Source organism: Poromitra crassiceps, assembly GCF_964638095.1.
Source record: "Poromitra crassiceps genome assembly, chromosome: 25".
Taxonomy (NCBI): domain Eukaryota; kingdom Metazoa; phylum Chordata; class Actinopteri; order Beryciformes; family Melamphaidae; genus Poromitra; species Poromitra crassiceps.
Window position 1 is genome coordinate 19,461,158 of NC_139649.1, and position 72,089 is coordinate 19,533,246.

At 45.0% G+C, this 72,089-nt stretch overlaps 1 protein-coding gene and 2 pseudogenes across 3 annotated transcripts; 2 read left to right on the forward strand and 1 right to left on the reverse strand.

Moving 5' to 3' along the window:
- Positions 1-13,609: 13,609 nt before the first annotated feature.
- LOC310798180 (mannose-1-phosphate guanylyltransferase catalytic subunit beta-like) lies at positions 13,610-20,566 on the forward strand (annotated as a pseudogene). Its single transcript has 9 exons — positions 13,610-13,737; positions 15,700-15,780; positions 16,498-16,546; positions 16,911-17,053; positions 17,660-17,818; positions 18,442-18,520; positions 18,835-18,962; positions 19,298-19,480; positions 20,435-20,566. The product of its transcript is annotated as a mannose-1-phosphate guanylyltransferase catalytic subunit beta-like (transcript).
- Positions 20,567-21,088: 522 nt separating this feature from the next.
- LOC310798130 (phenylalanine--tRNA ligase beta subunit-like) lies at positions 21,089-32,675 on the forward strand (annotated as a pseudogene). The gene is made up of 12 exons: positions 21,089-21,094; positions 21,139-21,293; positions 23,374-23,446; positions 23,600-23,715; positions 24,607-24,658; positions 24,773-24,797; positions 25,534-25,570; positions 26,607-26,807; positions 28,757-28,837; positions 28,951-29,043; positions 29,499-29,616; positions 32,638-32,675. The product of its transcript is annotated as a phenylalanine--tRNA ligase beta subunit-like (transcript).
- A 7,071-nt stretch (positions 32,676-39,746) lies between these two features.
- LOC310798131 (uncharacterized protein) lies at positions 39,747-59,306 on the reverse strand (the record flags this gene model as incomplete). Its single annotated transcript, XM_083660616.1, has 12 exons — positions 39,747-39,874; positions 41,767-42,120; positions 42,486-42,606; positions 42,893-43,187; positions 43,525-43,759; positions 43,872-44,015; positions 46,270-46,342; positions 46,486-46,555; positions 53,815-53,857; positions 54,748-54,833; positions 56,206-56,350; positions 59,216-59,306. 12 exons carry the CDS (start codon positions 59,304-59,306, stop codon positions 39,747-39,749), a joined length of 1,785 nt encoding a protein of 594 aa, XP_083516742.1.
- Positions 59,307-72,089: the final 12,783 nt, after the last annotated feature.

The window sequence follows — 72,089 nt, forward strand, 5'->3', positions numbered from 1 at the left end:
CTCGTCCAGCTCGGCGTCTTTGTGGATCTGGTCGATGGTCTTGGGGCCCGCCTCACCTCGCCTGGGCACCCAGTTGCACTGGGGTTGGAGAGAGATGGTGAGTACAGGGTAGGTATTCATGAGAGCTTGGCAGTACTCGTTTACCTAAAACAAATCTGAAAAGCTACTTTCCCTGATCCTGTCGCTTTTCCTCAAGTCTTTTTTTCACTTGCATCTAATGTGTTGTTGTTGTTTCAATACACTTTCTTTGAATGCTGTAAATTGAGTACTGTAATGCTATTTGGGTTTTAAATGACAGTAACTTGTAGCTTCACCTTAGAATGCATTAGGATGTTTTTTTTTTATTAGAAGAATGAAAAATGCATATTGTGAATCATGAAAATATCTCAAAGTAGTCTGGTCGGGCTTAATGTTCCAAATAATTATTGTCAGGTTCTAGAGCTGACCTAAACTGCCTATAGTATGCCATGATTTAATTTTAATACAACCACATGTCCTTTAACTGCAAACAACTGTTGCTGGCCAGCCAACATCGCTGTGAGGAGACGCAATGAAGCAGCACAAGAGACCAATTCATTCTTATGTCACTAGACCTCACTGGTAAGTTAGCAAAAACATGGTAGAGTAAGCTAGGGTTGAACTCAAGCCTACCCGTCGAATGTCCACCACGTCCTGGAGCATGAAGCGGATCCTGGAGGAGATTTTCCTTTCCTTGATGATCCTCTCCATCTGGTTGAAGTACTGGTCCATCTGAGCCTAAAGACAACCAAGACGCTTTGGTGAGCGTACGTTTCATTGTGTTCAATTTGCAAGCCGAAACAATGTAAACTAGTCCTGCACGATATGAGGAAAATCTGCGATGTGCGATAACATTGTTCAATATAGCGATGACGATATGACTTGCGATAAATAAACAAATATTAAAGTATGCATATTAGCTATACATTTCCTATGTCTTTCTGCTTTAATGATGCTAACAAAGACCCCAAACATAGCCTGAATAAAGAAATGAAATACACACTGACTCTAGCTGAAACTACACACAGCGTGTTTGGGCTTTGGCAGAGGGGCGGAGCGCACTGTTGCAAGGGGACGGTGTATGCTGAATTTACAACACAAGACAAAATGATCAGATGCTGAGTGGGAATGCATGACGCATGTCAATAAAACCACTTTTGTTATTCATTGTGTTTCAGGCAGTCTTTGCGATGTGTTTATTGCGCATGTTCATATTGCGATGACGATGAAAATACGATTAATTGTGCAGCCCTAATGTAAACCATACTGAACTTGCCCATTCCACCACTAGACCTAACTCTTTGTCAAGATGTCCTCTACAGTATGTGTGTGTTGTTGTACCTTGGCCGTCTCCGAGTCCAGGTCCTTGCCGATGGTGGACAGCAGTCTGCAGAGGCACTCCAGGGACTCCTCGTCGTGGTTCTTGAGCAGCTTTCCAATACACTTGTGTATGATGGCCTCTCTCAGCATTTTGATTTTGTACAGCTCACCGATGAGCTTGATGTTGCCGAGGGTCCTCGCCTTGGCCTTAGACTCCTCCAGCTCCTCTCTGAGCTGCTTGGTCTCGTCCTGCAGAAACAGAGAGGTCAGAGGTCAGGGAAGGGAGCGGGACAGGGGTTTAAGGCACGTTGGCTTACATTACATTTCTGGTGAATTTATGCGCACAGATAATTTAACACTAAACATCAGAAAATTTGACCAAATTGGATCTTAATGTAATGGTGCAAATTCTTCCTCCCAACACACGGTCACCTTCAAATCCCTCCCACCACACTTCAAGGTTTGACCATCAACTCGACTCGACCCTCCCCCTTCAATATATTCTGAGGCAGGCGCATACATACCCCTGAGGCAGCGTCCAGCTCTTTCTGCTTCTTCTCAAAGATGTCGTTGTCATCTTTGTCCTTCTCAAACTCCTTCTGGCAGCGTTTGAGTAGCAGCTGGCGGAAATCCACAGTGACTCCCGGCTCATCTGTGGTGGGGACTTTTAGCTGAGGAGAGCAGAGTAAAGGGACAGTTATTACGGTACACAGTTGGTTAACTTGGTTGAGGACGTATAAGGGAGAAGGGGTGGCTCTCAGTTCCTTCATCTCATCACTTAATAAGTCAGTGGCTCAGAGACGTGGCACAAGTTAAAGGAACACTGCCCATTTTCAACCAGCTTTGTATCATTAGAACATCAGTAGTATATCAGAAAACTGTAAACTGTTTTGAAGTCTGTCATTTAATTTGACAGTTAATGAGTGTTAAAGTGTGGACCAGTGACATCACTGGTCCACACTAACTCAAATTAATAACTCATTAACTCAAATCAAATCTCAATAACTGTCAAACTAGATGAATGATGAATAGTTTGACAGTTATTGAGAGTTGATTTGAGTTAATGAGTTATTAATTTGAGTTAGTGTGGACCAGTGATGTCACTGGTCCACACTTTAACACTCAATAACTGTCAAATTAAATGACAGACTTCAAAACAGTTTACAGTTTTCTGATATACTACTGATGTTCTAATGATACAAAGCTGGTTGAAAATGGGCGGAGTGTTCCTTTAAAGACTGGAGCATGGCAGGCAGGAGCATGCATACAGTATAGGCACCTACCGTCATAAGGCAGCAGCACATGTTTGCATAGACCCCCGAGAAGTTTGGCTCGGAGATGGCCTTCTCAAAGATGAGGTCTATGACTCCTCTTAACCTCTCCTCTGTGTCTATGGTCAGCTCCTGGACTTGCTTCATGAGCTGTTCGAACATCTGCGGGGTCAGCTTGTTGAGTATGCTGCGCACCCGCTTGAACAGGTCCTGGGTCTTGGCAAGCTCGCTCTCCTCGGGCTCCTCTGCTCCGCGAGCGCGGGCCGGCTTTTTGGCCGAGGGCTTCCAAGCCTTCTGGGCCTTGTTGAGCAGCACGTCGTCGTTAAGCGACATAAGGGTGATGATTTTCCTCGGGTGAGGCTCTTTCCTCTGGCCCTGTTGGGAATGGCGTGGCCCGCCGACGCCCATCATGCCCATGCCTTGAGGCTAGAAGGAGGGATGGGAAGGGAAGGACAAGGAGATGGAAGAAGGAGTGAGACGATGAGAGATTTCAGCCAAAAACATTGAATTACCCAACTACAACCTTCAAGTGCAGGCTTCTATCCACTAAACATTTGCTGAGGGCCACTTACTGGTCCTCTGACTCCTCCAGGTCTGCCCAGATTGGCGTAGGAGGGTGTGAAGTCAGGGCCGCAGTTCATCCCTGGTAGACGACTGGGGTGTAGTAGAGGGGTCTTATTCGCCTGAATAGAGAGAAACACAGAGCAGAGGTAGTATATCAGAAAACTGTAAACTGTTTTGAAGTCTGTCATTTAATTTGACAGTTATTGAGTGTTAAAATGTGGACCAGTGACATCACTGGTCCACACTAACTCAAATGAATAACTCATTAACTCAAATCAACTCTCAAACTGTAAATGGTTTTGAAGTCATTCATCTAGTTTGACAGTTATTGAGAGTTGATTTGAGTTAATGAGTTATTAATTTGAGTTAGTGTGGACCAGTGATGTCACTGTCGTTTAGAAAAATGTAAATGCATGACAATTGCAGTCACAAGACTGATTGACATTGTTAGTCCCCCTGCCAGAAGCTACAGGCCTTGTGTCCTGATAGGGAAAAAGTAACATGGTGCAAATATACAGGATTCAAATAACATCTTATCTCTAAAGACAAGTGCAGCAAGAGAAAGAGAGCTAGCTAATATACACAAGTATACAATCAGAATAACTATACTCTTAAAAAAGTTTAAGATCTACATATAGAGATTTAAGCAACAAATATGAAAAGAAAGAAATGTACAGTATACTACCCACATTGCCAATACAGTAGAACCATTCTAGTTCTTTACCCCTAACTATGTGTACAGGTTTAAACAGGTCTTCATTCATAAAAGGGCATGTCTCGTGTCTGAATGGCTGTAACGTGTCTTTACCTTGTCTAATACGACTCCCCAGATGGCTGGCAGACCCTGAGGCTTGCTCAGGCTGGCAGGGATGAACCGGAAGCCCAGCAGGAACTCCCTGTCATAAAGCACTGCTGCTCCTTGGGCAACTGGCATGTGTACCTGAAGGAGACAACATTTGTAGTCTTGAGGGGCATACTTGTACATTTAAGAGCAGAAATTAATTTAGGCTCACCTGCCAAAGACTGGCACACTAGAGTTTACCGGCTAGGAATAAAAGGTGTGGTCTAGCTAGAAAACCACGTAGGAGCACATGTGAAACTTGTAATGTAGCGATAGATGTCTACAATTGTTATCAAGCTGCTGAAGTTGCATTCCTTTGCTCTGAAAGAAATGAATAAAAATGTGATTCTTATTCCTTCCTCTGAAGGCAGGTGTTGACGTATCATGAGGGCAGTGTAGGAAATTTAAAAAATATTTTGGGGGCAACTTTTGCCCCCACCGTCTAAAAACTCGGGGCATTTACAACATTTTGGGGGCATTAAAAAAAAAAAAAAATTGTGCATAAAGTTGCTAAAGCGTAGTGTAAACAGAGATGTTTGTGTGAGTGTGTTCTTCATCGTTGTCTTCTGGCAACCAGCTTGCAGGTGCTGAGTGTGTGTTAGAGATGGAAATTAAATGAATTGGATGAAAATGAAATTATCAAAATATTGGGGCAATTTTAGCTGGATAGCTGGATGTCGATGGTGGTAATTAACACATGAATTACGGTATTAATTAATGCTAGGTGTTGATGAGGAATTAATCCATGATGATGTAACAGGTTAATATGGTCCCGCTTATGAATTTCACCAAAACACCCCATTTTCCTCTGGGAATCTCCTACTTGTGTGCTCTAGAGTTTAGTGTTTCCAAACGCACCCACCGCAGCAACGTCATTATGTGCGCAGGCACGCAGCTCCGGTCACAGTCTCCTGGAAGCCATATCTTTTTTCGGATGATAGCGATGGCTATGGGAAGGCATAACCCGCCCCTCTCTGCCTCTGATTGGCCTAGCGTCAAACTTCCATCCAAACACATTCGCTTGGCTATCCTGCATTACATCTCTTTCTACAGTCTGTGGTCAGACCGTCAGACTCAGACAGACAGCAGTTACGCTTGCTAGCCTGCATGAAAGACGCCAGTGTGTTTATGTTTTTAATATAGTCATCTATGGTTTATAACGCTGCCGCTACTCTTGGCAGTGCACGTACGTAGCCTATAGACAGAGAATTGATCAAGGGTGATATAAAACAGGGTTATTTACAGGGAACTAATTCAGCTCATTGTAACACAAGAATGACATGTATTTTATGTATTATTGTAATTTAAATATTAATCAGAGGAAACAAGGTGATGAAATTTAGAATGACAAGAAAAAATACACGTTCATATGCCTGTGCAATAGGCTAAGTAGGCCTAAATAACTGTTATACGGTTTGCAATTGTAACATTTAATATAATAAAGTAAGATCTCACACATAACCTTTTGATTCTATATGCTGCCATCTGCCATCTCATGCTTGTTGATTGAATGATTGTTTTGCACCTGCTGCTCACGTTATGAACAAATTAATGCTTAGATGACCTTTGCATCCTCAGCAGAAACTAACTGACTGCAGAGTCATTTTAATAAAGTATGAATGTTAGCTGTCCAGCAAACACTCCACTAATCGCCTATCTAGTTATAGTAATAACGCTTGTAAGTAGCCTACTTCCCCCTGCAGCATTGTGACATTGAATGAAAGTATAGGCTATATTAGGCTCATTTGAGATGACTTCTGGCTCGCCTGGAAAGCAGGCGAGAGCAGCCGAGTGCAGTCAGTCAATCAGAGGCAGAGAGGGGCGGGTCATGCCTTCGCCTAGCCTTCGCCATCATGGGAAAAAATCTCGCCTCCTGGAATGTCAACGAGGGGAGTGAGACCGCGCATAATAGTAATATCCCTGTTCTCTCTCTCTCTCTCTCTCCCTCACACACAAACACACACACACACACACACACACACACACACACTAGCTACGTGACTGCCTCAAAAGTAATATTGCTGGCCAAGGGGCTACAGAAAGTTACAACCAACCACAGACCAGACGTAACAACACTAGAAGCAGCCAATTTGGTGGACTCGCTTTGTGCAAGCATGGCATCTAGATTCCACAAAATGGAATATAACCACACCCTTGCAGACGCTGCTGCACTTGACCCGAGGTTCAAGAAGATGGCATTTGGGGACCCCGGAGCTGCAGATGAGGCTTTTCAGAGAGTAGCAACTCCAGCAGGAAGACTCACTATCAGCAGCAGCAGCCAACCCAACCAGCAACAACCAGGCCAACAAGAAGGAGGAAGACTCACTATCAGCACGGCACGGTGGCTCAGTGGTTAAAGCTGTTGCCTCACAGCAAGAAGGTCCCGGGTTCGAACCCCGGTCCGTCCCAGGTCCTTTCTGTGTGGAGTTTGCATGTTCTCCCCGTGTCCGTGTGGGTTTTCTCCGGGTGCTCCGGTTTCCTCCCACCATCAAGAAAAACATGTATGTTAGGGTTAATACTCCTGTCAGAGCCCCTGACCAAGGTACTGGCAAAAGAACTGGAGTTGGTCCCCGGGCGCTGCACAGTGGCTGCCCACTGCTCCTAGTTCTAGGAAGGTTCCTAGTAGAGGATGGGTCAAATGCAGAGGGTGAATTTCCCCAAGGGGATAAATAAAGTATAACTTTCTTTTCTTTTCTTTCTATCAGCAGCAGCAGCCAACCCAACCAGCAACAACCAGGCCAACAAGAAGGAGGAAGACTCACTATCAGCAGCAGCAGCCAACCCAACCAGCAACAACCAGGCCAACAAGAAGGAGGAAGACTCACTATCAGCAGCAGCAGCCAACCCAACCAGCAACAACCAGGCCAACAAGAAGGAGCGGGCAGTGCTGCAGAAGGATCAGCTGTTTGGAGCCACTTCTTTGAGCGGGCAGCTGGTGCAGCAGCAACAAGGAATCCCACAGCAGATGCCATCGTGGAGGTGCAGTGTTACCTAGAGGAGCCCCTGCTTCCAACATCCTCCGACCCTCTCAAATGGTGGGAATCTCGGGCCAATGTCTACCCCAGGCTTAGCAAGATCATGATGCCAAAGCTTTGCATTGTGGCAACGTCAGTTCCGTCAGAGAGAATATTCTCCAAGACTGGACAAATCATTTCAGAGAGGAGAAATCGCCTTAAGCCCGCAAAAGTGAGGGAACTTGTGTTCATAAATGCAAATCTGCAATAGATGATGGTGCTGCTTGAGTATATTTTTGCTGGCTGAGAAATGCAGCATTTGTTTCCAAAGAAAAAAGCAGCTCATCTACACACTGCAGGACAGTTCACTAGTCCATTTCAGGGTTTATTATCTGTATATTTTTATCTATTTTATTTCTTACAACAACTTGAGATAGCTTTCAGAAGTTGGCTATGAGCCTTTTGCACAAAACCACTATTTTGTTAAGTTGTTTTACTATGTTTACAAATTTGTAATAGATGATGGTGCTGCTTGCGTATATTTTTGCGCTGTGAGAAATACAGCATTTGTTTCCAAAAAAAAGCAGCTCATCTACACACTGCAGGACAGTTCACTAGTCCATTTCAGGGTTTATTATCTGTATATTTTTATCTATTTTTATTTTTCTAACAACTTGAGAATTGTTCACTAGTCCATTTCAGGACTTGGCTATAGTATGAGCCTTTTGCACAAAAGTACTCTTTTGGTAAGATGTTTTACTATGTTATTACTGTGTGATTTGCACTAAAATTTGTTTAGCACAAAAGTTCATTATACTTGTTTTTTTTTAGTGTCAATAAAAAGTTCTAATAAGTGCTGGATGAATTGTATTCAAGTATTTACATAACACATTTCATACACAGGGTAAATTCATTTAAAATAGTAATTCACTGACAAAGCCACCTTTAATGTTTACAATGCAGATTGTTGACATTAGGTCTGGCAATTCTGATTTAAATATAATGTGACATTTATGGGAAGTTTGTCATCGGTAAATTAATTAATACATTAATTTATTCCTGTACAGGACTATAAAATATGTGCCAGTCTGCAAGAGGCATAAAATGCACGTTAGGTAAAAACAGATACCCTGTTTTAAATTAGCCTACATTTATTTACAAATTTCGCCAATAGGTCTACACTTACAGCTCCTGATCTATCTAGTGGAAACAGTTTACAGTTTCACCTGTAGATGGTGGTCTACACTTGGCTAGAGGCCCTAGCCGCCCTGGGGAAAAAAGGGGGAGGGGGGCGCGCACTACTGTTTCTGAACGAGTAGTAGCCTGGGTAAACCCATCCCCCACGTGACCTGCTCTCAGACCTGTTCTCAGTCACTATGTGACTGAGAACATACTAAATGTATGGCCTAAATTAAACCAAAAATAACTTGGCCAATGAGGGGCGGATCGGGTTGCTTGTTTCAGACGCGTGTTGTTCATTCAATGTCCAATGCATCAGGATATATTGGGATACCTCACCGGCAATCCATTTATTGTCATTAATCCACCGTTAACACAGAATAACAGCATAGTCCAATGTCACTATATGATGCTACCATTCATCATCAACCACAATGCTGCACACTTGAACGGTGGAACACAAAAGTAAACCGCAAGAACGAAGTAACAGGACACGAGTAACAGGACTGTTTCCTGCCCTCCTCCCAGACATGCTCTGTCTCCTGCTCTCCTCCCAGACATGCCCTGTCTCCTGCCCTCCTCCCAGACATGCCCAGTCTCCTGCCCTCCTCCCAGACATGCCCTGTCTCCTGCTCTCCTCCCAGACATGCCCTGTCTCCTGCCCTCCTCCCAGACATGCTCTGTCTCCTGCTCTCCTCCCAGACATGCCCTGTCTCCTGCCCTCCTCCCAGACATGCCCAGTCTCCTGCCCTCCTCCCAGACATGCCCTGTCTCCTGCTCTCCTCCCAGACATGCCCTGTCTCCTGCCCTCCTCCCAGACATGCCCTGTCTCCTGCCCTCCTCCCAGACATGCCCTGTCTCCTGCCCTCCTCCCAGACATGCCCAGACATGCCCTGTCTCCTGCTCTCCTCCCAGACATGCCCTGTCTCCTGCCCTCCTCCCAGACATGCCCAGACATGCCCTGTCTCCTGCCCTCCTCCCAGACATGCCCAGACATGCCCTGTCTCCTGCCCTCCTCCCAGACATGCCCAGTCTCCTGCCCTCCTCCCAGACATGCCCAGTCTGCTGCCCTCCTCCCAGACATGCCCAGACATGCCCAGTCTCCTGCCCTCCTCCCAGACATGCCCAGTCTGCTGCCCTCCTCCCAGACATGCCCAGACATGCCCTGTCTCCTGCCCTCCTCCCAGACATGCCCAGTCTGCTGCCCTCCTCCCAGACATGCCCAGACATGCCCTGTCTCCTGCCCTCCTCCCAGACATGCCCTGTCTGCTGCCCTCCTCCCAGACATGCCCTGTCTCCTGCCCTCCTCCCAGACATGCCCTGTCTGCTGCCCTCCTCCCAGACATGCCCTGTCTCCTGCCCTCCTCCCAGACATGCCCAGACATGCCCTGTCTCCTGCTCTCCTCCCAGACATGCCCTGTCTCCTGCCCTCCTCCCAGACATGCCCTGTCTGCTGCCCTCCTCCCAGACCAGCCGATCTACTATGAATCACCTCATTCAATGGAAAGGAATTGCTTCAAAATGTCCCCATTCGATGGGGTGGAGTTGTACAATCTCTACAACCCAGTTTCTCTGGGTTGTAGAGATTACTTGCAAAACCCCATTCAATGGACAGCTCTACAACCCAGTTTCATGAGTTTAGCTAGCTAAGTGAGTTCAACACAACCAGCTAACTGCCATTAGTTTCAAACGAGGCTCCGTAACGGCAACGACTGATGGAGCAAAGATGGCTGTTGTGTCGGCGGACTGTCATCAGTACGCCCCGACCGCGTCGCGTCGCCCGGGCGGGGATCGGCTCTAAAATTGCTAAGTTTCCTGTCAGAAAGTTAGCGTTAGCTAAGGATATTGTGGTAAAAAAACTTAGCTATTTTCGTTAAATACATCAGCCTGTTCATCTCAAACCTCGGTTCTCTAGCGTTACATTAACTAGCTAGAACTGCTAAAGTTAATGTAGCTAACGTTACCTGACTGACATCAAACACCTGTTCATCAAACCCCGTTTGTGTGTCGTTCATTTCAAAACAATACTTGTTTTATGTCACCCCCAAATTGCCGTGAAATGTGTTTCTCCCTACCTGCTTCTTCATGATGAGAGTGAAAATCGATGCTGTTCTGTTCTTCAAGTGAAGAAAGAATTGATGCTCCGTGTGGAAATACCCGTCTGACTTCTTAAGAGAAAACCGTCGAGTGCCGAAACAGCAGATCGACAAGTGTCTTTATAGTGTGGGCTCAGATTTGAAAAATGCCAATATTTATGATTGGCCCATCAACTCACATCTCGTAGCGAAATCGCGCACACGCCACACGCGCGTGCATGAGAGCTGAGAGGGGGGTCATCCCTATGTTCCCCAGGTCCTATGTTCCCCGTGTTTCCCAAATGGTGTCCACCCGCTATGCCGACCACCCGCAATGCCGACCTTAGGTTTAGGCGTGGGGGTGGGAGAGGTTACGTTTTGTTGGCCTCCGTTCACAAGTGATTTTGTCACCCTGCCTGTTTCCGATGAAGGCATACCAGTAGGCCTACCATCTACTAGTGGCCAGAGCCATGATGGCCCAGAGCTGTTCCTGGGGGCTTGGTGACATGTCACAATGTCGGCTCCCAGGACCAACTCCCCTAATTGTTGCGCCCATGACGTCAGTGAGGACAGACCCCGAGAGGTTTTTTTTTTTTTTTTTTACAAACCATTAAAATATTCAGTGAAATAATTAGAGTTAAAGTAGACTAAAATGATAACGTTGTGTCTTGTGTGTAAAAGTCACGTAGAAGTAGAGACGGATAATTTAAACGTATCTGGTAGAAGTCCCTTTTACTTATTTTGGAACTCTTGACAGGAAGTGGCTGTGTCACTCGTGCAGGAAACGGAACACGGATCTGGGTCGAGTGTCAGAAGCGACGTGTCATTCAGTTCAGTACAGTTGATTTCAGTTCACTCAGCTGCTCCAGAGTTCTATTTATATGTCTTTATGATAGTTTCACGTCGTCCAGGTGCAGCCAGAGCGTCTGGCTGTCAACTGTCTGTGAGTTTGCGCCTCTTCTTCCTCAGTCAGCCACTGTGGGGAACTTTGCTGCAAGTCAGCCTTAGCTTAGCTTAGCTTAGCTAGCCTAGCTGGAATCACTGTAGGTTATGTTTATTTGGGTCGGAGCTCAAAGACTTCACGTTACAGTTCCAGACCGGGATATTGAATTTAGTTTTCTGATGGAGAAAGACAAGGGCGAGATTGTAGGAAAAATTGAGAAATTCATTTTAGCCTCAGGGTCTCTGGAGGTTTATACAGATGGCTCTGTGGATCCAGAGAGTGGGAAGGCAGGATTTGGGTGGTGTGTGCCTCAGTTAGGGATAGGTAAGGGACAGAGAATCTCTGACGGCAGCTCTGTATTTGTAACAGAATTACTTGCCATTCTCTGGGCATTGTGGTGGGTGGAGGAAGTGGGATCAAGCCAGGTGATTATATGTTCTGACTCGGCTGCTGCACTGATGGCTGTGAGTGCAGGTAGGTCTAAAGCTCGGCCTGATCTCATTCATGAAATAGTATTAGTTTTATATAGGATTGAGAAGGCAGGCTGTGCAGTGGAGTTTTGCTGGGTTCCAGGGCATGCTGGGATTCAGGGAAATGAGATAGCTGATTCCCTTGCAAAGGAGAGCCTGAAAAAGGAAGAAGTAATAAGTATTTCAATGGGAAGAGTTGAGCTCAGAGAGAAGATCAAGAAAGGAGTTGAAGCTGAGTGGCAGGCTGAGTGGGAAAAGGGGACAAAGGGGAGGCATTATTTCTCTCTGCAGCCTCAGGTCAAAATCAACTTGGCTGGATATGGGTCTAGGAGCGATAGGGTCAAGATATGTAGACTGAGGCTTGGTCATTGTGGATTGAATAGTACCTTGTTCATTGTGGGAAAACATCCAGATGGGCGGTGTGAGTGTGGAGAGCCTGAAACTGTCAAGCATGTTTTCCTAGAATGTAAAAGGTATAGGAAAGAAAGGGAAATCTTTTATAAGAGGTTAACAGTAGTAGGAGTTTCTTCTTTCTCTCTAAAATCTTTCTTTGGCCTGAAGAATAAGAACCACCAGCTGATCACAGAGGCAGTGCTGAAATTTTTGCATGAATCAGAGTTGTATCAGAGGATATAGTGTTTATTTATTTATTTTATTTAATTTTTTTTTTCAATTGTGGGAGTAGTTGAAGTATAGAACTGAGCAGGGCAGTAATACGCCATGTTGCGTTTAAACTGCCGGAAATAGAAAGAAGAAGAAGAAGAAGACTTCACGTTACTCTTACCGTCAATCTGTTGTGTGTGTGTGTCTGTGGGAGAGACAAGTAAACCACTGGCTAGCTGCATGCTAAAAACACCTGCGTCAGACAGTTCAGTTTATTCACAAGTAATGGAGACACCCCGGTAAGCTATCTGAAGCTTGAGAATAGGGGCACAGACACCAAGCAGATACTGTTAGTAACCTACAAGACTGTAGTAGACTATCCTAAGACCCTAAAAAGTACCAGTAATAAATTGATATGTATATAATAATAATACGTGCAATATAGAATAGTATTTATTCCATCAGTGTAAACATTGATTAAATAGGTTAGACACACACACACACACACACACACACACACACACACACACACACACACACACACACACACACACACAAAGACATGTGTTAAGTGGAAATAACTAGTAGATTTCGGAGTAGACTTCAGAAGTCTCCAGCTTTTAGCAGCAACTGCTGCCTTAAAGGATAAGTTCACCCAAAAATCAAAATGCAGTCGTTATCTACTCACCCCCTAGCCCCATAAGTGATGCTACTACTGTACTCCATATACACTCGTACAGTCCTAGCATCACACCCACTTCCATAAGGCAATAGGGGCTGTGAACGGCTGTTCAAAACGCTCTCCCACCCGTCTCCGATGTCCGATTGCAGATCCGAAGATATGATAGTCCTACGGAAGCCAGTAATTTAGCCGGGGCAGTTAAAATGATACTGCTGTCTGTGTGAAACAACCGTTTAAAAGCAGTCTTTCCACAGCCTGTGCTGAATTTACAGCAGGGTGTGTTTGATCTCACTATCATGGTGCGCCGTTTGCACGCAGCGAGCAAACACATGCAGTCACATGGAGACGGCGGCTCAGTCAGTGATCAAATCCAGCGCACCTGGGAAGCAAAACGTCATGAAATACTCAAACTCCCAAGGTTCCTGTTGGCACTAGGAAGCTTCTCCTCTCCTAAATACGGCATATTAGTAGCACTTTTTAGGCTCTTAGGATAGTCTAGGCGTCTTGTAGATAAGCTATCTTAAAAAACAGACATAATGACATTCTTACAGACAGGCAGACAGACTGTGTGTCTCACTGACTCTCCTCTGTCCTGGTCAGCTCCAGGTTGGGCTCCTGTATTGATGACCCGCGGTTGGTCATCCCAGTAATGGTTGGTCATCCCATCCCCGGTTGCTAATGGCAGCAGCATGAAGGCTCTGATCCTGGTGGGCGGGTATGGCACGAGGCTCCGCCCCCTCACACTGAGCGCCCAAACCGCTGGTGGAGTTCTGCAACAAGTCCATCCTGCTGCACCAGGTGGAGGCGGTGGGTCACGGTGAGCTCATCGCAATTCGCAACATCACAAACACAATCTATACACAACATCTGGATGGATTCTTTTTGGCTGTGAAGGTGTGAGAGGAAATCAGTTTGATGGTACAGTGACTTCTAATAGACCCCTTATACAGCTTGTCAACATGGAGCTGCGCGCGCATCGTGTAGGCAAAAAGCCCGGAGCCGCTCATTGACACAGACAGAGCTGTGTGAAAGACGCCGCTGTCAGGACTGCTCTGTGCTCATCTGCGACACACAGTTAGATTTTAGTTTTAAAATGCAGTTCTCGGCTTACTACCACAGCTTATCGCCTAGTGATAAGCAATGTTATGCATCGAAATTAACGTTGGTTAATGGGATACGTCTTACAGACCCATACCATACGCACTGGCGCTGTCAATTCGCCAAGCCTAGAGTGGCCAGCAATACATATATCGTGCATTCCTTTATAACTGGGGATAGCGTAGATAATTATTATGTAACTTGCAAAGATATATTGTTATGTTGATAATGCACACAACTCAATAATGACATTATGTAACGTTACTTGGTCGTTCTAACCGAGTGATGTGGCTGAGCAGCCTACAGTTTCAGGCAGCTTACCTGATTATGAAGAGCACTACATTTCGGGCATTTTTAATGATGTCCTCGTTCCAATCAGTTCAACTCAATAATGACATTTAAGTTAACGTTACTTGGTTGTTAACTAACCGAGCGATGTGGCTGTCACTAGCAGCCTACTACAGCATACCTGATATGAAATGAGCGAGCACTGCAAAGTCGGGCATTTTTAACGATTTCCTCTTTGGGCTTGCAACCAAAGACACCTACGGTTAGCATTAAAAGCAGTATGAGTTGACGGGATTCGGTAAAACTTTAGTCCTTGCTTTGTTGATAGTGTAACAGACTGTTCAGTGTTGTGTTGTGTTCTATTGCGTGTGTGCGAGGCTGTGTATGTTCCCTCCGGTTGCCGTAGAACAGGATATGTGGGGAGAATAAAGGTGAAGCTGGTTATAACGTTACAGCCTGGCTCTATCGTTTATTATTTTATTAACCAAGTGTGAATAGGCGGACCCGAATACTCTGCTACAATAGCTTTCCGATTCTGGCATCCCACTGTACAACACGAAGACATGTCTTGCTCGAATAGTTTTCGGACCACTGGAAAACTACTTGACAGGGCTGCGCGGAGTCTGTCTTTCTGCCTCCATCTTGCGCATCTGACGCTGTTTGTTGTCATTGTGACGTAGGCGTATAATTGGTCTATAGGGAGAATGGCGGCTCTGGCATTCCCACAGCGCCCTCCGAAGGCCTGTTCCTGCACTATGGATTTTTGGTGGCTGCATCCCGGCTCGGCTTGACAGTGTCAAGGAACTTTTAATACAATTTTCTCCTTATAGCTCCTTCAAATTAAAGGTTTTCCACTGACAAACGGTACAATTTTATTGTGAAGTATGTATAGGAAGTTAAACATGTTTAGCTTGCTAGCTTGATTTTCTCTCACTGAAACAAGTCGAGACAAGAACATTTGGGGATATTTGGAGCACCCCTCCCCCCAGCAAACCAGTTATAAACACTGCATAAAGGTAAGCAAATAGAGACTAGAGAGTACAAGCAGAAGCAGTAAAATAAGGCTGATCGGAACGTACGTTAGCATCTGTAACTGTGGGACGCAGATTCAATCGTTTATACGTTTATATATAATCATGCATATACCTGTATTTATGTATGTATGTATGTATGTATGTATAGTGTCTATAAGTGTGAGTGAAGTGAAGTAAGTGAAATTAATATTTTGATTGTATTTTTGTTATTTCACTTTTATTCACAATAGTCTGTCTGTGTGTGTGTGTGTGTGTGTGTGTGTGTGTGTGTGTGTGTGTGTGTGTGTGTGTGTGTGTGTGTGTGTGTGTGTGTGTGTGTGTGTGTGTGCGTGCGTGCGTGCGTGCGTGCGTGCGTGCAGGCCGGTGTGGATCACGTGGTCCTGGCGGTCAGCTACATGTCAGACCTGCTGGAGAGAGAGATGAGAGTCCAGGAGCAGAGAGTGAGTCACACACATGGCTGCCTGGACAGGCCTGACCACTGAGTGCATTTTGTGTCAAAGCAATGCAAAGTGACTCCCGCTTTAGGGCTTTGGCTGTATAAGTATTGTCTTGGCTGAACACATTATTCCAATCAAAGTTAGGAAATTCCCTTTATTTTATTTGACTTTTGTTTATGTCTACAAATGTTAGTTTGTGCTTGAGTTCTTCCCTGACAGTTTTGGTATAGACGGGCCATTGTATTTAAGCAAGCAGTATTCTACAATATGACCTGTGTGCAGAATATACTATAGGAAGACATTTATTTTGTTCATTATTATAATGCCACAGAACAGTAAAGAGGATATTAATGTAATGTGTGTGTAGTCCTTCATAGAGCTAGCCTCTATATTTTGCTCTCAAAGTGCACTCAATCTGGCCCCCGGACCCCCATAGTGTGTGTGAGGTCCACCCACCACAATCTCTCCAAATCCTGTGGGAAACACTGTGAGGAAATAATCCACAATTAAAAGAATCGTTGGTTGCAGGCGGACCTGCTTTTATGTGAATGACATTTGCTTTTATTTGAAAGAAAAATAAGGTGATTATTATTATGATATGTAGAATCAGTAGTGCTGATGATTATAATAGGTAGAATCAGTAGTGCTGATGATTATAATAGGTAGTATTAGTAGTGGAGGTCATGTCCAGACTGATGAGATGAGCTGTTCTCTCCTCAGCTTGGGATCCGTATCTCTCTGTCTCATGAGAAGGAGCCTCTGGGAACAGGTGAGCGCTCCAGGCCTTGCAACTTTTTGAAAATAGACATGAATAGATGAAAAGTGCTTGAATTTATCTATTTTGTGCAAGAATAGAAAAGTTATTTTGATATGAATTTGACTAAACTATAGTATAGTATATATACTATACTATACTCACACATTCAAGCCTGAAGCCTTTCTTTTTAATAGTTGTCTGTGAGCTTCTGTAGAGTTGCTAGTTCTCATTAGAGGAACCTGCAAGTTTTGTGCGGGAACTTCCTCAGACAATCAAACCATGTTGGTCATTTTCAAAAGTTTGGGGAAAACATCAAGTGTGTGTGTGTGTGTGTGTGTGTGTGTGTGTGTGTGTGTGTGTGTGTGTGTGTGTGTGGCCGGTCCCCTGGCGCTGGCCAGAGAGCTACTGACCGTGGACAACGAGCCGTTCTTCGTCCTGAACTCCGACGTCATCTGTGACTTCCCCTTCACACACATGCTGCAGTTCCACCAGAGCCACGGCAGAGAGGGGACCATCGTGGTGAGAGACAGACAGACAGACTTACAGACGAGGAGAGACAGACTGACAGACAGACAGATGGGGAGAGACAGACATACAGATGAGGAGAGACTGACAGACAGACAGACTTACAGACGAGGAGAGACTGACAGACAGACAGACTTACAGATGAGGAGAGACAGACTGACAGAAAGACAGATGGGGAGAGACAGACTGACAGGCAGACATACAGATGGAAACAGGGTATGAACGCGCACTCTCCGTCTTAAGTGCAGTTTTCCGGGTGCAAGGCTCACAGAAGTTCAAAATAGGGAAAAACAGCCAGCACTCCAATGTCCTTTTACTAGGAACTTTTATTAGTCCATTACAGCAACGCACAGAATCACACGGACGCGTTTCGACGTTAAGCCGTCCTCAGCGTGTATCTAGACCTGTGTGTGAAGACAAACAGATGGGGAGAGACAGACTGACAGAAAGACAGATGGGGAGAGACAGACTGACAGGCAGACATACAGATGGGGAGAGACAGACATACAGACAATTTTCCTAATATTTATCATCCAGTGATATAAAACAGTGATTAAACTGTGTGCCGGTGGGGTGACGTGTGTGTGTGTGTGCGTGCAGGTGACGCGGGTGGAGGAGCCCTCTAAGTATGGTGTGGTGGTGTACGAGCCTCGCGCCGGGAGGATCCAGCGCTTCGTGGAGAAGCCTCAGGTCTTCGTCTCCAACAAGATCAACGCCGGCATGTACATCTTCAATCCCAGCATGCTCAGCAGGATCCAGGTACACACACACACACACACACACACACACACACACACACACACACACACACACACACACACACACACACACACACACACACACACACACACACACAGCACACTATGTAGGCACCTCTGACAAACTGAGGCCCTGTTTACACAGCAACACTCCCTGAATAAAACGGCAAACCTTTTTAGCGTTAGTGCCTTCCTTTTACACGGGAACGGCGTTCTTGGGGCGTGAAAATGCAAAAAAGTGAAAACATTTACCCAGTGTGGGAGTTTCAAAAGTTGCATTCAAATAAAATAATTTATGTTTTTATTTGCAGATTGTGTGAATCAACCAGAGGGCAAAGCATAGAGAGGGGTGAATAGAAATGTATATTTTTTGTAAGTTAGACAATATATCGAAGTTTTAGACAACCTCAAAGCATCGGTAATGTGTCCCACATAAACGTACTCTTTGTCCCACATTTTGTTTGCTGGGATCTGGTCACCCTAAGTCTGACTCTGTGTGTGTGTGTGTGTGTGTGTGCGTGTGTGTGTGCGTGTGCGTGTGTGTGTACGCGTGTGTATGTGTATGTGCTTGCGTGCGTGCGTGTGTATATGTGCGCACGCGCGCGCGTGTGTGTGTGTGTGTAGCTCAGGCCGACGTCCATCGAGAAAGAGATCTTCCCGGTCATGGCTGAAGAGGGTCAGCTGTACGCCATGGAGCTGCAAGGTGACGCCTCACCTCTGTCTGTCTGTCTGTCTATCTGCCTGTATGTCTGCCTGTCTGTCTGTCTGCCTGTCTGTCTGTCTGTCTGTCTGTCTGCCTGCCTGCCTGTCTGTCTGTCTGCCTGTCTGTCTGTCTGTCTGTCTGTCTGTCTGTCTGGCTGTCTGCTTGTATGTCTGCCTGTCTGTCTGCCTGTCTGTCTGTCTGTCTGCTTGTCTGTCTGTCTGCCTGTCTGTCTGTCTGTCTGCCTGTCTGTCTGTGTCTGTCTGTCTGTCTGTCTGCCTGCCTGCCTGTCTGTGTGTCTGTCTGTCTGTCTGCAGGCTTCTGGATGGACATTGGTCAGCCTAAAGACTTCCTGACAGGGATGTGTATGTACCTTCAGTCAGTACGGCAACACGCTCCTGAGAGACTCCGCACGGGGCCCGGTTTCCTAGGCAACGTTCTGGTGGTGAGTACAGCTAGCTAGCTAGTTATTTAGTGCTACTTGTTAGTTAAATTGTATCACCAATCTAGTTTTGATTTGTTTAACACTGTTGGTCACTGGATAATTCCATTGTGCTACTTCATAATTTTAATGTCTATCAGACTATTTCTAAGAAATTATTAAGTAAAATGTCTTGTGTGTATGAACCTTTTGCCTGGTAGTTTAGTCGAGGATATATTGATCATTGATTGTGAATGTTTGCTAGAACGACTGTAGACTAGACACTATCTGAGCTTGGACAATGAAGGTGATGTCTTTGTGTTCTCTCCCTGTTCCTCCCTCCCTCCCTCCGTCCTCAGGACCCGACAGCCCAGATCGGGGAGAACTGTACCATCGGGCCTAACGTAACGATTGGTGCCGGTGTGATTCTGGAGGACGGGGTGAGGATAAAGCGATGTACGGTGCTGAAGGGAGCGCGGGTTCGATCCCACTCCTGGCTAGAGAGCTGCATCGTGGGATGGAGCTCCTCTGTGGGCCAGTGGGTGAGTACAGATCTGGACAGAGTACCACAATACTGCCAAAGTCCTACTGAACCAGAGTGCTGCAAGTCAAAGTCCTACTGAACCAGAGTGCTGCAAGTCAAAGTCCTACTGAACCAGAGTGCTGCAAGTCAAAGTCCTACTGAACCAGAGTGCTGCAAGTCAGGAAGAAATACAATGACCAGATTAAATGAATTGAAGTGACAGTAGTAGGTAGCTCAGTTTAAGTCACAAGTAAGGCCGTGTGTCCATCTAGCGTCTTTTTCCGACCGTTAAACGCTGGAAGTACGCTGGGAAACGCTGATCTTGGCGCACAATATTCAAGGAAGCAGTCTGAAACTAACGTTATTTCAGTGCGGTAGCTAGCTTGATAGCTGACAGCTAACATTAGCTAACAACACACATACAGTGATCTAGCTCAACACTCACCAGAAATATTAAGTGTCTAGCCAATCTGCTCCCACAATTGAGCCTTTCTGTCTCTGTTGCGATAGTTTCTCCATATGATTAGTTGCCAGAAAAGGAGCACCCGACACCAGCGTCTTTCTGAAAAGTTAAAATATTTTCAGCTGGAAGCGCTGGGAGTCGGGCACACAAAAACGCCGGAGCGCTGTGAAAATAGACGCTGGGCGCTGCGCACTTTCTCTAGACGTCCGTGTGCGCCTGCATATGCTTGCTCCTCATTGGAAACAACTGAAAAAAGATGCTGGAGCTGATGAAAAGACGCTAGGTCGACACAGGTCCAAAGGACAAAAAAATACCAGCGCCTCTTACTATTTTAGCAACCAACCAGATGTTTAGAAGACAACAGGACTCCACATGATGGGTGGCTAACTTACCTACCAGTATTGAGCTGAAGGCAATTTCCCAGCCTGCTCATAATAAAAAGGATGATTATGATGATTTGTGTCACAAATCACAATGCGTCTTAGTTAACTGAATGGACGTGTTTGTCAGGTTCGTATGGAGAACGTGACGGTGCTGGGCGAGGACGTCATCGTGAACGACAAGCTGTACCTGAACGGCGCCAACGTCCTGCCGCACAAGTCCATCAACGACTCGGTCCCCGAACCACGCATCATCATGTAGGCACCGGACTGAACCCAACCGGTCCGGACCAGAACCCAGCGCCTTTATAAGACTGTAGTGAAAAAGCCACACTGTGCCAGAGAGAGGGAGGGCTGGGACGATTCATGGAAGGATGGTGAGAAAGAGGAAGCATTTTGAAACAATGATTTGGACTCTTTTCAGCTCTGCTAGGCTGCATCCTCCATCAGAAGTGACGGAGTAAGATGGTTCAACAAAGTACAGCAAAGCACCTGGGCTGGGTGTCAAATGGTGGAGGGACTAATAGAAGCCATGGGGAGAGGGATAGAGAGAGAGAGGGATAGATAGATAGATAGATAGATAGATAGATAGATAAAGCAGGGGGAGTAGAGAGAGCCACACAAACATTGCTGTTGTTATATTCACTATGCATTTACATTCAGCACACGACTAAAGAGATCACTAAAGGGATCTATCGAGTGGTTGGATTCCCTAACCTTCCCAGAACTGTGCAGATCAGTCACTTTAGAAAATAATGTGGAAAAATCACTACTGTACTGTACTATGACGGTCAGCCTAAAAGCAGTGGCCCCTCTGCTCTGACCCCCATATAGACCTCAGAGAAGGAGATAATCAGCCGTGAGCAAGGTGACTCCAAGGCCTCCGGAGCGTCTGACGTCATCCTCTACAAGATCCATGTGCCGGCTAACCGCTATGACCTGCTGTGTCTGGAGGGGCTGGTCCACGGCCTGCAGGTCTTCAAGAACAAGTGAGTAGCACGCTGTGTGTTGTGTTGGCATCTCAGGCGATGTGATGAACACTAGCCTCAACGCCAGACTCATCAGTCATTCTTCCTTCAGAGTCTCGGATGCGCGGTCCCCACTGCAACGCCGACTAAGTGGCTGCACGCGACATACACGTTATCAATCACAATAAAACTGTACCCACCTCTGAGACAATGTTGTTATCCATGGTGTGGGTGCCCTGGCACTCCCAAATAGTGCATACTTTCCAATACCGAGCACTTTTTCACATGGCAGAGCCGATGCTCAAAATTGTAAACTGCAGTACACCCTCCAAACCACTGAGCACCGAACCGATACCTCCGGCGTTGTGGAGCACCTAAACACTTCGGCACTGGCATGTGAAAAAGGGCTTTCATTATATTTTATTTATAGTTTTATTGTGATTGATAGCGTGTATATCCTGTGCAGCCACTTAGCAGGCGTTGCAGCGGCTGTAGGGACCGCGCATCCGAGACTCTGAAGGAAGAATGACTGATGAGTCTCACGTTGAGGCTATGATGAACACTAAACCCCTAACACTAAACATTTCAGGTTAAATTAATTCATGATTCATGTTAGTTTAAAGCATTTTTGGGGTGTGTTTTGTTCCTGGCTGTGTCAAAAGAAGGTGTACAGTAGACTGAAGTGTATTCTCCATATTGGGTTTGGTGCATGTATAATTGCTCTAGTGTTGCTGTAAAGAAAGCATTCATCTGCCTGAATATGATTTACTCTACTGCATCTTTTTAAGTGAAATCTAATGCCTTGCCCTGTCTTAAAGCTCTATTCTGCAGCTTTTACAAGTTTTGCTATTGGAGAAACTGCGCCCTCTGGGTGCAATAGTATCGGTATCGATATCGCCATTCAAAGTCAACCAAACACAGCGCCAGAAAGCTCTATGTACATGTTGTGACATCGGGTACTCACCAGGTGATGAAATAATAATACATAGTTACGTGAAACGTCATTTTCGTAGCAAATCCGCACCGAGTTACTTCCTTGTTTTCCTGAAGACAGCGCTTCCTCTGTACAGCACATGCACGGTATGCCGCACATGCTGCCTCTGGGACGCCAGCACAAGCATGCTTAGTCCCAGGAGAGGCCTTTGGAGGGCGGTGTCAGTGTGACCAATAGAGGCAACCTTCTCCCTGTTACAACTTACACGTCACTGTACCATCTTCAATGACTCAAAAGCTGTTCTATTAAGGTGAAAAAGTCACTTAGCAACTAGGGATGTTCGATATTGGCTTTTTTACCGATATCCGATAATGTCCAACTCTTAATTTCCGATACCGATATCAACCGATATCAACCGATACCGATATAAGCGGGCTTTTTTTCCACCAAAATTTCACGTAACAAGTTACATAATGTAGCTTAATGTAGCTAAAGAGTTTAATATATAATATGCATGTTGTGTTAAAGTTGTAAGTGTTAGAGAAGCGAGCTTGTGATCAGAAGGTCGTCGGTTCAATTCCCGGGACCGGCAGGATAAATCTGGGTGGGGAAAGTGAAAAGGCAGCGCTTGCCCCTCCCTCATTACCACCACTGAGGTGCCCTTGAGCAAGGCCCTTAACCCCAACCGCTCCAGTGGAGCTGCTCAGTGGCCAACAGATCAGACTGTGGTTGTACTGCTCAGCTTCCAGGTATGAATGTGTGTGTGAATGTGAACAGGGCACTCCTGAAAAAGAGAGCATTGCTCTCAGTGAGACTCCCCCTGTATTTAAAAAAAAATAAAAAAATATCGGCATGAAAACCGATACCGATATTTTCCGATATCGATTTTTTTATGCTAATATCGGCCGATAATATCGGTAGGCCAATAATATCGGACATCCCTATTAGCAACACTTCAGAGACTGCATGTCCACCTATCAGAATACAGTTAAGGAAGCTAGGAATTCATTGTCTCGGTTGGACTGCTGCCACTCCTTGGCTTGTACTCACTGCTCAGTCAATACAACTTTCTAGTTTCTATTATTCTGGATTGTAAAGCGCTTTGTAACCTTGTTTCGAAAATCGCAAAATTGTTATTATTGTTGTTATTATTATTTGTGTTCTCAGGATGGAGGCCCCTCGATACAGGCGTGTCAGCGCATCCGGCAGAGAACCTCAGAGGCTGATCATCACTCAGGAGGTGGGTGGAAACATGGACTTGGGGATCAGCTGGAAGATCTTACTGGAGATCAAATTGTTTCCCGTAAACTGAAGCTAACCACAGGTGTCACCGCCTTGTCCACTGGTCAGACTTTGGCTATATTCTATGGATAACTATGTATCCTGTGTGCAGACGGCGGCTGTACGACCCCACGCTGTGGCCGCGGTGTTGAGGAACATCACCTTCACCCAGGAGCGCTATGACAGCTTCATGGAGCTGCAGGAGAAGCTCCACCAGAACGTCTGCAGGTCAGATCAGCTGCTACCTTAACCTCACTCACTTAGTTTGTTGACTGTATGTATCATTGTGGCTTCAAATGCTGGTTGATGTCACCTTCATGAAGGGGATGGCAACTGCAGGAGAAGTGGTTGGTATGACCAGAGACAATTCAATATAGAGACACTGCACTGCAATAGTAAGAAATTGTACTCTTCCGGTCTCCTAAATTGGTGTCGTTATCATCAGCTTGTGATTGGCTGTCTGTCACTGGTATGAAACTTCATTGGCTGACCAGTCTCCTAAGGGGGCTTGGCAGTGGCGAAACAGATACAGGAAGTGACTGGATGTTGAACTGTCTCTATATTGAAAAGTCTCTGGTATGACTTGTGTTGGCCTAACCAGTTTCAGGTAGATGTGGAAGAAAAAACTTGTGTGTGTGTGTGTGTGTGTGTGTGTGTGCGTGCGTCAACTATTTTGATAACCGATTAATCATTTTGAGTATTTTTTTAAGAAAAAAAGTCAAAATTCTCTGATTCCAGCTTCTTAAATGTGAATATTTTCTGGTTTCTTTACTCCTCTATGACAGTAAACTGAATATCTTTGAGTTGTGGACAAAACAAGACATTAGAGGATGTCATCTTGGGCTTTGGGAAACACTGATCGACATTTTTTCACCATTTTCTGACATTTTATAGACCAAACAACTAATCGATTAATTTAGAAAATAATCGACAGATTAATCGATAATGAAAATAATCGTTAGTTGCAGCCCTGTCACGTCTGGGGCTTTGGGGGAAAAGTGATAGACATTTTTTCACCATTTTGTGAGATTTTATAGACAAACTACTAATTAGTTAATCGATAATGAAAATAATGGTTAGTTGCAGCTCTAATTCCGTCTCATTTTCCGTCTCCTTCAGGGTGGAGGAGGCTGAGGTGGTGTACCCAGACGGCAGGACATGTGTGTACCCGGTACTGCATATATTCCCATGACAAGCAGCTTGTAGCCGGTCCTATGTGGTTTACTGTGACATGTCTTCCTCCTAGCTTTTGTCTCATTGATGTCACTTCCTGTTTGGACTGTAGGAGCTGGCTTACAGGAAGGAGAGGGTCTCGGCTAGGGATGTTCATCAGTTATCAAAAATCGATAATTGATCCTTAAGGAATGGAATCGATCATGTGGAATTCTTATCGATTTTGTTGTTATTATTATTATTATTATTATTTTTTTTATTTTTTTTATTTTTTTGCGGACTAGGTTTGGGTGGAATTTGTTCCTCCTCGCCCCACTCCATTGCACAGCCGACTAACGTGAGGTGGAGCTTCATATAGTCTCTAGTTTTCTGGCTGGGCACGGGCCTTTGTGCCAACAAAACTGTTTTAAACATGGGGAATAGACTACTTGCACAACTCCACTACTTCCTGAAATGAGTAGGGCATCTTGGTTTCCTGTCCTACACTATTGGATGAACTGATTAATGTCAGGTGTGCCTGACTGCTGCAGTCACAACAACAGTGATCAGGCACACCTGACATTAATCAGTTCATCCAATAGTGTAGGACAGGAAACCAAGATGCCCTACTCATTTCAGGAAGTAGTGGAGTTGTGCAAGTAGTCTATTCACACCGGCACGCGCCGGGGACAGCAGTGTTGGAGAGGAGACACATTGAAATAAAGAGTTCATTGAGGAGAACACGTTGTCTCGTATTTTCTGCCCTAGGCATTCATTTTGTAAAAAAAAATATATAAAAAAAATATTATTATTAATCTGATCGATAATCGATAATTGATCGTTAATTTTCCCCGATTTTCGATTATGGAAATATTTCAAAATGAACATCCCTAGTCTCGGCCGATTTCATCAACCGCAAAGTGGGCATCAGGTGAGCCGACTCGCTAACAACTGAAATGTTGTACAAAACATCTCTTTTACTCTGACTGCTCTGTGGCCATCGGTCCACTTAAAGGAACACTCCGCCCATTTTCAACCAGCTTTGTATCATTAGAACATCAGTAGTATATCAGAAAACTGTAAACGGTTTTGAAGTCTGTCATTTAATTTGACAGTTATTGAGTGTTAAAGTGTGGACCAGTGACATCACTGGTCCACACTTTAACACTCAATAACGTGATGATACAAACGTATCATCACGATACGCATAATACATATACACATAATACGTAATGATACAAAGCTGGTTGAAAATGGGCAGAGTGTTCCTTTAATTATGTTTTATTAAGCCAGGGAACATTTTCAGCAACACCACCTACTTCAAACTCCTACAGTTTCACACCTAATCACAACCATTAACTTGGCACTCAAACTATACACGTGTGTGTGTGTGTGTGTGTGTGTGTGTGTGTGTGTGTGTGTATTTTATTAGCTGTATTTTATTAGAGAGTTTAATTAGATGACTAGTTTGGTACAATATAAGCTACTCGCCATACATAGGGACACTCTGGAGTTACTTCCGGTCTGATGTCTGATGATGGTAGCGTGGGCCGTGGGGGGTAGCGCTCATGATGACGGTAGCGTGGGCCGTGGGGGGTAGCGCTCATTGTTTTCAATGGGGAGTTTCCCCGTGCTGCCCCCCTTGCTTGCGTGATGCGTGAGTGTCCCTACGTTTGTGGCCGTAGCCTTCTGGGATTTACTAGCCAAATGCAAAATCTATATCCACCATTGGCCGTTGGCTAGTGTTAATTTTGGACCCCTTATTTATTTTTCACATGCAAAGTTTCCAAACATGAATAACTGCTGGCTAATAATGTCACCATCCATCTCTTTACACCTATAAAAGTAAAATAGTGAACAGAGTTTGAGTAAACTGCTCCAAACATGCTTGTTGTGAATGCGCCCTAAGAAACGTTTTTAATCCAACCGGTTGCTGATCGGCCATCTCCTCCCTCCTACCTGCCTAGTGAGTCGACGGAGCACATGGCCCAGCTTCTGACCAGGATGTGCCTGCTCTCCCAGCCCACGGGCACCGGAGACCAGATCCAGGTGGAGATTCCTCCCACGCGCTCGGACGTCATCCACGCTTGTGACATCATGGAGGACGCCGCCATGGCCTCAACAACATCCCCCGCACCACGCCACGCACCTACACCGTAGCCAATCAGGTACCTGGATTTCCCTCTGCGTGTGATTGATTGTGCGCGTTCCCAAATACCAACGTGAAGTGAGAAACATGCTTCAATGTAGCCTCGAGTTTAGGACGACACAGCGGCAGCTAGACGTACTCGAATGTCAGTTTGACGAGGGGGTCCAGGGGAGTCCCCAGCAAAATGACTCAATTGTGTGTTTTCACCATAGACATAAATAATATGGACGTAGCTATCCCATTAAATGTCTTCTCCCTGGTGGAGTTCAAACGTTGGCTGTCACCATCTTGATTTTTCGTCAGCAGAGTGGGAGGGAATGGGTTGAGTCCTTCCGCACCTCACGTGAGATGGGAGTTTCCCAGAGCCGCAGCTTCGCCTGCTATTGGTCCATGATCAGCAAGCTGCGCGATAACTGGACAGGCGATCTGTCAATCACCCCCTTTTCTATCATCTATTTTATGGTAAATGGTAAATGGCCTGCATTTATATAGCGCTTTTATCCAAAGCGCTTTACAATCAGTAGGTACATTCACCCATTCATACACCGATGGCGGCAGGCTACCACGCAGGGTGCTGGCACACCATCAGGAGCAATTCGGGGTTCAGTATCTTGCCCAAGGACACTTTGACATGCAGAGGAGGAGCCGGGAATCGAACCACGACCTCTTTTATCCAAAGCGATTAGTGGACGACCCGCTCTACCTCCTGAGCTACAGCCGCCCCAAACAGGCGAGTTATATACAAAATGACCCCCCATACAGTTGTTATGAAAAGGTGAAATTAGCTATTAGACCAAAACTGTGTTTCGGTCCAGGCTGTAATTACTGATGTTTAATTACTGTTTAATTACTGTTACAAAGTAAGTCCTGCCTCAAGTGGCCATTAGAGGAATACACAGCTTAAACAAAGACTTCCGCATCTGCAGGGGAAAGTGGGTGGGCTTGCCCACTGGTTTTCGCTATGATTTCAATGACTAGAAGTTAGCTCAAGGAGGGAATGTAGTGCAGATACTTCCTCATAGCTTTCACTCTCTCCTGTTTATCTCCTCATCTACATTATAGTAGAATTGCGCTGTTCACTTCAGCTGTGTCGAGTCACGTTTTTGGGGAGCTGCACGCCGCCTACGCCGGCAGGCTCACCAGCTGCAGCGTAGCCCTCAGCGTGTAGGCGAGGGCTTTGATGCTGACCACCAATTCCACTTAACTCATCTAAAAATGGCGTGTGTGTTGTTCTTATGTATTACTTTATTGTTTATTTAGACGGGACAATGCACATTAATAAGACAGTTATACACGTACAGAATCATCCATACGTGACAACGGTAAAAGTGCCGGGGTTAGCCGAAGCTCATTTTCACCCGCAGTCCTCGGAACATAAACAACTAAAAACTACAAGATAAATACAGAATACGGGAATAAAAAAGCAATATAATAAAAATGCACAAGGGATAAAAAAAAACATACACAAGGGATAACAATACATACACAATAAAAGCAATACACACAAACAGATAAGATAATAAAATGATAACATGTCCAAGAGAAGGCTATTGATTATGGGTGCACTGTTGTGTCGTTTTGAGCCATTCCTTGATTTTGAGTTTAAAAGTAGGGAAGGTGGGACATTCCCTCACTGTGGCCGGGAGACTGTTCCATATCTTTCCGCCCACAATGGACAGGACGTTCTTCCCCAAAGCGGTGCGTCTGTGGGCCAGCTCACAGTCTCCTCTTAGGCACGCCCTGGTGCTCATGCCCTCCACGGACCTCCGTTTAAAAAAACTCTCCCAGAGGGGGTGGGGCAAGACCATGAAGACACTTAAAAACAAAACAGGCCTGTCTGAAGGTTTTAAAATGGTCAAAATCAAGGAAATCATGCTTCTTTATAATGTTACAGATATGGGCGAAGATTGTTTTTTTATCGAAGATCTTTAGGGCTGAAGAAGCTGTATTTGCTTTATATGTTCATAGTTCCCACTGAATAAGCTGACGGAGCTGTTGAGGCAAAACCTGGCTGCTGCTGGATTCACAGAGGCCCTCAACTTCGCCCTGGTGAGAAAAGACACACACACACACACACACACACACAGACACACACACACACACACACTCACACTCTTTTCCTCTACTATGAAGTGCTGATTGTCCCCTCTCTCTTCCCTTAGTGTTGTCAGGAGGACATCGCAGACAGACTGGGGAAGAAGCTCTGTGAGACCAGGGCCGTCCACATCTCCAACCCCAAGACTGCAGAGTTCCAGGTGCCGTAGAGTATAGTAGAGTATAGAGCTATAGTATAGTATAGTATAGTATAGAGCTATAGTATAGTAGAGTATAGTATAGAGCTATAGTATAGTAGAGTATAGAGCTTGCTGAGTTGACGTCACGTCACGCATTGTTGTCGGCAGTGGGGTTGCCGGCCATGACGGGGGGCTGTGGGGGAATCCTGTACTGTGTCAGGTCCCCCCGCCTTAACTTTCTGTTGGCTTCTGTTTGTGATTTGGAGGGGGAACGCCGTGGTTAGTCAGTGTTGCTGCTGCTTCTTCATGCGCTCCTTCGGGGAGAAGGCTTTTTTCCAACATTCTGGTTGAGGAGCTGACGAGTACTCAATTTAATATAGTTAGATGCAGGTAGGTCTGTTTCCATACGAGGGCGCTCTCTGCCTCCTCTGACTGACGGTCATGTTTTCAACATCACTGCTGTTTTCCTCCACCAGGTGGTGCACACCACCCTGCTGCCTGGCCTGCTGAAAACCATTTCAGCTAACAGGAAGATGCCCCTTCCCCTGAAACTGTTTGAGATATCTGATGTGGTGCTGAAGGATGAGACCAAAGGTGTGTGTTATAGAGAGGCAAAGTGACCGCCTACTTCCTGCTTCAGCAGCACTGTACCAGAGATTTTCATCCGCCATTTATTTTCCCATAGACATTTAGTAAAATGCTTATGAAAATAGATTTACTTAGTCAAGCCAAACGGTTCAGCTATATTTAGAATCGGGAGAGACCATAGAACATTTCACTTGGACCAAAAAAAAAAAACGTCATTGAAAGAATGTTTTCTTTAAATCCGCAATTCTTTTACCTTTTGGTCCGATTGAAATGTTATGTGGTCTCTCCTGTTGCCAATGGCAATGGCATCCCAAGTATCATCATACTATTATGGGATGCGATGCGAACAGTTGTATTATGGGATGTGCGTTTCCCAGGCAACGACACATGTTGACACGTTTTGGAACAGCGCTGCATGCTGGCACAATGCTCCTAAAAGCAAAATGCTTATTGTTTTGAATGATTTGGCATCTTCTCTTACTGTTCACTGTCAACACCAGTATTGTTGTATTGTAATAATATGCCATAAAGGTTTATCGACATTTTGGGGAGAGCAGGAAAAAACCTTTATTTTTTTTTGCAACTTTTTTTTTCTGGCCTGGTGGGGGCGCTGCCACTGAGCTTCCTCTACTGGCAAACCTTGCCAAAACCAGTGATGGGCAAGCTACTTGGAAAATGTAGTAAGCTAAGCTATCAGTTACTCTAGATTAAATATAGCTAAACTACATTGAAGCTATCCCCAGAGAAATGTAGCAAGCTAAGCTACGAGCAACATGGCAAAAGCAGCTTGCTACATCAAAGCTACTTTTTTTCTCACATTGAATCAACTTCATGTCAAAGAACAACTTTCCACCAAACAAATAGGCAGGCAAAAAAAATCTCATTTTGATTGTTTATTATATTATAAAACACACTGAAACTCTCACTGGCACAATATTCAAAAACAGACAATAAAACCTGAACGTCTTCTTCATCACTGCCAGTGGCTCCCTCTGGCTCTGCCATCTTTCAAAGTTCGTTGCTGATGTGACTTCGCCAGCACATGACATATTTTGCCCTACCCTTAACCAATCGTCAGTCTTCATTGCCTAAACCCAACCCAATCAGAGGCAGAGTAGTGCCGGGTCTTGCTGCAAGAGAGGCAAGGATGCTAAAAAGCAAGGATGAGACAACAACACTTGTTGTCTGTCATAATGGAACTGGAAGTGCTTTATTGGCTACACAGGCACACTTGACATAATGCAATGTCTCCTCCTGTTTAATCCAAACCACAGCAGAAATCTCCACTGCGTGCTTTGCTCATGGATTTTCTCTGGCAAGTAGCTTGTAGCTTTTGCGGGAAGCTACAAGCTACTTGGGTCTATAAATAGCTTAGCTACTGAAAAAGCTACTTGGTTCAAAGGTAGTGAAGCTACCACCAAGCTACTGAGAAATGTAGTTAAGCTATGTAGCTTCGCTACTCGTAGCAAGCTACTGCCCAACACTGGCCAAAACATACCTGTGCATTCCTGGTACAGTACTAGTGTGCCTTCTGAGTGTGTATTTAGCACTGCAGGTTACAAAAGAATAGACTGTTTTTCATTTATGTCTGGAAGAGCTCATCGTCATTGATATCACTTGAGCAATTGCGATGTCATCAGTGATGTCACTCGAGCAATGTTGATGTCATCAGTGATGTCACTTGAACAACTGTGATGTCATCAGTGATGTCACTCAAGCGATTGTGATGTCGTCGACATTCTATGATGTCATAATGTCAACACACACTTGGTCCCTTCGTAAAGCCTTCTGTTTGAGACGCATTGTACACACAGAGCTGAAGGAATGTCTGCTCTAGCGCTGGGAACACATCATCTGAACCAAGTCCACTCCCTCCCACTAACACAAGTGATGAAGGACTTTGTGCTCTACCAAAACTGACTTGAAGGACTGTCACTTTATGGCATTTGTGGCTTTATTTACCGAAGACTGCATCGCAAACCTGGGACGTGTATAACAAGGCTTCCGATGTTTACAGCAAACTCAGCCGCAGTATCTACCAACAATAGCTGATGTCCATGTAAAGATCTTGGAAAACTTGTGGTCATGATTAGGGGTGCACCGATCACGTTTTCTGCCACCGATCGCCGATCGCCTATAGGAAATATCTGCCCGACCGATCACCGATATATAAACTCCTCAAAAAAAGTTTGGAAACGTTATTTTAGGTCGATTATTTCTCCCCTTTAATAATACCAATTGGCATTGTATTTTATATCGTTGGAAAGCCTGATTAGTGATAGGGCTTTTTTTTATTAAAAAAAAATAATAATATAAAAAAATATCGGCAATCAGCCGAAATATCGGCAATCAGCCAATCGCATATTTGAGGTCAAAATCGTCCGATACAGATTGCTTGCCGATCGATCGGTGCACCCCTAGTCATGATGTATGACAGGTCTAGTCCAGCTGATGCTGTTGATGATGTAAGTAAGGCTGGACATGTTTGCTCGGAAGCAGAGGCCATATGAACTATGGGTGTCAAAATGTATCGTATAATCGATGCATCGCGATGCGGACGTTTGAATCGAATCGAATCGTTGACATATGAATTGTTGAATCGTTTGTTAAAATTTCTATTGACATTCAGATTTTAAAGCACTTTCTAAGTCGAAAAGGCAGTTGATATTTATCTGACTGCTTGTATTAATTGATGAAAAAGTAGTCATGTGCAGTAATAATACAGAAAATTAAGGATGTGATACGTGGAGCTGCAATACTTTGAGCTGTATCGTGATGCATCGTGGAATCGAATCGAATCGTTGACAGATGAATCGTAATCGAATCGTGAGGCCAGTGAAGATTCACATCCCTCCTACTCAAGCTGCTCTATCTACTTCAGCATGTAAAGCGTGCTGCCTACCAGGCTGGATGCATGTGGGGTCAGTCATTACTTTGTCAACCAGAAGCACAGTCCTTCTGACTGGGAGTGGAGCAAGAAAGGTGACGTGTGGCAGATCTTGTGGATTGATCTCCCCTCTATTGCAGAGTTACCAACAACTGACCAAGTGTGGATGCAGATTTGAATGCCGTGGAATGTGCAAATGCTACAGCTCGCCTACTCTATGACATCACGGATGACATCACTGATGACAATTAGGACAATCACCTAATTAAAAAATCCGGCTCCGTCAGGGTTACCCCCACAGCCCAGGGGCGGAAGCCATCATCTCCTCCGTCTGGTTCCTCCCCATACTCCCATCACTTATAGCCTCAGACTGATGACATCATCACTGATGACATCACTAATGACATCATCACTGAACTATAGCCTCAGCCTTAGGGCAATAAGCCTTCACACGTAAAACATCATAGCTGTGGCCGGCACAAAAAATGTAAACAGACAGAACAGCAGATGAGAACATTGCCCACATTGCCAAATTTATATAGATAGATTAGTAGATATATAATATAATAATATACGGTAGATTGCATGGTTAAAACAGCACATTTTAATTTGATCTGAAAAACAATGCAGGTATCCTCAGTGGAAGTGGTCCTGTGAAATTGGGTTTGATACACAGTGGTACTTGGTCTTAAAAGTTACTCCTACTACACTACTACACTACTCCATATTAGTTTTCTGTTACACCAAGGTTGTTGATTGCCTCTTTTTACCTGAAAACAAGCAGGATAATTGGGTTCCCTCTGTGAAAGACGGGGGAAACCAAGCGGTGTGGAAAGCCAGTGTTCTTGCCATCATTTCCCTGCATAAAATAACAAATGCTTCCACCCAGAGAGTCAACTTTTCTGCCATTTGTCATCTAGTTGAAGGAGAGAGAAGGAGTTGCTGTGTGAGCCAGAGCTCATTCCAGACCACTTTGCTCTCTCTACTCTAATGATGCAATATGTCTGAGTAAGAGCGCACATTTTCAAAAAGGTTTTCTCTCAAGTCATCATGAATGAGATGGTGAGGTCAGTGTGCTCACATCATCAGCACTCCAAACCTCCAAAGCTTTTGAAGACCTTTTCTGAACGTTTGAATGACGACTATATAGCAACATGACAAGCCAGCGGTGACATGTGACAGGCACAGTTGGCTAGGACTGTTACTGCACATTCACACCAGGGTGGGTGGGACAAAAGCTTCACTCAACTGAAGTTGGCCGCAGTGTAGCTTAATTCTGAATGTTGCCAAACTTCATTCATACTGACGTTTTATTTGGTTGCCAACTCGCGCACGGCTATGGCGTAATCGCGTGTGCAGGCACGTCAGAGTTTCTGAAATGTGCCGTCTTCAAGCGATTACATGGAGCCCTCAGCGGGAAGCGTATCAAACAATTCCACTCTGGAAGGTGGTTCCAAAATGTGTCGTTTCCTAAGCCCAAATTCGCCGTCGCCGGCTAAAAGGGAGGCCCCGTCACCATAGGAAACCGTCCTCGTGTAAAGGGCCCCTGAGACCATCTTCATCCGGCTCTGTGACCTCCACCGCAATCCCAAGACGAGAGGGACAGACAACTTGAAAGTTGTGTGTATGTTGCTTCCTCTCTCTCCTCTTCTGACTCCAGTGCAGCATTATATCAGTACCCATTTTAAATAGTGAAACATTTACTTCATATAGCACAAATTAAATGTAATTTGAAGTAATGGTGTTCTCTCTCCTCTTGTCTGACTCCAGTGCCATGTTCTACCTGGCAGTGATGGGTGAAGCCCCTGCTTCTTGGTCATCAGTGCTGGCCTCGCTCTTCCCTGCAGCAGTTTCCACCTGGACGGTATGAAATGCTGACACTCATGTTATTGCTAATGCAGGTTTTGCTTTACCGTCCATATATCCTCAAAAAGCCCAGCTTAGCACAAAGACACTGGTGGTTGGCACGCCTGGGTTACCAGGAATGGGGTTCAAATCCCTACAGTGTCCTGCTTATTGTTGTGGCAATTTGAGGAAATCAAATATTGTTTTCTCTTAATTAACTATCTAAAAAAATCAACAATACTGTCTCAGTTCATGTACATTTGTATGGTTAGTTTTAAATTCATTAGTTTTAAATTAATTACACACTATGTGTGTGTGTGTGTGTGTGTGTGTGTGTGTGTGTGTGTGTGTGTGTGTAGGGCTGGGTATCGCCACTGACTTCCCGATACGATTCCGATACACAAGGTCCCAAGTCGATATGATTTCCGATACAATACGATTCGATATCGATATTTTAGTTACAATACCAGTTTTGCTTTGATAATGGAAGATATTCTCAAAGAACTAATGCTGTAAATTGTACAAGGAACCCTCTAACCTGGTGCATTTAAAAAAAATATTAATATTTACATAAAGAATTAACCATAAAGCAAGCAGTTACATCATGTAATTCTTTTTTATTTAAACATGACCAACATAGTCATTCAACATCTTATCTTTCTTTACAGTCTTCTGTCTCTTTCTTTAGTCTTCTGTGAGAAGCCAAACAAATTTAGATTTCCACTATAGAACAGAATCATTGAACAGCAGCATGTTGTAAACAGTGTAAAGTATAAATGCTTTGTGAATCAAATTAAATCAAATTAAATACAGCTCATGAACATTTCCAGTTCACAAACATTATAGTGCAAACAGATTTGAGGTCTGTACATCTGGCTCATGGTGCATGCACAATGCACATGTAGCCTACAGTATTTATGTTTTTGTTTCAACTACAAACATAAATAAATGTCAACTTGAAACTATGTTTTAACTACCACACACAGCCTATAATATTATAGCCTATGTTTATTAAAAAAAAAAAAAAATGCATTTAGAAATATCGATACTGGGATTTATGTATCGATACTTGTTCCTTCACATGAATATCGATTCAATATCGATATATCGATTTTTTTTTTCCCAGCCTGTTCGGAGGGAGGGGAACTCGTTGGAATAGCGTGATCCTCCCACGTGCTATGTCCTACCGGTGAAGCTTCCCCTCTCAGGTGAAAAGAAGCGGCTGGCTACTGCCCATGTCTCGGAGGAAGCATGGAGCCAGTTTCAGCTCTCCTCAGATCAGCAGAGGGTGGAGCAGCAACCAGGATAAATAAATTAAAATTAGCACTAATGGGGGATAAAAATTGGATAAAAAAATGGGGGGGGGGGGTGTTTTGTTTTTTTAAGTCAACGACTTTGCGATCAGGGAGGACCACCCACCCTAAGACCGCCCATCTAACCCACCTGGTTGCCTGGCTCCTGCAACATCGAGCATTTTGAACCACTCTCTCATTGGTGCTATCACCTGTCACTCATTCAATTTCAAACCCCTAGACCCTGCCCTCAGATAGCAGCTGTGGCAGTGAAGTGGCACATTACTCATTTATGTAGTATGCGGAGCGCAGCGATTCAACGTAATATTTTAGTCTGGAGAGAGACTAGTGACAACCTAACTGCCCATAAGCTTCAGGCCCTAGTCGTGTCACGGACACGGTCAAGGGCTCAAGTAGTCTCTTAAAACAGACGGTTGTCTCCTGCAATTTTCAAATGCTTCCACTTACTTTACTTCAAGCTGGGAAAACCTGGTCAAAACGGAAAGGGAAACTAATAATAATGAGCGAGTAAAATAATGCGATAGGGGGACGTCCCGGATGTCCCACCTAAAGGCAGGTGATTGGTGATTGGTTCAAACTTCCTCCGGTCTGAAGCGTCCTCCAACCTTTGCCTTTGACCAGGCTCACAGTGGGTGTGAAGTACAGACTGTATATGCATTCACAGAATGTAGAAGAGGCAGTCTGGCACATTGATATTGTTAAAGGAGGGGAAAGCGTTATTTGTTCTCTTTCACCATCCAGATGTGTCCAGCTGTTTGCTTCTCTAATTAGGATGGTAATGGTTTCCCACATGTTGTTGTGGTGACAGAAAACATGAGGGTGTTTTCAGCTGTGAGCGGTATCTCCATTCTTTATACAAGTGCTCCTCTAATTGTTTGAGAGTTTTTGACCGTGGTTACACCTGTCTTTTCAAAGCGATTCCACCCACGCGTGTCATTTAAATGTTTAATTTGAGTTTGGATGTGTGGATGGATTTATTTTGTCCCCACTCATTACTTCCTGGGAAAAATGGCATTTGGTGCATTTGAGCATGGGAGGTGTGCTTGAAGGTGGCCACAATACTCCCTGTGAAATCCAAACACAATGTGAACCAGGTAACCAGGTAATTCTGTGCCATGGCCAGTGTTGGGCAAGTTACTTTCAAAATGTAATATACTACATATCACTAGTCACTTTCATTGTAAAGTAATAAGTTACTTTACAATATTACTGTCTGTAACTTGTTACTTATTACACTACTTTTGGATTACTTTCACCAAAACAACAGCAGCAGCAGAACGACATCGCCGCCCCGGAACCATCCCGAAACATAATTTCAACCGTCTTGAAGTCAGTGTAAACAATCCAAAATTCAAAATGTTATCATTTCCTTTGTTATTGTCATCTATAGTGGTTATTTGCATAAGAACACACGGTTTGATTAGGAAATGATTTTATTTAAATAGGTGCTTTGATTTTTTTTTTTTTATCGATTTGTAACTTGACTTAGGCTACTTGACAAAGTAACTGGTATAATATTACTGAAATCCTATAAGTAATAAGTTATATTACTGAGTTACTGCTAAAAGTAATATATTACATCTAATATGTTACTTTTGTAATGAGTTACCCCCAACACTGGCTATGGCACAGTAAGAAATGTAGGCCTATTTACTGTAGGCTACAATCTCCTCACCCCTTTAAGGGGAGATATATATACTGTATATAACTGAACCTTGCCCTTCAATTTAACCTCCGGAGAAGCTCCTGCAAACAGAGACCAAAGCAGAGGATGAGAAGTCCACAGAATGGTTCATTAAGGACAATTGCACCGCAGGCTAGAAATAGCACTACATTATCAAGGCAAAAGTCCATGGACTGGTGAGCTGTTTTCATCCAGACGACAGCTCTGCTGTGATGATAAGTCATTTTCCAGCACAAGCAAGAAGAGAGCTATGATGAGAATGAACACTTTCATAGCTCCATATCTAAATGAGAACAAAACAGTGAAGGATGTTGAACCAGAACGAAAATAACATCCAACCACGACTGCTGTATTAAAACAGAAAACCAGAGAAGAAACACTGATTTCAAAACTTGAGAATACATTGTCTTCATAAGAAAGGTTATATTAATAATGTATTTTGTCTGACTCTTATATCTCCCTGTCAAAATGCTGGCATTTGGATAAAATGTCCTTGCAAGTCAAGAGACCGTTATCTATGCTTCAAAAAAAGTCAAACCGTGTTGATTTTTGTCTCTCTGCAAACATACATAATTACCATGTTGCACCATAGAACTGTATGTCTACAATGGAAAAGCGTGAACGGTTTTATTGTCTATACTCTAGGGAGGGCAGTGCTTCTCAAATGGGGTCCGGGGACCCCCAGGGGTCCTTGAGGGGGTTCCAGGGGGTCCCCAGCCAAAAGGGGGGTAATTTATTTTCACTATAATTCCATTCATAAGTAACACAATGACTATTTTGGTCATGGGTTTTATACACTTTCTGTAATAAAACATCTAAAAGCATCAATCTTATTATCATATGGGGGACCGTGGGACAAAATCCTATCAAATGGGGGTCCGTGGTCTAATTTTTCTCACTTTAGGGGTCCTTCATGTGAAACAATTTGAGAACCACTGGGGTTATGTCTACAATACACTCAAGTGTAATTCTCTGTTGACACAGTATGTATGACTGTATGATGGCACCATCTAGTGACTAGATAGTGACATGCATCTAATTAGCTGATCACTGTATGCTGTTACTTTTTTTATTTTTTATTTGATCTGATGTGATTTATTGTACACTACTGTTTTTCTTTTTTGTATTTTTAAAGTGTGTGTCTCATAACTCCTAGTGAGTGGTCCACAATACTTGTTGTATGTACCAAATTGTTTTTATGCTGTTGTATTGAGGAGTGACACATAAATAAACTTTTCTACTCTACTCTACACTAGCATACAGGGCCATGAATTAAAGGTATGATTTCATACTCTATAGATAGATGGTAACATTTATCTTCATAACATTCAGCCTACTTAAGTCACAGCGACTGTTAGTCCTAGAAATAAGGTGGATAAGCTATCTGGAGTTGTCAACAGCCTGTGTTCACGGGGCGAAAGTGCCCACATTGGAAATGTGGAATCTTTTTTCAATAGTCTTTTAGAGTGAAAGTCACTTCTCTGTCATGCCCAGTGTCTACAAATCCCCAAGGCGTGAGTGGGGGTGGGGGGTGGTTGGGTGTCTGGGTTGTTTAGAGATTTTACCTTTATTTTCATTTTTAGTTTTAGCTGTTTATTATTATAATTACTACTGAATTTACACATTTCTGTCATTGAATGTATAGCATTATGTATATGCTATCCCTTTCTTATTATTGTATGCTGTAACTTCAATTGGAAACAAAAGCCCAAAACCTTCAAAATAAAAGCCCAAAAACACACATCTGTAAGGTATTGTTACAATTACATTACAAATAACCGTTTCTAGTTCATTACTCTTATAAATGTGAATTGGACATCTATTTCTACATCCATCAAAAAGCTACTGACACTCTCAAATAAAAAACAGTAAAACAGCAATTTATTTCCTAACATTTACACTGTACAAAATACATCATTACAAATATTTCACACTGACAAAAATATATTATTAGCATTGTATCCAAATAAAAAATTAAAACTGGGAGCGGGAGGCAACAAAAAACAAGACTTTTTACAGTCCCACAAGAGACACAAAGGTCAATTGTTTTCATAGAAAACGTGGAATTTCAGTGCTGATTTTTCAGTGTGTGATGCATTTACAGTGTGTTAAAACTGATCACAATAAAAATACACAATCCATCACTGATCACTGGATGAACGTGTGTGTGTGTGTGTGTGTGTGTGTGTGTGTGTGTGTGTGTGTGTGAGGAGAGACATGGCGATTGTAGCTTAATTGGCAATTGGCTTAATGCTTCAGGTCAAGGGAGGGAAGAAGTTGACAGAAGGCCGACGTCCTGCTCGTGTCTTCATGAAGAAGTCCCAATACCGTGTAGGTGGAGCAGAAGTGGTCGCCCCAAAGGCAACGCTTCAAGGAGTCTTTCCCAAGATGGCCGACCGCGTGCGGCCTAGTGTCCGTGTTGACGCTGCTGGTTGTACTGGTGGTTGTATTGGTGAAGTTGGTGGTGGTAGAAAGCACGATATGGGCAGTTCCCCTTCATCACCAAGTGTTGAAACGTAGGCCTCATGGACATATCTGTCAAGAGAGCACAGAACACAATTACCATCTGTAGCCATACCTATACACCTGAGCGCACAGAACACAATGACCATCTCTAGCCATACCTATACACCTGCTGTCAGAACACAATTACTATCTCTAGCCATACCTATACACCTGCTGTCAGAACACAATTACTATCTCTAGCCATACCTATACACCTGCTGTCAGAACAGCTGCAGACACGAGGCATAACCAGACACACCTCAGCTGGGCCTGCACGATATGCAAATCATCATCATCATCATAATATTGGGATTATACTAACACATGTTGCAATTGCGCTATGTTGTATGATGTTCTATGAGTCGGTGGTGGCTAGTGCCTTCCTGTATGCTATTGTGTGCTGGGGCAGCAGGCTGAAGGCAGCGGACGCCAACAGACTCAACAAACTGATCCGTAAGGCCAGGGACATTGTGGGGCTGGACCTGGGCTCTCTGACTGCGGTGTCAGAGAAGAGAACGTTGTCCAGGCTACGCTCCATCATGAACAATGACTCGCACCCACTCGACGGCGTGCTAGTCAAACACAGGAGCACGTTCAGTGAGAGACTGATTCCACCTAGATGTAATACGGAGAGGCACAGGAAATCATTCCTTCCTGTGGCCATTGGTCTATTTAATGCCTCTCTTAAAAGAGCACCTCGGAGACGCTCAGTCTCCCTGAGACTGAGCCAGCCGATAGGTTAACTGTGCCTGGCTGAGCCACGTGTAACGTAAAGGGCAAGCCGACTTAATATAAGTCCAGTGTGCAATAAAGGTAATTGGCACGTAATGTATACTTACTCTACTTATTTTGCTTACTTTAGACGTATTCTACTTATTGCTTATTTTTGCTTCTATCGCATTTTACTACTGTTTATTCTATGCTATGTTGTGTTCTTATTCTGCTTATTCTGCTTATTTTTGCTTACTATAGCATTTTACTACTGTTTGTTTTATGCTATTTTGTGTTCTGTGAGCGAGCTACTGTAACCTGTCCCAATTTCCCCCCGGGGATCATTAAAGTCTTTCTGATTCTGATTCTGATATGCGATATGATTTTAGTGGGAATGGTAATTTTTCTATTTCATTTTCACTTCAAAGAATTTATAATAAGGTGTCTGGCGGTTCCGCGCGTCGCACATTTGCTTCGTTGCTCAGCGGGGGGAGCTGTGCGAGCAGCTAGAAATTAGCACGCAAAGCGCCTGGTATTTCTAGTATAATGTGATGTGATTTTTACTGGAGTCTGAACCAAACATGCATGTTCCCTCACGCCTGGAGAAGAGGATTTATAAGCCGGGGCATCTCTGTAGCACCACAATGCTTCATTTAATGTGATGTTGTGACACATTTGACCTTGATCAAATCACTGCAGCTCCTGCGATTTGGATATTGCACTTGGCAATATAGAGAGCCAAAGTGAAACGTCACTTCATGCTTCAGCACTGTACCAGAGATTTTCATCCGCCATTTATTTTCCAATAGACATTTCGTAAAATGCTTATAAAAATAGTTTTACTTGGTCAAACCAAATGGTTCAGATATACTTAGGAACAGGAGAGACCGCATAACATTTCACTCTGACCAAAACGTAAAAAACCGCGGATTTAAAGAAAATATTTTTTCTCTGTTGTCTGAGTGAAATGTCTGAGTGTCTGAAGTGTCTGAGTGTTGGTCTGAGTGAAATGTTCTATGGTCTCTCCAAATTCGAAATATATCTGAACCGTTTGGTTTGAACAAGTAGAACTATTTTTATAAGCATTTTACGAAATGTCTATGGGGAAATAAATGGCGGATGAAAATCTCTGGTACAGTGCTGAAGCAGGAAGTAGGCTTTGCCTCGTGCAGCCCTAACCTGGACTGGATAAAAAGCAACCAAAAAGGTACCATTCATGCGTCCTCCTCTGGGTCCTCCTCGGACGGGGCCTCTGAAGCCTTGCTCTCCCCTGCTCCCTCCTCTGTGGAAGCCTCCTCCTCGGTGGGGTCCTGCTCCTCCTCTCATGTCACCACCCCAGTAGCCTCCTCCTCCTATGTCTCTGCGGCCCCCCTGGGCCGGGGGGGCGCCCGTCGCACGAGGGCCCCCGCCCGCGGTGAAGGGCGGCGCGTGGTGGGGAGGCGGGTGGCTGAAGCGGGGGGCTCCGGGCGTGGCGGTGGGCCGGTAGCCGTTCATAGACATCTGCATGTTCATGTCTCTCATGGTGTTGATCACAGGAGCATCATGACCCAGCAGACCCGGGTTCACTAAAGAACAGAAAACATGTTAAAACCCTCCAACAATAAATCAAGCAGTGCAGGTGGACATCAGACTCAGGTGGGAGAAAAGATGGGCTGTGGTCAAATAGTCGTCTTTTTTTTTTGTTTAGGAAGGTTGCTAACTGATTTGTCTAAATGCTAAGGAAAGGAGCTTCAATGCTTCCTGATTTAGCTCCTTTAGCAGAGGATACACTGACTGGACCATCCTTTAAGAAAGGAAAGCTGATAATGGCAGCCCTCTTGTGCCGGCACAGCGACTCACAATTTGGCATAATTCGGCCCTTCATAAAAAAAAAGATCAACATAACTTGCTAATGCCTGGGGGACAATTTGAGCGCAGCCATGGAGTTTACCTGGTGGAGGAGGGCAGTTCTGGTTCTGGGTCTGCTGCAGGGAGCCCAGTAGCTGTTTGGTCTGGTCGGAGAAGTCCGGCTTCTTGCGGCGTTCCTCAGTCGACTGGTTCCCCCGATCACCCTGGAGGACAGACAGCTATGATCATCAACACAGCACAACTAACAACAGCCATGCTTCCATCCAAATGCCTAGCCAATTTGAAGCCAACATGTGAAATGGCAGAAAAAACAGCTATTCAAAATGGGTTTCCATCGCTCTTTATTGCATATACTTTCTTTGTCGACAAAAATCTGGAAACATTTCAAGCCATGCGCCATGCTGCCAATGCCATGCTGCCATGCAGCCATGCAGAACCTCTGTTGACAACACCTCAAAGTTAAAATGACAAGGATCTTATTTACTGTACCATGATAGATGAGAGCAGCTCCTGCACGTTGACAGTGGGAGGAGCCACAGTGTTTGAGACGTTGGCGGCTTGGGGGTTCCTGGTGCCCAGGTTCCGCATGAGGTTGGTCAGGACGGCCGGCAGCTTGGAGCCCTCGGCCTGGGTGCTCTGCAGAGGCGTGACGTCCATGGCCTCCACGTAGCCCTCCTCCATCATGGTGGAGTTCATTGGTGTAGTGACTTCATCCAGGGGGATGAGACGGGGGGGCGTGGCTTCATGGGGCTCTGGGTCTGGCTCGTGTGGACTGTCAGGCACACTGGAGGACAGACGGAGCAGGAAACAAGTTAGACAAGTGTCCAAAAGTTCAACGTTTCCAGTCTGTTGCATGGAAAGCAAATACATTTTGTCATTTGTGTTGTCTGATAATATTTCCCTTTTCTTAAGCTGTAATCACTTCTATATCGTTCTGTTTGCAGGACTGAAAACTTCATGCAAATTGTTCACTATATTTACAAGAAACTGAAGCTTGCCCTGATTATTGATTATTACTGAGTGATTTCTTTGATTCAAAAGAGTCTACAGAATATTTTCTTCAACGTGTCAATATGCCAGGTTTTTAGTCAAATTGTGACGAGTCCGTCTCTCTCTCCTACCTCTCTTTGCTGAGGTAGATCTCCTGCAGGATGTCCATCTCACGGTCCCTCTGGGTCAGCGTCTCGGTGCTGTTGGCCTCCGAGGTGACCAGGCTGCCGGTGAGCGTGAGGGGCCGGAGGGGCGTCCAGGGGACCCTCTCCTCCATGGTGTCGTGATACAGCCGACATTCCCTCTCAAACTTGTGCCTGGCCATCATCAGCTCTGGTTTGTCCTCCTTGATCTTGTTGACGTTGACTGTGAAGCACAAGAGCGGAACATCATCATTAAGAAAAGAATTGTGTGAATAATGGCTATCTGCAGGTTCCAGAAAAAACAAGTGAAACTTTTCATTTAGAAAATGGCTCACCTCTCTCGGTCTCATCTCGGTGAAAGTAAAAGTATTCTTTGAGCTTGTCTTCCTCAGCCCAGTGAACACACTTCTTCTTCTTGTGCTCCTTCATCAAGTCTTCATCATTACCACGGGGCTCTGCCGGGACGTTCAGCTTCTCATCTAAAAAAGAAGAAGAAAAAAAGACCCAATGAGAGAGAGGAGTGCAGGGAGAAAAATCATCATCATCAGTATATGGGAGCTAGGAGCTGTGTTTGTTTCTCTCTCTGTCTGTCCCAACCAAACCACTACCTTTATCTTACCAACCAAACCAAACCACTGTATCAAAAAATCAAAAAACGCGCTCAACTCAACTCAACTAATAACTGTTAACTAATAACAACTATTCTTGTCAGATCTGGTTTTGAGTGAAGATTGCACTGTAGGCAATTGATGATCAATTATGTTAATGAGGTGACAATCAACCACACCTGAGCCAGTGCTGCCATGATATAGTCACCTGTGTTTTGACTCTGAAGAAGACGCAGTGCGCGTCGAAACGTCAGTTTTGTACCTTTATTAAATTTATTTAAGTGACTTCGTGTGCTCCAGCTCACTCATTGGGTTAGTCCTTTGTGAAGTGGCCCATTGACCTGTTCACCTGTGTGATACCTGATTTGTTTGCTACTGCACTGATGAAGGGTTAACAGCCCGAAACGTTTGCAGGCAATAAAAGTTTAATTATTTTTTCTCACTGCCGCCAACCGGAAGACCCTGCAGCGCATCGTGAAAGCAGCCGGGAAGATCATTGGTGCCTCCCTCCCCTCCCTCCTGGAGATCTACAACACTCGCCTGGGTCGCAAAGCCACTAACATTGTGTGCGACCCCACCCATCCCTCTCATGGACTTTTCTGCCTGCTTCCGTCTGGGAGAAGATATCGGAGCCTCCGGGCCCGCACCACCAGACTAGCTAACAGCCCTGGCTGTCAGGCTGTTAAACTCTCACCCCTCTCTTCCCTCTGCCCCCAGTCTGGACTGTTAACTTTTCATTGTACAACTCCCCTCTCTTCCCTCTGCCCCCAGTCTGGACTTGAACCCATATCCTCACTCAGCACCAGTCACTTTATGCAAAACTATTCTGTCGCTTTGTTCATTTTATTGCACTTTTCTGCCATCACTATTTGCACTATCTTACTTTTATTACAGTGATTACAGTGACCTTATTATGACCCCTATGGTAGTATTTTAGTATTTTATTGTATGTTTTTTTATCTATTTTATCTTCGTATTTTATGTCATGTGTTGTCTCCTATCTGTATATTGAGTGCACCGTGGATGGTGAGATACGGAATTTCGATGCTCTGTATGTCTTGTACATATGGTAGTGATTGACAATAAAATTGACTTTGGTGGAGAGGACTGTGGAGTATCAGAACCAGCCAGGAACTTAGATCAAGCTAGTAGTTTACAACCAGCTAGTGATGACAAGACTTCAGACTCTTCTGGACCTGAGACTGAAGGCACTGATGAAAAATGGATGGGAACTAGTGAACCTCAGTCAGGGTTAGACTCACAAAGAAACAGTAAGTTCATCTACCCAAATCGCTCATTTATAGCATTGTGAAATGTCGGGTGCATGGCGGGCGTGGATCTATAAATAGCATGAAATAATTTGCGCGGATTTATGGCGGGCAGACGGTTCATGCACACACACGGATTAGGGTGGCATAAAAGCTCATCCGAGCATCTCTACTGTGTACCTTTTGATATCTTCCCAGGTGATGGAGTCTTGAGAGAAGGGGTCCTCCTAGCTTTTGGGGACTTCTTAGGTGATGGCGTCGTTGCTTTTGCTGGACTTTTCACCTTTGGGCTGGCAAGGGCTGGATGCTCAAGTTGGAATTCCTATGGAGATCAAAATCCATTAAATAAATAAATAAATAAATAAATAAAGGCTGCACTAAAATTACAATGTGGGAGGTAAAACCCAACATAATCTTACCTTTATCAGGCCAATGGCAGAAGCTGGTCTGAGGCGCAGGCTTCGTGGTGGAGCCGGAGAGTCAGGAGGCAACTCTGGGATCAGGTGATCTCCAAATGAAACCCGCTTCTTCTTCAGTCGTGGACTTGCTTCAAGTTCTCCACGTTCTCCACTTCTCTTACGTTTTTTGGCCGTCTCACATTTTTCTGAAGAATGAATTGAAAAGATGATTATTGTACATCAATACACTGCAATACCATTTAAGACTAAATAAGACATAAGATGCATTATAAAGCAATAGCATTTCAAATGCTAGGTTGGGTAGCCTAGATATGGGTAGCCTAGATATGTTGGCAAATAAAATAATTCTGATTCTGATGATATTTTTTAGTCTTACCAGTCTAACCACTGACAGAAAACAACCCCCCCCCCCCCCCCACCAATCACAAATAGACTCACCTGTGGACACTTCAGATATCCTCTTTTCTCCCACCTCAGCAGCAGTGGTGTCGCTCACTTGATCTTGCAGAACCTAGGTGTCAGCACATTGTGATTAGCACACACTAATGATGCACATGTATACACAATCTGATTGATCAGGGTTGTAGGGCATATCCAAGGTGCAGAGCAGTACACAATGCTTTATAGATCGATTGATAATAACAAATTAATTACTTTGAATGTCTCAGTTTTGCCGGCTACTGAAGGCGTCTTCTTTGGTGTGGGTGCTGGAGGGCCCTCAAACCTGAAATGGCAATGAATAACAAAATGTTAATGGTCTCATTCACATTTAGTGTTCAAATGTGTTCTGTATCTGGATACGCTATCGGGATAATGATATCGCATATTGTCCGATCACTTGCTTTGCATTTACACCTGGTATTTAGATGTGTTCTTCATGTCTGGATGCGGTCCGCATTGTGATCTTATCTGATTGTGTGTGCACTGTGCATAGCAGGCAAGCTGGAGAGGTGGAATTATGGACAAAACCAAACATGGCAGGTGTAAAATTGCCATCAAGATTTTGATAATTTTATTTTCATTAAATGCATAATGACCAAATGACCAAAAAATAAATAAAATGTATCATTTTTATTTTTGACCAGAGTGAAATGTTATATGGTCTCTGATTCTAAATATAGCTGAATTGCTTGGTTTGACCAAGTAAAACATTTTTTTACAAGAATTTTACGAAATGTAGATGGGGAAAATGAATGGTGGATGAAATCCCTTGGTTCATATACGCCTGAAGAGGGAGTGACTTTGGCTCTCTATTTAGATGGCATCATTGCATGTTCACTCCAGTCTTCTAAAAGAGAGAACGTTTCACATTTGGTGAAGGGCTGCTCAGATCTTTACAGTGAGTGTGCTAAGGTTGTTAAAAGTTAAAATACTTTAAAATGCTCAGCGCAATGCATGGAGTAGTTACATCACCCGTGGGCCAGGCAGTCAAAGCGAGCATTAGGCAGACTTGCTTTGATGTGTAACGAACAGTGTCTGGCTGATAGCGATGTTTAACCTGGTTACACACTAGGGATGTTCATCAATTATCGAAAATCGATAATTGATCGTTAAGGAATTGATTCGATCATGTGGAATTTTGATCGATTTCTTCTTTTTTTTAACTAGGACTAGGTTTGGGTGGAATTCGTTCCTCCTCGCCCCACTCCATTGCACAGCCGACTAACGTGAGGTGGAGCTTCATATAGTCTCTAGTTTTCTGGCTGGGCACGGGCCTTTGTGCCAACAAAACTGTTTTAAACATGGGGAATTCACACCGGCATGCGCCGGGGACACAAACAAACACACCCAGCGGTCTGCGGACCTTAGTGAGGCTCAGGCCTGTTGATTTGACTCTTGTGCTGTCAATTCATTTTATTTGTTCGATAGGGGACAGGTGTACATTAATGAACATTTAAAAAAAATGTAAATGCACGACAATTGCAGTCACAAGACTGATTTCCATTGTTAGTCCCCCTGCCAGATGATACAGGCTTAGAGTCCTGGTAGGGGTAAAAAGTAACATAGTGCAACAAGAATATATTTAAAATGTAAACACAATACAAAGTGCAAGTATGCAGAGAAATGGTCCTGATAGGGGGAAAAGTAACTTAGTGCAACAAAACATATTTAGCTAAGCTGGAAGACGCCGATTGCCTTACATCATGTAACCTGACATGTAACATGTTTGTTACTTTGTTTACCTGGCCACAGTGCTAGTGTCTGATATTCTTACTACACAGCAGCATCGCCATTATAGCTGGCCGAGAACGCGCAACGTTATTACCAGATCAGAGTAAAAAACAATATATGTATATATATTATTATTACGCTATCGATAATCGATCGTTCATTTTCCCGATTTTCGATTATGGAAATTGTTCAAAATGAACATCCCTATTACACACGCAGCCCTGCTCCCCAGACTCCCAAGCTGTGTTGTCAAAGCAGTCTGACGACCGCTGTCGACGCGCCGAGGTGTATGAGAGCAGACACTCTTCTCGCTGTGATGTGATTTCCTGGTTGCGGACTTTCCGAGTAGACGCGGCCGCCTCCCCCACGTGCATCTCAATGAATGATGATGCATTTAATCAATCAAATGTCTTGAAAACGACATCTAACCCGTTCTACTCTGCCTCTGATTGGCCCTGATATCACTCAATCACTCCGCTGTCCTGTGTGTTTGAGAGAGAGAGAGAGAGAGAGAGAGAGAGAGAGAGAGAGAGAGAGAGAGAGAGAGAGAGAGAGAGAGAGAGAGAGAGAGAGAGAGAGAGAGAGAGAGAGAGAGAGAGAGAGAGAGAGAGAGAGAGAGAGAGAGAGAGAGAGACACAGCAGACCAATGTGGAGTTTTGTGAGGGGGGAAAAAACTCAGTCAAATGATGTGGCACTCATTGGTGCATTTCGGCACTGCGCCATAAATGTGTCAATGTATGGGAAACACTGTACTTCAGTGACTCCTTCACTATAGATAGAGTCGGTCTGTGTGGGAACGCCCACAAAATGTTACTACGGCTGGTGCACGAGTGGGGTAAAACCCCCCATCTATCTCAATGGGCTGACTCACCAAAGGACGGTGCTGCAGCTCTACACTACAGGATTGGGGAATCTAGAGCAGGTACCTAGACGTCCGTTCAGCCAAGCTACCCCAGTAATATTGTGTATAAATGGGGTGTAACATCTCCAACTTCCAAAAGTACAGGCAGTTCAGGAACATATTACTATTGAGAAGGCAAAACTGATGTGAGTCAAGTCACTTTGTGGTGAAGAGAATTGATGTCAATAGTGAGAGGAACTCTGAAACTTTGTACCTATTGAGCAAAACTAACCTGAAAGAACGATAAATGACAGTGATCACATCTCCATGCTTCAAACATTCAGACTGCTCCAAATCCTCTCCGTTGACACGCGTTGGATGCTCTGTGCTCAAATTGGTTAGAATGACCTGGGGGGGAAACGGAAATGAAACAGTTATCTCAAATACACAATATGCTGTGTTCATTTAGCTTGAAAAAGGAGAATACCGGTGTGATTTAGAGTTCAAGTCTATTTATTCATTTTGCAATGCATGCCCTATGCAAGTAGATTTACCACTTTTCATGTTTAAGATACATAGTGTTGTCAGAGCTAGCTTCAAAGTAACTTAATGTTTAAAATGCATTGTGTTGTCAGAGCTAGCACCAATGCAGCACTGATATGAAAAGTCTCAACTCTGTCAAAATGAAATAACAATAAAACAGAAATGTTGACAAAATAATAATAATACATTTAAATAAATGAATGTCTCACATTTGCTATGACAGATCTAGTTTGGGCATTTCTCAAGTCTGTGGAATTTGTTTTTCACACTGTGCAAAAATGAACGGCATGGCTTCTTCTGAATTGAGGAAAACCCTGTTGTGCTTAGAAAACTATAGCATATGATGGATGTTGCAGTTGAGTAAACGGGGTAGTTGGATTCAGAAATCAGGGAAAGGGCATACTGAAGCCAAAAAAGTTTGGAAACCACTGAACTAGATCCAATAGCTTCAAACATTGACATCACGTGGAAGATTTATAATCTCAAATTAGAATCACAAAACTTTTCTATCCAGGTTCAGTCTCCCCAGGCCTATAGCCGCTACATTTTTACATTAATTTACATTTACTTGAAGTTTGTTATGGGTAGATTTATACATGATTGCAAATTCTACATTGATATTTTAGTTTTTTTTGGATTCTAGAAATGGTCTGGCTATAGTGTTGTAGTGAGTGAATTTTTACAGCAACTGTAATGCAGCTTTATATAAGGACATTTGGTGCCAGACTTTCATCAATAAATGTATGTTTTCTTTAAAAAAAATCAAAAAAAATCAGTAAATTTAATTTGTAAACCTGAACCCATGATTTCAAAGTGGTGTATTTGTTATTCAATAAATGAAATTCAGAATGAATGTTTACAAACATGTAGGCTACATGTTTCTGCTTTGATTCTTCCATAGATTGAACAAATAAATAAGTAGTTTGAATAAGATGCATATTTATTAAATGTCTTCATTGTTCAACTGGCAGAGATACTTTTGTATGCGGGACGTTTTACTGGATGCTGTTTTTACCATAGAAAGACAGGTTTAACTAGTCTCCTTAGGGGCCAAGATGGCGTAAGCGTAGCTCTGCTGCTGCACACTGATGTTGCAATGGAGCGATCAATTAAGTGTCACTTTTTATCAATATACATTCTTTGACCCTGTTCACAGAATGGTAAATGGCCTGCATTTATATAGCACTTTTATCCAAAGCGCTTTACAATCAGTAGGTACATTCACCCATTCACACACACTGATGGTGGCAGGCTACCACGCAGGGTGCTGGCACACCATCAGGAGCAATGTGGGGTTCAGTATCTTGCCCAAGGACACTTCGGCATGCAGACTGGTGGAGGCGGGAATCGAACCACCGACCTCTTTTATCCAAAGCGATTAGTGGACGAGCCGCGCTACCTCCTGAGAAGTAGAGAGCTGTTTCCCTGTCAGAGCTACTCTGCTGTTCCTAACTGGGAGTGCGCTGGGTGCATTCTACTGCGGGTACTGTGTAGGCCACTGACTAACTCATAAAAGCCCACATCCCCCAAAAAATCACAACTATCCCTTTAACTGTGCCGAATGTGTGCAGGCGCATGATCTGATTTCACCAAGTAACAGTTGTTCCTGGACCAACATTTCTTCCTAGTATGGGCTGGGGAAACCCCGCCCCAAACTCATTTGATTGGTTGCCACAATTGCTCCTTAAAACGTGCGTCAAGGAAAAAATGTGGTTAAGATTAGGGTTAGGGTGTGGAAAAAGTGCAGCTCGGTCCTATGGCTAAATGGATAATCTAATCTGAGAACTGGGGTTCGGCTCCCGGTCGAACCATACACATTTGTATAAAACATTAGGTTTAGGCAAGTACAACAATGTGGTTTGGGTTTGGGTCTGGTTGTCGTTGGATAAGAAAACCCTAACCTTAACCACATCTTTTTTACTTGCCACATGTTTTCAGGACGAAGCAATGGTGGCGACCAATCAAATGAGTTTGGGGGCGGGGTTTTCCCGGTCCATACTAGGAAGAAATGTTGGTCCAGGAACAACTGTTACTTGGTGAAATCAGTTTGTGCATGTGCAGACAGAACCAGGAAGAACACAGCCGGTATTATCCTTTAAACATGTCTCCTGTGGCAGGTTCATGTCAGTGAGTGTTCAATATGTAGTTACCTCTTTATTTTCATTGAGTTCAATTCTGCAATGCTCCATGGAGACTTGAGGATTGTGAAGGCAAATATCACAATCAGGTGTCCTATGAGATCAGAGAGAAGCAAGTTGTCAGTTCAACAAACAAACTTAGAAGACTTGTTCATCACATCTGATCAAAAGACAAGATCATTTTCTACAACCAGAGAAACAGTACTGTAATTCTATGCCATATGATTTATGTTGGTACTGTGTGTAAGAACAGGAACAAAATGTGTTTCAGATGTTTTTGTCAAAAGAGTAGTGACTTCTTCATTGACAGTGCACGTCGGCGTCTGCTCTAGCCCCATAACGTGACCCTGCTACTGTACTCTGATATTCTCGTACAGCAGTCAGGGTCACACAGCGTTCGATTCGTCAATGAGTGGGAGACGCTGTTCAAAACGCTCTCGTACCCGTATCAGACGTCCGATTGCAGAACCGAAGACATGATGAAGCCAGTAATTTGACCAGCGCTGTTAAAATGATACTGCTGCGTGCTGCGTGAAACGTGAAACAACCGTTTAGAAGCAGTCTTTCCACAGCCTGCACTGAATTTACAGCAGGGTGTGTTTGATCTCACTATCATGGTGCACCGCTTGCACACGGCGAGCAAACAACACATGCAGTCACACGGAGACGGCGGCTGTCAGTGATCAACGCAAATCCAGCGCACCTGAGAAGCAAAACATGTCATGAAATACTCAAACTCCCAAGGTTCCTGTCGGCACTAGGAAGCTTCTCCTGTCCTCAATACGGCACAGGCTGTGCAAAGACTGCTTCTAAACGGTTGTTTCACGCAGCAGTATCATTTTAACAGCGCCGGTCAAATTACTGGCTTCAGTAGGATGACTTATCATATCTTCGGATCTGCAATCGGACGTCGGATACGGGTAGGAGAGCTTTTTTAACAGCGTTTCCCACTCATTGATGAATTGAACGCTGTGTGACCCTGACTGCTGTATGAGAATATCGGAGTACAGTAGCAGCGTCACGTTACGTCTGCTCCAGCTCCTGACTGTGACGTCAGCAACTAGAAGCCCACCTCCAAACTTTAAAATTAGTTTAAAATCAAAGTGGCTATAAACCAGGGGTGCAAAGTCATGGATATGCATAGTAAAAAAAGGTGACAGATACCAGGGCAGACACAAAATCATTCACTTAAGTGCCCTATGGAATGAAAAAAGATGAAGTTTACATCCCTGATAAACCCAAAATAAAATGAAAACATCACAATGGTGAGTGCATGGTGACATCCAGACTAAATTCTCAAAGTGTATTGCATTAATCTCACTCACCTTCCAATGAAGCATGTTGCAGTAAGAGGGAATTCACATCCATCTCCTCCGCTCCTCCTGATCACCACCAACTTCCCGTATAATGACATGTTGTGTTACCTAACAGCAAATGAAGAGTTAGAACACTGCACAGTCTGGCTCACTCCAATCATCTAACGTTAAACATACATGCAGCCAACTGAGGGCAAAGTGTGTGTGTGCGATAGCCATCTTTACTGTGATTGACTAGAAAGAAATACGATAAATTAAGCTGAAATAAGATTATGATTAAGATTATGTTGTTGTAACGGCTGTGAATGATAAGTTTGTACCACAGAATCACAATGTAACTTGAACCCATGGTACTCCAAAACTAAAAGCATCCGTGGCAGAAGAAATAAAGGCAGAAACCACTGAAATGAGTGTAGTGAGTGATGCTGTATGTATGATGAATTAGGGGGGACCACTGATGACAGCAAGTGATGGCACCTGTGTCGGAGGAGGGCCGACTCTGGAGAGCCAGAGCCCAAAACTAACGGCGTGCCCGTCCACCCTCCACTGATTGCAAACACATCTTCAGCTTGCTAGTAGCATCACTGCTAGCAGCGTATGCTAGAGTAGCATCACTCATTACTTTAGTCACGCCAATTATTGAGTTGTGCTTCCCTATATCACTCCGCCAAAGCAGAAATCAAACTGTTACCTAAGCGTGTCTGGTTTTTGTGGATCTCCCCTTTACAGATAAGGTAACGTTAGCTAGTTTTTTCCTGTATACTCGCATCACTGATAGCTAACGTTAGCTAAGAATGGCTAAGCTTGCCTGACAAGCTAATGTCTAGCTGGCATTAGCTAAACTAGCTGAGCTAACAATAGAAGCCTGCTGCACATTCTAGCAGTTTGTCTGTTCTACAAACAGTGAGAAAACAGAACGTTATATTGTTGTTGGAAAAGGATATACCGGTATTTTGTATTTAATGTAGCCTACCGTTGATGGTCCGCGTCCGGTTTGTCCGCTTGAATTTTCCGCGCTGCAGGTGCAACAGTGATGCGTTAAGGAGCCCACCAATGACTGTATCTCTGATTGGCTGACCACTGACCTAGATAGATAACTCAACCAATCATCACTCACGATCTAAGTAGGTAGGACCCCAGTAGGCACTCCGAATTAAAATTATATGACAGGACATTTCTGAACACAACAAAGTTATAGCAGTAACCAATAATTGTACAAACTCAGCCCACAAATAGGCTGCAGTTGACAAAGCAAGGCTGTGTGTATGGGAATCCTGTCATATAGGGTGACTTCAGGTTGTATCAGTGTGTTTTTTTTTTACTTTGATACTTTATTACATTTCAGAGCCAGTACTTTTTTACTTTAACTGTATTTCTACTTAAATAAAGAATGTGTGTAATTTTCTCATCTCATCTCTGCTGAAAGCTGAGGTGAACACATAGGGTGAACAGAACAGTATTTTCAGTGGGAAGATAGTCTTTCCTGACTTTCTCATCGGACTTGAACGCAGCAACAGGTGCATCATCACGTCACGGGCGCTAGAAGGCGCTCTTCCGCGTTCCCTCCTCCTCCCGAAGAGCCTGGTGACGCGAGGTTACCTCCTCCCTCCTTGAGCCAAACATAAACAAACATGGCGACAGACAAGACACACAAGATGCTGTCGTGTGTGTGTGTGTGTGTGTGTGTGTGTGTGTGTGTGTGTGTGTGTGTGTGTGTGTGTGTGTGTGTGTGTGTGTGTGTGTGTGTGTGTGTGTGTGTGTGTGTGTGTGTGTGTGTGTGTGTGTGTGTGTGTGTGTGTGTGCGCGTGTGTGTGTGCGCGTGTGTGTGTGTGTTTGCTCCTCTGCGCTGCTGCTGGAGCCAGGGCCAACAGCCTGCGCCTTCCCCCGGGTCAGCGTGACATCCTACCCCAGAACAGAGGCTTCTTCACGGTCACCGCACAGGAGGAGGCATCGTCTGGAAGGCTGGCCCCGGGCAGGGCTGCTGGAGACGGGCTGCAGAGGCACAGACACCGCCGACACACCGCTGATTCAGCCATGCCCAAGGTGTATGGACAGGTACTGTGATGCCGTCCAAGGCTTCATTTCCTATGTAGTTTCATGCATGATTGAGGGTTTCTTTGCTATATAGTTTGAAAACTATTTATTTCATCAATAATGTCCAAAGTATTCATTAAATATCATGTTTTTCATTACAACAAATCATTATTTACATGTTTACTTTGTTACATTATAAAAAAAAACAAGTTTGTGTGGTACTACATCAAGTTTCCACACATGGCTCAAAAAACGACTTAGGCAAGTATGATTAAAAACAAGCCAATGACAGACTGTAATAATAATGTTGTTCAAATAAATATTTTAGCAATGATTTGGACCAAACATTATTTCATATTTCAAATATTTTCATTTGTCACAACATAGTTTATACATAATCTATAACCGATAACACTAAAATTGAACTATAGTGTACCTGCAAAGGCTGCAATGTAACTGTAGTGTAATATTGAATAGTGGTTAATGTGACAAAAAAATGTAAACAAAATCACTTAAAAATCACTTCAGTGCATATGGGACACAAAGGAAAACTTCATGTTGTCTTCATTGCAGACAGGCCTGGTGCACTGGGAACATATGTTATGTTATGTTACACTTTATTTGTCTCCTGGGGGGGGGGGGGGTTTGTCATGAGCATATACACTGTTGCTTCTTAGATAACAATACAGACAGACAATACAAGGAAGCATTAACATAGTAGGCTGTGTAGGGCTTCAACAGACAGAAAATAAAGAATACCGTAAACAAACATCACCACCACCTACTGTAGTAACAGGACAATTACAATGACAAAATGGAGGCTCAGGGTTTGGTGTTCAGCAACTTGATGGAGGCCGGGACAAAAGAGAGCTTCAAGCGGTTTGTGAATCCCATGCCTGATGGCAGAGATTCATAATCTCAGAAGAGGGGATGTTTTGGGTCTGCAGTGATTTGTTTAGCTTGTTTGATTACTGCCTGCTCATAGAGTCTTTCTATTGGCTCATACTCTTTCTTACCTATTATTTTCATGGCCGCCTTGTGCATGCTGGCCAGCCTGCTTTTCAGTGGAACAGTAAGGCTGCCAAACCATGCTGTTAGTCTGAATCTGATCACGCTCTCTAGCGTCGCTCCCTCGGTACAACAGCAGCATGATCTGGCTGCTCACGCCATACAGCCTCAGCAGTCTTAAAACAGTTTGTTGCACAGTTTGTCAATATGTGTTTTCCAGCAGAGAAGGTTGTCAATGTGCACGTCGCCTACATATTTATATGAGGACACCTGGATTATTACCTGATTTTCGATGACCACTGGCTCATGGCTGGTTACTTGCCTTGGGTCGAAGATTATTTCCTGTGTTTTGGTGGTGTTTAAAATGAGCTGGTTGGTGTCGCACCATGTGACAAATGTGTCTATCTCCTTGTGGTACACGGAGGGATCTGTGTCTTTGTGGAGGAGGCTCAGGATCACTGTATCATCTGCACATTATAAAATATGCTTATTGGGGAATACTTTCCTGCAGTCATTGGTGAACAGTATGAAGAGGATTGGTGAAGATGTGGAGCCTTGTGGTGTCTCTGTGTTACAGTATGAAGAGGATTGGTGAAGATGTGGAGCCTTGTGGTGTCCCTGTGTTACAGTATGAAGAGGATTGGTGAAGATGCGGAGCCTTGTGGTGTCCCTGTGTTACAGTATGAAGAGGATTGGTGAAGATGTGTAGCCTTGTGGTGTCTCTGTGTTACAGTATGAAGAGGATTGGTGAAGATGTGGAGCCTTGTGGTGTCTCTGTGTTACAGTATGAAGAGGATTGGTGAAGATGCGGAGCCTTGTGGTGTCTCTGTGTTACAGTATGAAGAGGATTGGTGAAGATGTGGAGCCTTGTGGTGTCTCTGTGTTACAGTATGAAGAGGATTGGTGAAGATGTGGAGCCTTGTGGTGTCTCTGTGTTACAGTATGAAGAGGATTGGTGAAGATGTGGAGCCTTGTGGTGTCTCTGTGTTACAGTATGAAGAGGATTGGTGAAGATGTGGAGCCTTGTGGTGTCTCTGTGTTACAGTATGAAGAGGATTGGTGAAGATGTGGAGCCTTGTGGTGTCTCTGTGTTACAGTATGAAGAGGATTGGTGAAGATGTGGAGCCTTGTGGTGTCTCTGTGTTACAGTATGTGGTCTCTGACAATGACCCGTTGACCTTCCCTTGTTGAGGTCTATTAGTTAAAAAGGAATAGAACCATTTCATTAGGGTGGACTAACACTCATATTTTAATTAGGGTGGACTAACACTCATATTTTAATTAGGGTGGACTAACACTCATATTTTAATTAGGGTGGACTAACACTCATATTTTAATTAGGGTGGGACTAACACTCATATTTTAATTAGGGTGGACTAACACTCATATTTTAATTAGGGTGGACTAACACTCATATTTTAATTAGGGTGGACTAACACTCATATTTTAATTAGGGTGGGACTAACACTCATATTTTAATTAGGGTGGACTAACACTCATATTTTAATTAGGGTGGGACTAACACTCATATTTTAATTAGGGTGGACTAACACTCATATTTTAATTAGGGTGGACTAACACTCATATTTTAATTAGGGTGGACTAACACTCATATTTTAAATTAGGGTGGACTATGTGGAGGAAAAATCCACTGGAATGCTCTGCTGATTCATCAATAATGAGATATCCGTTTTAAATGTTCATAGGAGGTTTTTTATTTCCACAATCATCTCTCCGTGCACGGAGGTCTCCTCTCATCTACATTTGACGATACAAGAGCCCCGAATTATTGTTTACATCACATCATATACTGAAACTATCGATGCCCGCCCCTCATCGTGGAGGGCAGTTCATTGCACCTCCCTCCAACTCAGTACTTCTCCATGACGTCCATAGTTAATCTGATGTTCACCAGAATACATAACAAATCCAGTCTAGAGCCACAACAAGACACAGGTTCCCACAGGAACTCACATGTTCTCTAGACACTTCCCAAAACAAGACACAGGTTCCCACAGGAACTTACATGTTCTCACAGAAACTATTCTGTACAGCAATCTCCTGCAATGACTGAAGAACACAGTTCACAAAATACATCTTAGAATTGTCATAATTAATAATTAATCAATCAATACACACTTGATCAATAATTTGCCATTACAATTCCACACTTTTGATAAGAATAAATCATTATTATCAATATTAAAAATAAATTATTGATAAGAAACTATAAGTTCAAACACAGTCAAAGAAAACTAAAATAACTATCATCCTTAACTTGTTAGAAGAAAATGATTAATAAAAACGACTTCATCAATTTCAGTAAGTGGTGTTCTATTTCATCCCTCCTGACCGCCAGAGGCGGTGCTTTAAGCACTGAATATCTTCGTCTCGCGCTTGCACAGGCCGAGTACCTATACCAACAAAGTCACCCGTGACCCCCGCGTGACGCCGGCTTGTCTATATCTTCCGGTGTCATCCGCGGCTCTTTTCCTTTTTTCTTCTCGCTTGCAGCAGGTGTGCGGTTGCTACTCGCACGAACATCTGTTTTGAAGATTTGGATCTTGGATTTGTATTGTTGGATCATTGTAACGCTGCAGCCAGTTGTGTGCAGCCTTGCGACCACCGGTCGGAGTGCGGAGTGTTCGCCCTCCAAGGGCTGTGACTGGCTCACGGATCTCCGTGGATCGAAGCGTCGGTATCCCCACGGTAGGCACTGGTAGAGGACAGCGATTCGCTCATACTCCCAGTACGTTTAATTTGTTTTCAGTTTGTTAGCGGCAGTGTTCTGCAGAGCTAAATATTAAGTTCCCACCTGTGAAACGGTGGTTTTCAGTTTGGTTAGCGGCAGTGTTCTGCAGAGCTAAATATTAAGTTTCCCACCTGTGAAACGGTGGTTTTCAGTTTGTTAGCGGCAGTGTTTCTGCATAAACTGAATATTAAGTTCCCAGCTTGCGAGCTGTGGTTTTCAGTTCAACTTTTCTGGTGAGGACGGCGGTTCGCCCATACTCCCAATACATTTTGTTTGTTCCACCTGTGAACGGTGGTTTTCAGTTTGGTTAGCAGCAGTGTTCTGCGCAAGCTAAATATTAAATTTCTCATAGCAGTAGCGTTTCCGCTCAAGCTAAGCTCCAGCCATTGCTGTGTTTTCTTTTGTTTTTGCAGTAGCGTTTCCGCTCAAGCTAAACACTAAGTGTTCCAGCTCGGGCTGTGTTTTTTCAATTATTAGCAGTAGCGTTCCGCTCAAGCTAAGTGGGTTTCAGTAAAAAAAAAAAAAAAAAAGCTGTGTTTCTAGTTAGCAGTGGCGTTCCCGCTCGAGCTAAATAGTGTACCAGCCTGTGCCGTGTAAGACAAGAGTGTTACTGGTGAAGGCAGTGCTCTCGCTCCCGCTCCCAGTAAACTGTTGCGACTGGACATCACCATGATGGCATCACACTGTTGTAATGCCTGTATGGCCTCTCTTCAGCCTGATGATGGCCATGATCTATGCCCCTCTTGCCTTGGCCTCGAGCATTTGAGGGAGGGCCTATCAGATGACCCGTGCATGAATTGCAGCTTCATGCCCCGGTCGGTGAGGCTGGCTAGACTGGCGGAGGTGGGGCAACAGTTGGGCGATGCTCTCACCCCATCAGAATCGTTGCCCCCAGCCCAAACCAGCCGTCCAAAGCGCCCGGCGGCAGAGACCGAGGGCGCCTCCTTCAGGAAGAGAGCTAAGAAAAGCAGCGGACTCTCTTCCAAGGTGGATCGGTTGACAACTGAGCTAAACCAGATGAAAGCACTTCTGAGCCTGGCATTACAGAAGCAGTGTGTGGACGTGGGGGAGACGGATGCACCTCCCCTTCACACTGAGAGCGTGCAGTTCTCAGAGCAGGATGACGCTCTTTCGGTGGCAGCTTCAGCTACTCAGTTTAATGACCCTGAGGAAGATGCCTCACAGGTCTCAGGGATGGGCTCCCGTTCCTCAGGGCACGGTTCCTCACTGGAGACGGAGGACGGCTTAATGGGGGCCATCATTCGCATGGCCCTAGCCCGCTTACAGCTCGACGTCCCTCAGGCGGACTCGGCCCCGGCGAGCGCGTTTTTCAGGCGCAGTCCAGCCCCTGCCACCTTGTCTGTGCCGCCCTCAGAGGAATATCTGAGGGAGCTGCATGCATGCTGGAGGGACTCTAAAGCCCTCTCCCACCCTACATCGGACGCAAGAACCTTGGCAGCTATGCAGGATGCGCCGAGGTTTGGTCTGGGCCGCATGCCATCTGTGGAGCCTACTATTGCTTCTCTAATAGTGGCTCCGGACGAGGCTTTGAGGCCGGACGCCAGATGTCCTAGGCCCCAGTGTAGGGCTACGGATGATCTGCTTGCCAAAGCATACGATGCAGCGGCCCGCATGGGTCGTATCGGCAACTCTCTCTCCCACCTGATGCTTGCCCTCTCGACCTCCCTGCACCAGGCTCCACTGGACGCCTCGGTCAGCAGCCTCAGCGACGCGTCACTGCAGGCTTTTGCCCTAATGTCGAGAGAGCTGGGACGGGTGATGTCCACCCTGGTCCAGACTCGCCGGCAGGTTTGGATGGCGCAGTCACCTCTGACGGAGACGTGCAAAAAAATTCTCCGTAGTGTTCCGGTGGAACCAGGAGAGCTGTTTGGGTCGGCAGCGATAGAGGCGCTGCAGCGCACGGTCCAAGCTGGGCAGACCAGGCAGCAGCTCGCTGGTCTCCAAAGGAGAGTGCCCGCTCCCAGCAGGGCTGGGGGTTCTTTGGGTGCCCCGCAGTACCGCTCGCAGCCACCAGCTTACCCTAGAGGTCGGCAGAGGGCTCAGCGGCCGGCTCAGCGACCTGCTCAGCAACCTGCTCAGGACTTTCGCGTTCCCGGGCGCCCGGCGCCTGGGCAGTCTCGAGGCCCTGCGCCTGACCGTCGCTCCCCCAGAACCTTCAGAGGCAGGGGGGCTAGGTACTGAGGCATTGGGGCCGGCCGTCGGCTGCTTTTCCCAGCAGCAGATCAGTTACTGGACTGCTCACACCTTGGATCCCTGGGTGGTTTCCACCTTAGCTCAGGGATACAAACTGCAGTTCCGGCGCCGGCCCCCAGCCTCCGGCCGGGTCAGAATGACCACCATCAATGACCCGGCAAAATCTCTGGCTCTGAACCAGGAGCTGTCTGCCCTCCTGGCCAAGGGAGCCATCGAGCCAGTAGACCCTCTGCTACAGCCAGGGGGGCTCTACTCAACTTACTTTCTGGTAAAAAAAGAAGGGAGGCGGACTTCGACCAATCCTCGACTTGAGGGGTCTCAACAGGTTTTTAAAAGTTATGCCATTCCATATGCTGACCACAGCAGAGGTTCTGCGAGTGGTTGCCCGGGGGGAGTGGTTCACGTCCATAGATTTAAAGGACGCTTATTTTCATGTGCCCATTGTGGCGCACCATCGGCAGTTCCTGAGATTCGCCTTTCAGGGCCGTCATTTTCAGTTCAGGGTGCTTCCCTTCGGTCTCTCCCTCTCCCCAAGGGTGTTTACCAGGTGCGTAGCGGCAGCTCTTGCACCTCTGCAGGCAGAGGGTGCGAAGATCCTGCCTTATCTGGACGATTGGCTCATCTGTGCACCGTCCCAGGCTCAGGCAGCACAGATTACAGAGCGCCTATTAGTTCATATGAACCGGCTGGGCTTCAGGGTCAACTTCGAGAAAAGCTGCCTCGAACCTGCCCAGCACGTCACCTTCTTGGGTGTGGTCCTCAACACGGTAACCATGAGCGCCTACCTGTCACCTCCACTTGGATGCCACGTGGCACAGGCACAGGAAGGTCAGGGTGACATGGCGGTGCCTCTCTCCCCTGTCCCCATGGAGGGAGAGGTCATTTCTGATGAAGGGCGTGCCCATGGGCTCCATTCCATCACGCCGAGAGACTGTCACAGCGGACGCCTGCCTCTCAGGGTGGGGCGCAGTCTGGCAGAGCAGGACCGCTCAGGGGCAGTGGTCTGTTCAAGAGGGTACACAGCACATCAATGTGCTGGAGCTTCGTGCCGTAGAGCTAGCACTCCGGCACTTTTTACCTTTCCTGAGAGGGAAACATGTACTTGTTCGGTCGGACAACATGTCGACCGTTTCTCAGATAAACCATCAAGGCGGCACCAGGTCCGCAAGGTTGCTGAGGGTATCCCAGAGTCTGTTAACGTGGGCGGCTCCCCGCCTGGCCAGCCTGCGGGCGATGTATTTACCGGGAGAGCGGAACCAAGTTGCAGATTTCCTCTCCCGACAGAAGCCTCCGCCAGGGGAATGGCGGCTTCACCCAGAGGTGGTGGAGACCATCTGGGGCCTCTTTGGCAGGGCGGAGGTGGACCTCTTTGCTTCAGAGGGGTCGACCCATTGCCCCCTATGGTTCTCCTGGAGGGAGGAGACCAGTCCCCTGGGACAGGATGCCCTGGCGCACGATTGGCCAGACATTCTGCTGTATGCCTTCCCACCACTGCCTCTGATTTTGCCAACGCTTCAGAGGGTCCTTCAGATGGGCCACAGGGTGCTTCTGATGGCCCCCTTCTGGCCGGGGAGGATTTGGTTCCCTCTGCTGCACAGCCTCTGTTGCAGCGCGCCATGGCGCCTCCCCAACAGGGAGGATCTCCTGTCACAGTTGGGGGGTCGGATTTGGCATCCCGACCCTCGTCGACTTCAGCTGTGGGCTTGGCCTCTGCAGGGCCCCTCCCACTACTGAGAGATTATAGCGGGGGCGTCAGGAAGACCATTCTGAATGCCAGAGCACCGTCCACTCGTTCGCAGTACGAGAACAAGTGGAAGATATTTTCTGACTGGTGTGCACGCCAGAATCAGGATCCAGTGCACTGCTCGGTGCCCACGGTTCTGGAGTTTTTGCAGCAACTCCTGGATGGTGGTCGGTCTCCCTCCACATTGAGAGTTTATGTGGCTGCTATTTCTTGCCAACATGTCCAGATTGAGGGTGTTACCGTAGGGGGCCACAAGCTTGTGTCCCTCTTCTTACGAGGGGCGACGAGGCTGCGTCCCCCAAGGACCCCAAGAGCTCCAGCATGGGATCTGCCCCTTGTGCTGGATGCATTGTGTTTGCCTCCCTTTGAGCCCTTGGCCCAGGCAGGGCTGAGGTGGCTGTCAATGAAAACCGCATTTCTGCTGGCCATTACCACAGCAAAGCGGGTTGGGGAGTTGCATGCCCTCTCTGTGAGTGACTCATGTCTGAGGTGGAATTCTGATGACTCAGGGGTCACCTTATGGCCAAACACGGCGTTCCTTCCGAAGGTGCTGTCACGGTCATACCTTAACCAGCCTATCCAGCTGGCACGATTCAACCCCCCACCGGAGGAAGGTGTGGGTGAGGTAAGACTGTTATTATGCCCGGTGCGGGCCCTTAGAGCTTATGTTGAAGCTACCGCGTCAATACGGCGGTCAGAGCAACTCTTTGTCTGTCATGGCGGCCCTAAGAAAGGTTGTGCTTTGTCCAAACAGCGGCTGTCCCACTGGATTGTGGACGCCATCGCCGATGCCTACAGGGCGAGTGAGCACCCCCCGCCATCCGGGGTGAGGTGCCATTCCACCAGGAGCATCGCAACATCATGGGCTGCCCTGAGAGGGGTGCCCCTGGAGGCCATATGTGCAGCGGCACACACGCACATCCCTCACTGGATGTGCGTGCCTTTTTGTACTTTTTATACTATTTTCTCTGGCGCAGCACTCCCTTGATGACTCCCGCTGATTAGACAACCACAGCTGTGTGTAATCTAGCACACAAACTACGCTACCACAATGACGACTTTTGAATTCACTTCTCAGGACTACACTCGCATTATTCTTCAAGATTCACTCTTCAACAGCGCTACAGGAGGAACCAACAGTGATAACCTAGTTTCCACCCGGAAGACACTGCAGAAACTGGAAGAGAGAGAAACACGTCTGTATTTGCATGCTGTAACACTCAGTGATTATATGCGTGAAAAGAGAATTCCCCGCGGACTCCGGATCAACAAAGGGCCACTCATCGGTAAGGACAATGAGACATTTTGTGATCGATGGAGTGAAATACTCAATAAATGCTCATTTGATTTGATGGCTTTGACAATCCAGGAAGTGTCCAAATACCTCGCTGAAGTCCGCGAGGAGATATCACGCACCAAACAACAACTATCCACTGAGCTCACTGACCAGGATAAATTAAAACAGCTGCTCGACGAGTGTGAACATCATAAAAATGAACTGGTTAAGGAAATCACTGCCTCCAAAAAGAAGAAGTTTGAGCGAGACGCTGAAGACTACGCCAGTGGGAGAGTGTATCAATGGAGAAACCCGACTCTGTGGAAGAAACCACCGAGATCTAGGACCTACAACAGCAGACAGGCCCGAGGAGGTAACCAAAGATCTGCCAACCGTTACCACGCACACCAATCAACCACTGATTATGACTCTGAATCCAGTGCCCATTCTTACACTAGTGGCTCTTTTTTAGACGGGAACAGATACGAACTCCCAGCCCGAGGCGGGAGAGGCCGAGGAAGAGGTGTAGGCGAGGGAAGGCCCCCTCTCATAAGGGAGCCATACGAGACTCGCCAGAGACTCAACAGGTATTAAACGTCATTAATCTTTCCAGTAAACCATTATCTGATACCTGCTTGACTGCTCTAAGCAAAGGACTATCATTTGTTCCCACCACACATTGCCCAGATTTCAACACCATTGTTGATTTTCATAAGTTTTTTCGCTCTCTGAGGCTAAGAGAATTTTTCAGTGCTAATGACAGTTCTTCCTCCAACTCTGTTGCTGTCACTCAAGGTAATGAGGTCCCAGCTGACCCACAAGTGGCTGTGGACCAGGTGGACGTTTTAAACCCTAGCCCTCGACTTTCTGCTGGACCACGGACTCCGTTCAGAGGTAAAAGTACCTTTATTCCCCCCAACAAGAGAAATGCATCAATAGATACATACTGCAGACTAGTGGAGAATGATGTTTCCCTCCTTCTAGGTAAAAAGAGGGAATACAAGGTGGCTAACAACCTAACAAAGGAGCAAAGAATGGAACTAAAGCTGTTAAAAGATGACCAGTCTGTGGTGATCCAGAGTGCGGATAAGGGTGGAGCAATTGTCGTCATGGATCGCTCAGCGTATGACAGTGAAATTCAAAGACAATTAGGTAATACCACTTTTTACAGAAAACTAAGTCAAAACCCTACATTGGATTTTAAACGACGCATCAGAAATAAATTGGATCAGCTCCTCGAGATGGGGGAAATCACCAAACCAGAACATGCATTTATGGTGGTAGACTTTCCTGTTACACCGGTGCTGTACACCCTCCCCAAGATTCATAAATCTTACACTGATACACCTGCTGGCCGCCCTATTGTAGCCGCCATCGGCGGTCTAACAGAACACATTTCAGCATTTGTTGATCATTTCCTCCAACCTCTTGTCATCTCTCTTCCATCCTATGTCAAAGACTCTATGGAGTTCATTAAGATGATTCAATCCATTCAGCTACCAGACGGAGACTCCTTTTTTGTTACCATGGATATTGAATCTCTCTACACAAACGTACCTTTTGAAGGGGGATTACAGGCTGCAGAGTTTTTCTTAAATAAAAGGACTGACTGCACCCCCAGTACTGAATGTATTGTAGATCTCATTGAAATTGTGCTCACCTCTAACTTCTTTTTGTCTGGCTCTGACTTTTACCACCAGGTGTCAGGCACGAGCATGGGAGCTAAAATGGCTCCTAGCTTTGCCTCCTTATACTGTGGACTCATGGAACATGACATCATTTTCAATGAGCTTCGCAACCTACATCTACCCTTCATCAGCAACTGGAAGAGGTATATTGATGACATTTTCTTTGTATGGAAAGGATCTGAAACACAACTGAAGGAGTTCCATGATTTTATCAATACCAACAGTCGTCATCTGAAATTCACAATGGAATATGACAGGCATAAGATGAACTTTTTAGACATTCTTGTATACAGAGATGCTAATAATTTGGGCTCCAACCTATACCGTAAAAGTACGGACAGAAACTCCATTCTGCATGGACACTCTTTCCATCCAATTCCGCTCAAAAGAAGTCTGCCCATCTCTCAGTTCAACCGCATTCGCCGCATCTGTAGCTCAGATGATGATTTTCAAGCCCAGGCTGCTGACCTAGAAACTCGTTTCCAACAGAGACAGTATAAACATCAATGGGTCACACATGCACGTCACCGGTTCGAAAATGTATCGCAAGCAGAGTGTCTCAGCCACACCAGATCCAGAACATCTGAATCTAGAATTAACTGTATAATCCAGTATTCACCCCTTGGCAGTGAATTTCAATCTATTATTAAAAAATACTGGCATATTATAGAATCTGATCCAGCTCTCAAGTCCCTTGACACACCACCTCGGATCGTTTATAAGAGACCACCTAACTTAAGAAACCTGCTTGTGAGAGCCTACCTCCCACCTCCTATCCAGCCCCACTTTTTACAGTCTATCCCTCACGGTAACTACAGATGCGGCAACTGCACACAGTGTAACTTTACACACAAAGCCACCACTTTTACTCATCCACGTACAGGAAAACCTTTTAACATCAAAGGAGTGATAACATGTAAAAGTAATAATGTCATCTATATGCTCAAATGTCCATGTGGCCTCGCCTACATAGGCAAAACCACTAGACCACTTAAGACCAGAATCTCAGAACACAGATCCAACATCCGTAACAATGACATCAGAAGCCCAGTGGCTGTCCACTTCACACAAGCTTCTCACAATGTTTCTTCTCTTAGATACTCTGGCATTGAACTTGTTAAACATCCTGTACGTGGAGGTGACATCAACTCTCTACTACTTAAAAGAGAGGCCTTTTGGATTTTCACCCTGGACACTCGAGCCCCAAGAGGGCTGAACGAAGACTTTGACTTGCGGCCATTTTTGTAGTCATTTGTAGTCCCTTTGCAGGTGTTCTTGTAGGTGTGCTTTTGTGCTTTTGTGTGTGCTAATCTCATTATGTCCACATTGTAGTGAATATTGCTCATGTCTAGTATCTCTGTCCTGTGTCATTTTCTTCACAGCTGTGGTATCTTCATATACTTTTTTACTACTACCACAATTTTAAAGTAGTAGAGACCACCTTGTATTAGTTTACATCACACTTTCTTCTTAAATATTACATTTCATTATGACAGTTTATGCCTGATAGCCCCAGTTTATGTGATATTCAAGTTGTTCTGAATACTTCCATTATTGTCCTTTGAGACAATTATGTTTTGATATTGCCAGTTGCCATTTGATTATATGAACAAGTGCACTGTATGTTTAATTTTATGTATCACATGTTGTGTCAGGTGACCCCTGCGAGGGTACTTAAGGGGTGTGTCCCTACACTTCATTTATGTCTGAGGAAGGGCTTTGCCCGAAACGTCACACTTTTTTGTGGTCGAATAAATATTTGGGAGCAGCTGCCAGTGTGCGGACTCTATTTTTATTAATGATCCTAAATGCCCCAGAAACATATTTTACAAGGGCAAAAAAAAAAAACATAATTTCCTACCCTGCTATCTGCATACTGTACATCATATTGAACATCAGACAAAATCTTCAAAATAAATCAAGGTCTGAAAAAGTATGGAATGTTTTTAATGAAAATGAAATGCAAATGTGTAGAAACCCTGAATATAACAATGTATCATTTTGTCACGTTGCTGTGTTTTATTTTCAGAGGTGAGGAAGTTGGCGGCGAAGCTGGTAGAAGACTGGATGTCTTTAATCCGTTCCCATTGCGCAGGTACGAACACGTCACTTCACCTTTCTTCCTGTCTGTCTTTAAAGATGGCTCCCCTTTGTCCCTTTCTGTTTTGAAAAATTGTTCAAAAGAAAAAAGAGAGGCTCCCTGACTTCAACCCTCAGGCAGACTTTCTAACGCCCTCTCTCTCCCTTTGTCTGCTAGATAAGAAACGCAAGGTGCTTCATGTGCGCCAGGTGAATCAGAAGACCGGAGATGACGAGGAGAAGGAGAAGCCCAAAGCATCTCCCCTCAGCCATGGGAAGATCCATGCCATAGGTACATCACCTTCCAAAAACACTCATTGAGTGATTAGCTATATGAGTTTAGGCTCAAGGTTAGATTTTGAAGTGTGTGAAATTTCACTATCTGATCTCCCAAATATGTTGTTTTCTATAGGATTGGAGTTGGACACCGACACCCACCGACGCCCTGACCCCCCTAAGAAGCGCCCTACCGCCCCGCAGCTGAGAGGGAAGGAAAACGTCGAGCCGGCTGTCCTGAAGAGGCCGAGGTACAGTCCCATATTCACTTTCCCTCTGATGATCTCTGTGAGCTTAGCGCCGCCTTGTGTCCACATTTAAAACACCAGGCACGGGTGTTTGCAAGGGGCTTGCATGCAGGTCGTTGAAATGTTTTCCCTTTCTCTGGCTTTTCTACAGCAGCTCCGGCCTGTCAGACGCTCCACAACCGAAGAAGAAGTCCAAGACTCTCAATACCCCGTCCAACTCTGCCGAAGAGATCAAAGTCCAGATCATCCCAGCACAACGTAAGGCTTGAGCACAATCATGCATTTGAAGATGCCATGACATCATCCCTGTGACATTTAAATCATCCGTGTGACATTTAAATCATCCGTGTGACATTTAAATCATCCGTGTGACATTTAAATCAATCTGTGGGGAAACGGCTTCATCGTTCATGCAGGGTTTGCAAAATAACAGCACTGGAACGATCCAAGATATGGATAAATAATATGCATGATATGACATTTCATAAAGAAATTAATACAGTATGAAAATATGAGAAAAGATAATTAAAACAATACCAAGATAATTAAGCAATATAGCATGAGAGCTAGTGTGTTGTGGCAAATATATCCCGCTGATCAGTTGTTATCCCACGAGGCCGCAGGCCGAGGGGGATAACAACTGATCAGCGGGATATATGCCACAACACACGCTGCTCGAGTGCTATATTGCTTTTATAAAACAGTTTCCAAGTATGATAATATAAATATAATAATAATACTATAAGTCCGACTGGCATGGTATTCTGATAGAGTCAGTTGAAACACTACTGTAAGGCGGGACCTCTAGCAAGAAGATAGACGTGCGCGGTTGATTTGATTGGATCGTTCTGGAGACTGAAGTTGACATTGGCCAATCCTGGCGCTTGCTGAGAAGCTGAGAGCTTTCTGGAAACCCCGACAGGCAGCTCGAGCGCAGCGCTGCATTCTCAGCGCTTGCTGAGAAGCTGAGAGCTTTCTGCAAAGCCCGACACCAACTAACGTTACGGGGTTAAATGCGGGGGTAACAGCCTAATTAGCCCGCATCTATTCTTGTACAAAACATAATTTTCTGCGAAGTATTAGTAAAGTTATAAGCGAAGATCGATTCACAAGGATCTGACAGCTGTCTCCGCCATTTGTTTTTTTTTGAGGTAACCAAAGGCTTTTAGTAAGAGAGTTGCCATGGCAACCAAAAACCCATGGCCATGGGTTATTGGAGTGGGTTATTGGATTTATACAATGGCTGTGAACCAATCAGATTGCTTGATTTGAGAGAGCCGTTTTATAATATGCAATATATGATGGATGCATTATACAATATTAGAGATGCACAATATTGGATTTTTTTGTGCAAATATGCTGATATTTTCCAACTCCAATGGGTCTGTCTCTGGCTGCAGCACCAGTCAGACAGGCCACTAAGCCCCAATCTATGCCAACAAAAACTGAGCACTAATAGACCAAATCAGCGTGACATGCCGACAACAGCACGGTCCTTATGAGTCCTTACAAAATCACAAAACAGTTTCTGGAATCAAACAAATGACACACTGTACAAACGGCTCTATGTGCGCCTTGAGATCATTCTTGTTATGATATGCCACTACATAAATATGAAATCGATTGATTGATTGATTGATTGATTGATATGTGTGCTTTTCTAACACTAGGCACTTCATGTGCTACGCGCGCTCGATTCCTAGGTTGGCCCGCTGCGCGGGATCGCGGCTTCGCCCGCCCTGCAGCTCGCATACGCAGCTCAGCCGAACCGCGGTCTCGCCCACAGCTCCCCCTCAGTCTCTGCCCTCTCTCTCTCCCTCAGTCTCTCTCGATGTCACAATGCCTGTGTATGATATCACTGCATCAGTAGGACTGATGTCATCATCAGTGGTTTATGACATCAATGACGATGTCACAGTGGTTTATGACATCGCTGATGATGTCATCAGTGGGACTGATGTCATCAGTGGTTTATGACATCACTAATTATGTCACAGTGGTTTATGACATCATTGATGATGTCATCAGTGGGACAGACAGAGAGAGAAACAAACACAGCTCCTAGCTCCCATTTACTGATGATGATGATGATGATGATGATTTTTCTCCCTGCACTCCTCTCTCTCATTGGGTCTTTTTTTCTTCTTCTTTTTTAGATGAGAAGCTGAACGTCCCGGCAGAGCCCCGTGGTGATGATGAGAAGCTGAACGTCCCGGCAGAGCCCCGTGGTAATGATGAGAAGCTGAACGTCCCGGCAGAGCCCCGTGGTAATGATGAGAAGCTGAACGTCCCGGCAGAGCCCCGTGGTAATGATGAGAAGCTGAACGCCCCGGCAGAGCCCCGTGGTAATGATGAGAAGCTGAACGTCCCGGCAGAGCCCCGTGGTAATGATGAGAAGCTGAACGTCCCGGCAGAGCCCCGTGGTAATGATGAGAAGCTGAACGTCCCGGCAGAGCCCCGTGGTAATGATGAGAAGCTGAACGCCCCGGCAGAGCCCCGTGGTAATGAGGAAGACTTGATGAAGGAGCACAAGAAGAAGAAGTGCGTTCACTGGGCTGAGGAAGACAAGCTGAAAGAATACTTTTACTTTCACCGAGATGAGACCGAGAGAGGTGAGCCATCTTCTAAATGAAAAGTGTCACTTGTTTTTTCTGGAACCTGCAGATAGCCATTATTCACACAATTCTTTTCCTAATCATGATGTTCCGCTCTTGTGCTTCTCAGTCAACGTCAACAAGATCAAGGAGGACAAACCAGAGCTGATGATGGCCAGGCACAAGTTTGAGAGGGAATGTCGGCTCTATCACGACACCATGGAGGAGAGGGTCCCCTGGACGCCCCTCCGGCCCCTCACGCTCACCGGCAGCCTGGTCACCTCGGGGGCCAACAGCACCGAGACGCTGACCCAGAGGGACCGTGAGATGGACATCCTGCAGGAGATCTACCTCAGCAAAGAGAGGTAGGAGAGAGAGACGGACTCGTCACAATTTGACTAAAAACCTGGCATATTGACACGTTGAAGAAAATATTCTGTAGACTCTTTTGAATCAAAGAAATCACTCAGTAATAATCAATAATCAGGGCAAGCTTCAGTTTCTTGTAAATATAGTGAACAATTTGCATGAAGTTTTCAGTCCTGCAAACAGAACGATATAGAAGTGATTACAGCTTAAGAAAAGGGAATATTATCAGACAACAGAATTGACCAAATGACAAAATGTATTTGCTTTCCATGCAACAGACTGGAAACGTTGAACTTTTGGACACTTGTCTAACTTGTTTCCTGCTCCGTCTGTCCTCCAGTGTGCCTGACAGTCCACACGAGCCAGACCCAGAGCCCCATGAAGCCACGCCCCCCCGTCTCATCTCCCTGGATGAAGTCAGTACACCAATGAACTCCACCATGATGGAGGAGGGCTACGTGGAGGCCATGGACGTCACGCCTCCGCAGAGCACCCAGGCCGAGGGCTCCAAGCTGCCGGCCGTCCTGACCAACCTCATGCGGAACCTGGGCACCAGGAACCCCCAAGACACCAACGCCAACGTCTCAAACACTGTGGCTCCTCCCACTGTCAACGTGCAGGAGCTGCTCTCATCTATCATGGTACAGTAAATAAGATCCTTGTCATTTTAACTTTGAGGTGTTGTCAACAGAGGTTCTGCATGGCTGCATGGCTGCATGGCAGCATGGCAGCATGGCTGCATGGCGCATGGCATGAAATGTTTCCAGATTTTTGTCGACAAAGAAAGTATATGCAATAAAGAGCGATGGAAACCCATTTTGAATAGCTGTTTTTTCTGCCATTTCACATGTTGGCTTCAAATTGGCTAGGCATTTGGATGGAAGCATGGCTGTTGTTAGTTGTGCTGTGTTGATGATCATAGCTGTCTGTCCTCCAGGGTGATCAGGGGAATCAGTCGACTGAGGA